The following is a 60,948-nucleotide window of genomic DNA, read 5'->3' as shown; positions in this document are numbered from 1 at the left end:
GTGGAATCCAGTCATAAATAAATTCAAGCAAAGTTCAGTAGCATCAATAGTCAATAAGTGTACGGATACCGTGAGTACTGTGTGTCGCGAACTTTCGTTAAATAATCTAGTGACGGTAGATGTAGAAAAAACTGCTGTCACCTATCTACATTGACATCGCTGTTACTCCAGTCAGCTCGTGACCACGGCTAGTGCAACCTAGTCGAAACGTCGAGAGAGGTAAAGGTATTTGGCATAAAATTATTCGTGTCGTTATAAGAGTCGGTTAATAATTTAAATAATGTATATTCTGAGTATGTTTGTTACTCTTACAAACTTTCGCTAAAACGTTATAATAGTTAAAGTAGTTGTAATCCATAATAAGATTAAGATTGATCAGGCAGAAGGAGTTTAATCACACGCTCACTTATAGTAAAATGAACTACCTCCAGAGGTTTTCTCTAGTGACATGGGGTTTATCAAGGTATATTAAGATTTCCTAAGGGTCGGCAACGCATACATGTTGTTTCACACCAACACACCCCTGGTGTTTCAGGCCTCCATAAGCAACGGTATGGAGCTTGCTTGATTACACCACTGTGGTATAAAAAAATAAAGGTTTGCAAATATAATATGTTTTTTATTTATAATTTACAGATCATAAATTAGGTACTTAACCGTTTTAAAAAATTCTTTCATCTATAGCAGTATTTTTAACCTGTGGTCTTAGGTCATCGTCGTGGTTCTTGAGGGTCATTTCCTGAGGGTCCGTGAAAGAAGTTGAGGAACTCTGATCTATAGTGTTATCACTTCCGGTTTTTCAAGAGTAATGAAACAAGATGGCGACCTATGAACAGCGAATTAGACCAAAATATTTATGTCTCTGTGTGTTGTCTCTCTGAGTGTTGGCATGGTTCTTCAAGAGTAGTGAAACAAAATGGCGACCTATGAACAGCGAATCGGACTAAAATGGCATTATATGAGCAGCTCGCGAATGGAACGGACGAGTTGTGCGCGTGTGTCTAATATTTGAGATATACATTATACACCATATGCCGTATTTTGTTCTTAGTAAAATTAGAATTCCCTACAGCAATTTCTCCCGAGCGAAGTCGGGACAGGTCGCTAGTTTTGTCGTATTTTGAGCCGAACCCAGTGACCTCCTTTAATTTGTACGTTGAATGTGCCATTGGCCAGCTTGGCCGGAACAGGAGTCTTCTTACACGGCACCACTTCAATATCTTGAAGTATTTGATATAGCATTACCTTCAATTCACATAACGCGAATCTGGAACCTAAAAAAGTTGAATGCAATTGAATTCAAAAGAAAAACAACATTAAATTAGATGTTATGATATTTGACGGTCTCGGTGGTCTAACGGACACGCCGCCTGACTTCCTATGGTCGAGAGTTCGATTCTTCGTATGATACTAACATTTGTATTCATAATCATTATTGGTAATAATAGTTTGGGTTTTTTATATTTACATTATGCATATGTTTTTATAAAAACAATATATTTAAGTATTCTATTAGCAGTTCTATTTCTAGTAGTTTAGTGGCGAGTTGGCGTTGGTGAATTGTCCAGAGATATTATAATTATACTATACGTATAAACCATCTGAATAACTCTATCTATTACGGAAAAGTAAATTAAAATCTGTTGAGTAATTTAAAAGATCTAATGATCTAACCGTACAGACCAGCGACGACTTTATTTTATAGGTACTATATTAAGATGTATAAATCTATATAAGTAATTAATGATCACTTACCTATACAGTTCCGAGGACCCAGTCCAAATGGTACATATGTAAAGGGAATAATATTATGTTTATTTTCGTCAGAGAACCTCTCTGGGTCGAATTTTAGAGGATTTTGAAAGTAGTTTGGATTTCTATGGAACGCCCAGGCTGGTATTATAAGGCCTTCACCTTTGCGGATCTAAAATATTTAAACAATAAAATCTAAATACATATATATAACTCAAAGGTGACTGACAAGTGATCTATCAACGCACAGCCCAAACCACTGGAAAGATCGGGCTGAAATTTGGCATGCAAGTAGTATGAAGTATGACGTAGGCATCCGCTAAGAAATGATTTTGATAAATTCCATCCCTAAGGGGATAAAATAGGGGATGAAAGTTTGTATGAAACTTTGTCAATTTTAAACCGATCGGACTGAGACTGTCCATGCATAAAGCTACTATGATGTAGGCATCGCCCTAAGAAAGGATTTTGATAAATTCCATCCCTAAGGGGATAAAATAGGGGATAAAAGTCTGTATAAATCTTAGATTTTCTCTTCGTTATCCCTATTGGTGATGGAGCTCATCGAGTTGGTGGGATTAATATATATTTTTTTTTATTTAACCAGAGGTAAACTTTTTAAAAAGTCACGCGTATCTCAACCGCTGCAACATTATTAGAAGTCTCGGTTCAAAAGTAAAGATAAGATAGTGAAATTACAGGACAAGACAGGCGAGACGTCTCACTAGTCCTGAATAGTAAATCTTGAATAATTACACAAATATATAAAAAATATTTGTGTAGTTATTCAAATATAACTAATAAAGTGGTCTGTCAACTGATTTGTCATTCAAGCAGGTTTTATAAAATTTACTTACAATATAATCTTCAGTAGCTTTGTCGTTAGGTCTGCCCAAGTTGTAATCTTTAACGCACACCCTATCGAAAGCGACAGCCGGCGTCCATAGTCGAAGCACCTCTGGAAATATATTATTAATTTATAGCTACCTTTACACGACACGTTTCTTCACGCGCACGTGCGATTTATCGCGGGAAATCCTGCGCGCGCAATCGCGAATGATCGCATAAAATTCAAATTCAAATTCAAAAATCATTTATTCATGTAGGACATTTTAGCCGCTTATGAACGTCAAATTTTTTCATTCTAATTTTATTTTTTTCCCTACCGTCCAGTTCCGTATATAGATCCAATTGAGAAGAACTGGCAAGAAACTCAATTGAATTACTTTTTTTTTTTAAAGCCAGTTTATTTACAATGTATATTTATATAGGTGTCTATGTCTAACATTAAATTAAAATTCAGTGCATGACTAACTATTGCCATGCACACTCGTCATTCAAGTAATCGTTTAGTGAGTAATAGGCTTTGCTCAGTAAATATGATTTAACAGATGTTTTAAATTTATTTAAGGGTAATTCCAACATATCCTTAGGTATTTTAATCTAAATGTATCATGTAATAATTTAAAATTTTAATATACATGTATTATTTTCCAAAGTCACGTTTAACATTTATAAACTCTGCTACTCGTCCTGGCTTCGCCCGGGTGTACATGTATTATATATATAAATCTTTTGAATCATTTTATCTATTAAAAAAACCGCTTCAAAATCCGTTGCGTAGTTTTAAAGATTTAAACATACATAGGTATGGACAGACAGCGACAGCGACTTTATTTTATACTGTGTAGTGATTAATAATTCTATAATTATGTATTAGCTACATAGTCACACACGCTATTTTGCAATGTTATTACAAAAGGCGCTACAGCTCGCGCGATTGAAGAACTGGTGCCACGCGCGGTCTTTCTATTTCTCTTTGTCTACATTTATAATGCACATTCTCTCCTACGTAAAAGAAGATTCGCGCGTGAAAGAATGTACGTGTAAAGGCGCAATTATGTAATCATTTGTTCACAGACACTCGGTAGATCATATTTATCATATGTGCTAAACCACTAGACAGCCCCGGTGGTCTAGTGGTTTAGCACACCGCTTTACTATCCGATGGTCGTGGGTTCGTTTCCTCACACGGTACAAACATTTATATTCATGAGTATGATTGTTTGTATCGGTCTGGGTGTTTTCTATGTATAATATGTATTTATTTACAAAAAAAATGTATCCATGTATTTATATCAGTTGTCTAGTACCCATAATACAAGCTCTGCTTAGGTTGGGACTCCATGGTGTTGTGTGAATTGTCTAGGGATAAAAAAATGTATAACACTAGATGTGCACGCGACTTCGTCCGTGTAAATTGGCGATATTTCCATATAACCTTTCAATTCTTTTTTTGGATTAAAAAGTAACCTATGTCCTTTTTCAGGTTCTAAATTATCTGTGTACCAAATTTAATTTTTTTTCAATTAGTTTTGTCGTGCTAGTCTGTGTACCAAATTTCATTCAAATCGGTTCAGTAGTTTTGGCTTGAAAGCGAGACAGACAGACAGACTGAGTTACTTTCGCATTTATAATACTAAGGAAGTAAGGATTATGTACTATTCTCTCTATTTTGACTAGAGTTTACTTTCTTACCTGAAACTACCATATCTAAATACTTCATGTCTTGAACGCTGTTGTAATCGAATTTGCTACCATTCTGATTATTGTTTTCTCTTATTTCCTCTATCAGTTTTTCCTGAACATCAGGGTTCAGAGCCAGCTCGTGCAGTGCAAACGACATGATCGTGGATACCCCTTCAAAGCCAGCAATAAAGAATATTGCAGCCTGGGCTATTATATCAGTTTCTGACCAAGCTAATAAAGAAAAGTCAAAAAACACTATTAATATATAAGTAAAATTTTCAAGTATTTTGTGTAATTATGAGGGCCTCGGTATCTAGCGGTTTAATTCAATTTTTCCTCGCACAGTACAAACATTTGTATTCATGAGTATGATTGTTTGTATCGGGTGTATTCTATGTATAATAGAATAGAATAAAAAATCATTTATTCAAATAAACTTACATTGAAGCACTTTTGAATAGTCACTACATTTTTTTAATCTACCGCTCATAAGAAAAGATGTCTCATCGCAAGAAGGAGCAAGAAACTAGCGTGTTGCTCTTTTACATAATTTTATTATTACTTTACATTTTTAAGTTTAAATGTGTGAATACAAACCACCAATTAGCACTAATTGAATTAAATACTCAAATAGAAAAAAATATTTAATATATAACCAACTGGTTAAACAATTTATAAGAGGAAATCAGTCATAGCGATTAGAGCAGACCAGACCCTACAAGCAGCACCCGTTCACGAGTATGACGGATGAGCCAGCCATCACTGCGCTCGACCAAATTTTAGGGAGCCCAATGACCCAGCCCACCACGCCGCACAAGTCTGGACATTTTAGTGAGCATGACTACTCAAAACACTAGACCACGTCATAGCTACTTACAATTGCCATCTGATAGTTATAGTATTCACATTTTACATCAATCAATACAAAAACCGCTACGCTTTCATATTTCTAAAATAATTAAATCAAGAAATGAATATGTATGTATGCAATAAATAATATGTATGTATTTATGAAAAAAAATTATCTATATATTTGTATCAGTTATCTAGTACCCATAACACAATCTTTAGCTAGCTTAACTTGGGTCTAGATGGCGCTGGCTAGATGGTGTATATAAATCACACTAATAACAAAACCTACAAACCAATCTTTATTAAAAGTATAAACTGATTTTCATAATAATCCTTGAAATAAATATAACTGAGTTCTGTGTTGGTCCCGTTTATTTTTTCTTAAATTTGATCTATTATTCTTCTAAATGTTCTGATTACCTCTGTCCACAATATTCTTTCCAATCGACGACTCTTCTACGGTAGCAAAACCGGCGTTGGCATCTTGTGAAATTGCACTATCGTGTGATAATTTCCCTGTAAAATTACAAAATACTGTATACTTAAAAAAATAGTTAAACATTAAACTGTTAATTAATATAGTTAAACGAGTTATATGGAATGATTTTACATGACATGTACTAATAATTTTGATGAGAACGACGAGAAAGAACTAAACTGAGAAGATGGACCTTTTGATGTTCGACTAGCTCGTAACCAAGGTTAGTGCCGGATGCTGGTTACCGTGCCGGCAAACGTAAGCCCGTTTAAGTATAGATATTTATAACTAGCTGATCCGCACAATTTCGTCTGCTTGATACTTAGGTACTTGATATTTATCACTATATTTCACCCAAATTATATAATATATTTTAATTACATAATATATGTTATTCTGATGTATAACCTATAGCATTGTAAACTTTCATCAAAATTCGTTCAGTAGTTTTGAGTAATATATAGTCTCAAACTTTCGCGTTTACTCTTTCACATAAAAACTACTGAAAGTTGTTTTTTGAAACTTTACAGTAATATAGCTGATATATCAAAATAACACTTGGCTACTTTGATGCGGGTGAAACCGCAGGCACACTTAGCATATATAATAAAAAAACTTATATAGTGATGTAAACACATGCTGCAGTCTCTAGCGTCTCTCTCAATTTCTTTGTACGTTTGTAAAAATATACATATACTAGCAACTCGCCCCAGTTTCGCCCGCGTGTACATGTATTATATATACTCTATTAAAATAAACCGCTTCAAAATTTGTTGCTTCAATATTTAAAACAGGACGGACAGACAGCGACAGCGACTTTATGTTATACTACGTAATGATGACGATAATGATCTTCACAAACGTACAAAGAATATGAGTGAGATCTCTATATAAAACCAAAAAAAACTTTCATTTTAGTTGGGACAATTTTTAACGAGTACCTTTTTTAGCCTCCATGAGTAAATGTATCATGTCTGGTCTGATGATGTTGTTCTTTTCTCGATGTAACATAGTATTACGTATTATATTCTCGAAGAAACTAGACGTTTTTGCACTGAAAAATGTTATCTTTAAAGTCTGAAAAAATCCATTCATAATTAATTCAGAAAATATGTAGATATAAAATATTTAGGGATGTAATGGTGCGTACTTTTTGTGGTTAATAATACGTACTGTAAATATATATACATAATAACCCTTGATAATTAACACAGCGCCATCTAGTCCCATGGTAAGCAAAGCTTATGTTTCGTATAGACAACTGATATAAATACTTAGATATTTTCTTTTGTAAATACCTTCACAATATACATAGAAAACATGCAGATTGATACAATTAATCATTCTCATGTATACAAATATTTGCACTGTGCGAGGAATCGAACCTGCGACCATTGGAAGTAAAGCGATGTGCTAAACCGTTAGACCACCGAGGCTGTCAAACTAAAATATAAATGACAATATCATCAATCAATCGTTTACTGTAACGCATTGATCAATATACACCGAGACAGCGCAACGCATAATATTCAATTTGGTTGGCTGTTAATTTTTTTTTTGACTGAGTACATTTGCGATCAGTCCCAGGACTATAAGCGAGTATGTTCTGTGATGCTGTCATGTTGAGCGGCTTCCCATTGGAAACCTTACTGATCTGAATAATTTTAATTCCCTTTAAATATTTAAAATTGGATTATTGAAATATAGCAACAAATTTAGGCTATTGATAGAATATTGACTAGTCGCTTGACTAGTTGACCAACTCCTATTCGAATTCAGACTGAACATACAAAATAATGCAAGAAATAAAAACGTTTATTACGAGTAAAAATCTGAGTTAAGCACCAAACTTTATGAGAAATTAACAACACAAGACGTAGTGGATGGTCAAATGGCGATTTTCTCGGTAAATATAAACGAAATGTATACCTATAAATAAAATTGGAGTGTCTGTTTGTAACATTGTAAAAACCGTTTTTTACTGCATATGAATGTAAAATTTAGGCTATTGCTAGAATATTGACTAGTCGCTTGACTAGTTGACCAACTCCTATTCGAATTCAGACTGAACATACAAAATAATGTAAGTATTAAAAACGTTTATTACGAGTAAAAATCTGAGATAAGCACCAAACTTTATGAGAAATTAACAACACAAGACGTAGTGGATGGTCAAATGGCAATTTTCTCGGTAAATATAAACGAAATGTATACCTATAAATAAAATTGGAGTGTCTGTTTGTAACATTGTAAAAACCGTTTTTTACTGCATATGAATGTAAAATTTAGGCTATTGCTAGAATATTGACTAGTCGCTTGACTAGTTGACCAACTCCTATTCGAATTCAGACTGAACATACAAAATAATGTAAGTATTAAAAACGTTTATTACGAGTAAAAATCTGAGATAAGCACCAAACTTTATGAGAAATTAACAACACAAGACGTAGTGGATGGTCAAATGGCGATTTTCTCGGTAAATATAAACGAAATGTATACCTATAAATAAAATTGGAGTGTCTGTTTGTAACATTGTAAAAACCGTTTTTATTGCATATGAATGTAAATACAACAAAATAACATTTTTTACAATTTTGTCTGTTTGTCTTGTTGTTTATTCCGCCTAATCTCTGAAATGGCTGGACCGATTTTGACGGGAATTTTATTGGCAGGTAGCTAATGAAATAAGTAGTAACTTAAGCTACTTTTATTTTAGAAAAATAGTTTCTTTTCACGCGGACGAAGTCGCGAGTACAGCTAGTAGACAATATAAATCAATAAGAGCGCGGAAATTATAAAAAAAATCTAATAATAATATGCAGGGAACTCTTTGACGGGTTTTTATAGTATTTTTAATTTTAGAATCATATTTTTTGACATATTCTTTTTGTAACATTCTATTATATATCATCGTCGTATTAGTCGCATTTTCTTTTATCTCCGCATTTTTCCTGATAAAACCCTCATTACCTCTGACTCATCAGGTACAGCAGGTACCTCCGCTTCAGCTACTGTATTTTATTATTAACAAATGTAATATTATCATAAATAAATATATCAATAATTAAACAACTATAAAACAATTGTCTTGAATCAGCGTACACGAACATCATGTTAAGTTTCAATGTCATATACATTAAATGTGCTTGTGCTACGTCTATTTGTGACCGACTTCTTATTGACCTTCCTGTTGATCTTCCTTATTAAAGATAACATCTTGTTACATGAAATATGCTAACATTTATAACTAGTTGAACCCGCGACTTCGTTCGTTTCGTTTCGTTCGTATTATCGTGGAACTTAATTTTAATAAAATATTTTTTCTAAAATAAACGTAGCCTAAGTTACTCCTTATTACATTAGCTACCTACCAAGACAAGTCCCGCCAAAATCGGTCCCGCCATTTCAGAGATTGGCCGTAACAAACAGACAGACAGACAAAAATGGTAAAAAATGTTATTTTAGTGTATTTACCGTATTTATATTCATATGCATGTTATAAAAACGGTTATTTCAATATTACAAACAGACACTCCAATTTTATTTATATGTATAGATAATATTTTGTATTTTGTATGTATACTTATATTTATATCACATTTGCCATTATTGTTACATCCTAAGATCTTGAAATAGACTGCTCTATTTTTTCTGCCTAGCCGCCCGTTGTTACCTCTGTCTTGTTTATTATTTTTTATACATAATTGTGCAACGATATTTTCTCTGAGATGAACAATGATGAGTTTCTTTCTTATTTTAGTACAGAGTGAAATTTTTGGTTAATTAGGTACTTCTAGAACTATATTTAAAATTGAATTTACTTCTGTTATTTACTCGAAAACCGCTGGACCGAATTGACTCATTTTAGTTAAGAAATATTTGTAAATGTCCAAGGAACGTTTAAACAGCCAATTAAAGCATTTTCAAGGAAAATATACTAAGTAAAAACAATTTCCTTCCTATAATGTTCGTAAACAACCAGGTTGCGTTTAGAAATTAATTTAGAGTCTAAACTTAGAAAATTTAGATATCATATTATTAATTATTTCGTGGAGATTGTTGTGTATATGTTCTTTTAGGTTACTGTTACTTTATAGTTATTTATTTTCATAAATAAAGCATCATGTAACTCTGAAACTATGCGAATTTATTCGGGCTAGCGTACAAAGGAAACTGCTTTGCGACTGAAATGATAAGAAGTGAAGAGTGAAAAAAGGTCACACAGACAACTTCTCATAAAGTAAAGTTAATACCATTTGACAAATTATCATTTAATAAAAATAGTGTATAAACTCACTTTCATTATCTTGGGAAACGAGTTGATTGCAAGGAATTTAACAAACTGTAAGAATTTGAATTGTGCTGCATTCTTGCCTTGATGGTAGAACTCGTTATTTTCATCTTTGTGCGAATTCACTTTGATGCCAAATGCACAGGATGCGATCACGTCGTTAGCGAATCTCGTAGTCATCTCTTTAGAATCAATATCGATGTATTGTTCTGAAAACATATTATAATAAGAAATTATTTGTTTATATTTTATCGATTTAAGTGTTATTTTGCGGAATGCCATTTCTTTACTAATTACATTTATATTATTTTATTTCATTCCGCTTCAGTGAAATTTGATGGCCATTAGAGAAAATTGTATCGGTAGTCACGTTTCCATACTGAATATTTGTGGTCACACATGCTGATTGTAGCGGAATTAAACAAAGTAACATAAATCCATTAAGTAGTAAATTACTTGTTATTCTATTATGAGAGAAATTATAACAACGCATATTTATTAATTTTATTATGAAACACCATACAACCCCGGATTCTTCAAGTCTATGGTGAATAGATATCTTCTGGGTAAGCGCGCTACATCCTAGGTATTGCCATCATTTACCATCAGATGAGGTAAGACCAAGCGCAATCCCATTATTAATAAAAAAAAATGCGAAAAATAAGATTTTATTCACTTATACGTATAATTAGTAAAAATCACGGGATCTTACCACGTTTTATATTTATTTGCTGAGTTCCCGATATTTCCGTGATTATTACTAATTATACGTATATATAATGACCGCGTCAAGTTTAAAACAGTTTATTCACTTAGTTTGTTCATTTGTTTCTTATGACAGCCTAGATAGTCTAGTGGTTTAGAACATCGCTGTACTTCCGCCGATGGCTGCGGGAACGAACCACGCCATAAAACATGTCCACTGCGCAAACATATATATATATAAGTATAAGTATGATTGTTTATATCAATCTGGGAATTTTCTATGTGTATTATGTATGTATTTACAAAAAACAATATCTAATATAGTAGTAGGTATTTATATCAGTTGTCTAGTACCCATAACATAAGCTTTGTTCACTATGGGACTAGATGTATCTATGTGATTTGTTCAGGGATATTTTTATTATAAAAAAAATCTAGGAAGAATACTCATAAGATTAAAATATAGTCACTAAGAAACAAAGTAAAAAAATAAGGAACTTCTAATTGTTTATATGACCACATAGCATTGCAGTGTATCTCAAAGTTGTAAAAAATAGGATTTCTCAAGGCAGACTAAAAGCTATAATAACATTATGAAAGGATCAATACCTTTTGAATCCAGAATCTTAGCTCTTACAGCTAACAGCATCTGTTCACCAACTTCCACCATAAACGGTACCATTAGTCGCATCTTGGAGCTGGTAAATGCTGGGCTTAGAGTAGACCGCATATCCTTCCATTCTTGACCTATACAAGATTTTATTTGTGTTATATATTAGATGCTACCTAAGTTTTTATTTTTATTGTTTTCAGTTTATATTTTTTATATTATATTATTTATTATATTAGGTTTGGAGCCGAACCCAAATGAAATGAGAAAAGGCTTAAGATTTTTTATATATTTAAATTAGGGAGAAAATGGTTTGGTTGGACACCAGTGCCGCGCAGGAGCATCCTGTCGAGATACGCTGAACCTGGTCCCCATACTGAATTTAGTATCTTTCATATGTTTCTCCTTTTATTTAATTTTATTGGAAGTATAATCAATTATTCTTTTTCTTATATAATAGATTCTATTGTTCATAACCATAATTGGAATTTTTTGGGACTTGGGAATTAATCGGGCTAGTCCCAATCAATTCCCAAGTCCCAAGTAATTCCAATTATGGCGCTGTGAAGTATCCAGAGTTATTATTATTATTATTAGTATTTCTCCCCTAACGCTAGTGACCTTTGCTCTACAATAAAAGGTTAAGAGTCGTTATAATATGATCTATGTATATATACCTTTCATTGAAAATAAGTTTCTTCCGAAGAAAGGTTCAGTGTCTTCGTCAACCATAGTTCGATGATCCAAGAAGTATTCAAAATCTTTCACCGTAATCTTTTTTATAAGTTCTAAGTCTCGCATAACTAGCATTGGTTTCAGGAATTCGAATCGGCCCACAAACCTGGACAATAAATAGAAGAAGTTTATAAACTTTTTAAAAATTTCAACTTCAAAAATCTTCATACAGGAATAAAAGTACAAACAATAATTACGTAGCACTTCTCTTACAATCATGCATTTTATTACCTCATGGCAATATTGTTAAAAACTTATAAAAATAAGAAATATTTATAAAATGTACCTTAATAAAACTTACTGGTATAGAGAAAGAATTAGGCTTTCCCTTAGACCGTTCACAGCTTAAGTTATTTGTAAGCTAAAGTTGGATTACTATGAAACAGCGTATACTAAATCCTAGTTGAGTCCCCAGCTATAATATCGCAAATGTAAACCTTACTACTGTATAAGCAGGAAATTTCTATATCTTTAGCTGCTTTTATAGGTACCACGTGTTCGCTCTTTCGCGTTTGATTGCGCGAAATGATTCAAGATTATAAATATTTCCAGCTTATCCAGCAAGATCATGTCGTGTAAAGTCTATAAATATAAGATATTGATATAGATGCAACAGCTGCCTTTACATGACACGTTCTTTAATGCACGATCAGGTGCGCGCGCGATTTCGCCCCGAAACGCCAGCACGCGCAGTCGTGAGGTCCTTACATTGAAATATTTTTGTGTTCACTCTTTCGCGCGTGTTTCATGTCATCACACTTTCATTCAAAATTTTCTTTCTTATTACGTAACGTAATTTTCCAAAGATACGTTTGAGATTTGTAAATTATCAATTACTTCTATTTATATTCTAATTACTTTTACTTTGCGCGGTTTTTCTCGTTTTCTTTGTCTACATTTACTTGTTCATGGTTTCTTGCGTGAAAGCCGATTCGCACGCAAAAGATGGACGTATTAAGACAGCTAATATATTTTTTAATTGATGCTAATAGAATGGTGCGCCACAGCAGATGCAGATGACTTACGTAGCGTCAGTTGCCCAAGCTAAACAGAGCTTGTCTTATGGTTACAATACATATGATAGGAATACATAAATAGACTCATGTTTGAATAAATACTGTAATACATTATATATCTAGAAAACATCTAGACACACAAAGTTTTTTTGTGTCTGCCAAAATCGTATATATAATATTTGGGGTAGACCCTATCAACTCCACAATAGGCCACAATACTCTCTATTTACAATTAATGTTATCTGTGAATTATCACGCATAATCTTACCTTTCAACAGGGAATCTTTGACTTACTTTTCATCAGGGAAGTTATTGTAATATCTATCAAGATCGTCTGCCATGTGTTCTAGCCCAAACACGGTTCTTGCCAAATTCCCCAGTATTGGGATAGGTCTGAAGTACTTCACGCCACATCTCCTAAATCTTGAATAAACTTGACGATAGTACAGTACGAGAGCGATGACAATAGTTACCAACCAGAGTAGGAATAACATGGTCTGTAAAATTAATATCATTTCTCATTACTTGGGGTCGCCCCTTATCATCGAAAACAGAGGTTCTAAAATAAATTGTTAGTTACGAATTTTGGGAATATTGTAGAAATATCGCTGCAAGGACTTCCTGCACATACATTTCTACCAAACTTCGTCACACTTCTATCATATTTCCAAAATTAGTCATTATCTGCGAACGCGATCTGAAATTATCTGTAATCTAGAGGTTGGAAAATTTAGCTAGTTTTACAAATCGAATTAAGCGAATTTAGAAAAATGTAGCTAAATTTTGAAAATAGTCTCTGACAAACAAATGTCTCCTTATATACCTAAAACTCGACTTGTGAAAGTAATTTTTTCAAGTCAAGTTTTTAGAATAATAGAACTACGGAAATTTGCGTTGCGGCAGAGTTTACACCAGAAATAAATAGATTTCGAAAAATGTAAGAATTTATTAATTGATTGATTCATTGATTGTGCTGTGGATGTCAAAAAAAGATGGACTATGCAAGTTTTTAAGTAATAGTGGCTGAATTTATTAAAATATTGTCTGTCTGCATTGATCAGTGAAGTAAAACCAACATTTTAGTTCTTCACTATTGAAAGCAGGTAAATTTTTGTGGACCGCATACTTCTGAATTTTTTTGTCAAGCCACCTGGACCTCTTGTCTCTGTTGGCCCCTAGGGATCTAAGTCCCCACTTTGGGAACTAAGGATCTAGAGAATCGTTGAATTTTATAGTCTAAATTCGGGTCTTCTGCGCCTCTCTTACCATATGCCATACGTCTATTGTCATTCAACTTTGTCCTACATGAACAACTATTGCCATGTACATATGTTATTTAGGTAGATAAAATATATAATTCTATATATAAGTTAACGATGTCTGTCCTTATTTAGTGTGTTGTTTAATTTTTAATCATTCAAGTAAATAAAGATATGAAATATCTATAAATAAATAGAGTTGTTTACAACTACAGTTTGGAAAGACTAATGACATATATTAGCTTTTGCTCGGAACTTCGTCCCTCTGACCTTGCTTAATAACTACTTTACATACTTTGAGTACTTATTATTTTTTTATGGCTCGCCTGATGGTAAGCGGAAGCCGTGTCGCCACATTCATACCATAACAAACTTTGTTAAAACTACGACATTTAAAAGCACTGTTTTTTTAATGTTACATAATTAACAATGTATTCAATTCGGTATTCATAGAAACTTTAAAAAACGTAAATAAAAATACATTTAAAAATTAAAAAACTAATTCAATTTCTTATTAACAAAATAAAAAAACAATAGTTAAGACATAACACTTACAATATCTGGATAACGAAATCTATTTCTTATTAATAAAATAAAAAAACAAACAATAGATAACACTTACAATATCTGGATTTCTTTATAGAACTTTATATTTCTATTATAGAAATAGAAATCAATCACACCGCGATATAAACTAACGCGTATTGTATTTGTCAGGGTTCAAACAACACTGCGTAGAATCAACTTGTGTATGACGAATTTATTCAATTTAAATTGTACTTAAGTGGCATATTTGGGAGCGAAAAGACCACTACTATTGCTACTGCGTAGATTTAATTTCCAACCCTGTTTCAAAAAACTGAAAGTATTAAATTCGACTGTATTTTTTATGCATGTTACCTCCTTTTCTATATGTGAACAGATTTCTTCTAAATTTTTTTTATTTAATAGCTGGTATTTTTCATGTGGTCCTAATTTTTTATCTGGACTAGACAAATAGTGTTTGAGTAATCCGTAATGATGCAATTGAAGTTAGATTTTTGTAACCTGAACACGCTATTATTTATTATTAGGCACATTGATTGAAGTAGAAAAAGTATAATCCATCACATTTAAAATAAGTATTGTTGCTAAGTAACAGTTTGTATGTAACGTGCAACTGCAATCGGAACGAAAGTAAATTATATTTACTACTATATATGTAATCCACTCAATATCTCTATAGGTCCAACAGAAATTATTAGTATTTTAACAGATTTAATTTTGGATATGTTTTTTGCTAGTAGTTCTATTGTTTACTCTTCTGTATATTGTTTTATATTATGTATGTTATTTAAATGTAGAGATGTAGAATGTCTTAAATGTAATGGATTAAGGGACCGTATTAGGCACATTGATTGAAGTAGAAAAAGTATAATCCATCACATTTAAAATAAGTATTGTTGCTAAGTAACAGTTTGTATGTAACGTGCAACTGCAATCGGAACGAAGTAAATAATATTTACTACTATATATGTAATCCACTCAATATCTCTATCATTTATTAGATAACTATTTTTAATCTTTCCGCCCACTTTGTGTTCTGAAGAATTGTTCGACATGGTAGCCTAAGGCTACTTTTTACCATCACACCGTTTGCCATCGACTGGGAATTTCCCCACATGTTGAATTTAAGTGGTCTCGGACTGTACGGTGTCAGAGGAACTTCGTCTCATGTACGTTTAGATTGTAGAAAGAACTACCTGCCGAGATTTTCTCGAGAGACGGGGTACGTAGGTTTTATTTACGCATTTTTTACACATTTCAATCATATTTTTTTTTATTTTCGTCCATAGGCTAGGGTATTATTAGATAGGCCGCATGCTTGATTACCACCATAGTTGTATAAAAAAAGTTCAGCTAGCTTTTGTTTCATTTGAGCAGTATTGGCAAGAAACACAATTGTATATTTTTAACATCAGTAGATGTATGAATTTGAAAAATATTTAAATATGAATTACATAGACAATTACATCGGGATAGTTTATTGTTGAATACAATAAAATCTGAATAACCCGATTGCCTTATCTCCAAAAATAAATTTCATCCAATTTCATGTTTATTGTTGAATACAATAATCTGAATTACCCGATTGCCTCATTTCAAAACTAAATTTCATCTAATTTCATGTTTATTGTTGAATACAATAAAATCTGAATTACCCGATTGCCTCCTCTCAAAACTAAATTTCATCTAATTTCATGTTTATTGTTGAATACAATAAAATCTGAATTACCCGATTGCCTTATCTCCAAAAATAAATTTCATCCAATTTCATGTTTATTGTTGAATACAATAATCTGAATTACCCGATTGCCTCATTTCAAAACTAAATTTCATCTAATTTCATGTTTATTGTTGAATACAATAAAATCTGAATTACCCGATTGCCTCCTCTCAAAACTAAATTTCATCTAATTTCATGTTTATTGTTGAATACAATAAAATCTGAATTACCCGATTGCCTCCTCTCAAAACTAAATTTCATCTAATTTCATGTTTATTATTGAATACAATAAAATCTGAAATACCCGATTGCCTCCTCTGAAAACTACATTTCTTTTATTTTCTTGGCCAATATGGAAGCATTATAAGAAATTATCATTTCAAGTGCACAGCACTGTGGCATTCATTGGCAGCATGCGCTATGATTGATTTTTTCTTCTTATTCTACTAATCCTTACACTTCTTATTACAGGTTGCTTAAAATTACATCCCGATCTATATTAAAAGTTTCTATTATAACAATTATTAGAATCACATTTTTATTTTTATTTTATTTATTATTATATTCACGTACCTGCAAATGGGTATAATTGTAAACGAGTGTTTTGTTAGAGAACTCTGGAGAATTTCCTACAATTATCTACGACATTTTTGTATTGCTTCTTCTTCCTTTGCGGATCACACTTGTCGCTTTAATTTTAAGTCGAAGTATTGTATGTAACTAATATTGTACATGTTTATATAAGTGAAATCGCATGTGATTGTGATCCTTCTGTATCATATTGTAAGCCTTAATACCAGTTCCATTAAAGCATATTTCGTAATAAACCGTATGTTATCCGTATGTGCATAGTATCCGTATCCGTATCCTTAATAGGTATTATTGATTTAAGGCTCTCGTACCTTGTAATTTACGCACAGTCCGTAATATCACCCTTAAAATTAAAAGGCAGTTTATAAAGCAAGCTGTTCTTTGGCAGAAATAAGTTGTAGGTATTATAATGAGGGCGGTAGTCAGCGATAGGTACCATAATGAGGCCAGTAATCGACATTATTAATGTTCCTTTTGCTATTCTGTTTTACTGCTAATTGTCGTTTCAATTTTAAAACTATTATACTTAACTGTATAAAGACTGGTACATTCTTATTTTATTTATTACTAGCTGTACCCGTGACATCGTCTGCGTGGAATTTAAATTTATTTTTGTAATATAAAAGTAAGGTAAGTAACTCCCTATTACATCAGCTACCTGCCAAAAAAAGTCCCGTCAAAATCGGACTAGCCATTTCAGAGATTAGCCGGAACAAACAGACAAGGGACAGACGAAAATTGTAAAAAAAAATATTTTGGTGTATGTACCCTATACATATTCATATGCATGTAGTAAAAAACGGTTATTTCAATATTACAAACAGATACTCCAATTTTATTTATATGTGTAGATAGAAGGCAAGGCTTCTGTGTATTCGTAAGCATCTTAGTTTAATAGATGCAATTCTCAAACAGTGGGACAATTACTAGCGTGACTTGTGCGTACCACCGCAGTTGCAAACAGTCAGACACGTCAACGGGTGACACTTCTCACGTAACTCTGTGGAATATTAAATCCTATACGTTCTACAACTGAGGGATTGTTTATTTAATTGCCCAGCAGCAAACAGTAGATACAGAAGATTATTATGAATTTATCCAAAACACAATTTACATTAATAAAATCAGAATAACTATATTTAATTTCGACTTCACACATTAAAAATATTTATTAAAGATTACAAATAAATGTAAAGAATATAAGTTAATTACTAATTTGGTATTTTTCATTCCTAAATCTATGATCTGATCTTCATTCGTAACCAGTGGCCTCCTTTGATTCGTAAATTTATCGTGTCCGTGGCCAGCTGGGTCGGTATACATGTTTTCTCACACGGCGTCAGCTCCATGTGTTGCAGTAGTTGGTACAGCATCACTTTCACTTCGCACAGAGCGAATCTAGAAGCTGAATCATTTACATGAGGTTTAATAGGCGGTTGATTCAATAGTTCATTGATCTTTTTTTCTATTTAAAGAAATGCCAGTTGTCAAATCATTAATTGAATGTATTAATTGCCAGTGTAGGCATGTGTGTATATCATCATCATCATCATCGCAGCCCGGAAGACGTCCACTGTGCTGGACATAGGCCTCCCCCAAAGATCTCCACGACGATCGGTCCTGCGCTGCTCGCATCCAATGCCTTCCCGCGATGTGTGTACATATATTATAGTTATTGTCATGGGCACTAAACAACTGATAGATATACTCAAATATATTTTTTTAACCTACGACACACAAATTATCTCTACGTCAAACTTTATTAAGATCCGGTCAGATGTTAAACAAACGGACAGTTAAGCATATTTATTATATATTTCCTTATACTGACGTCCTCGGTGGTCTAGCGATTTAGCACACCGCTTAACTTCTGATGGTCGCGGGTTCGATTCCTCGCCCGGTGCAAATATTTGTATTCATTAGTATGACTGGTTATATAGGTCTGGGTGATATATATTACTTATGTATTTACAAAAAAAAATATCTTACTTAGATATTTTATATCAATTGTCTAGCACCCAAGTCACATGCTCTGTGTACCGTGGGACTAGATGGCGCTGTATTAATTGTACAGGATTATTTATTTATTTATCTTTATTACTTACCAATGCAGTTTCTTGGGCCCAGTCCGAATGGCATGTATGAGAATGGTTGTATTTTGTCTTTATTTTCTTCTGAAAAACGTTCTGGATCAAACTTTGTAGGATTTGGAAAGTACTTAGGGTCTCGGTGTATTGCCCACACTGGAATCCCAAGGATTTCGCCTTTCCTTATCTATATGTAGAACGAGAAAAAAGGAAGTATGTGTAAGAAAAAGAAGAATAGAAGAGAAACAAGATTCAATTTGAGCAACTTCTCCTTTTCGAAGTTCTCTGTTGGTTTTTTGGTCTACAATAACAAATAACCTCCTAAAATATACATACAAAATGGTCCTAAACTTTTTTGAAGGACGGTCATACATTGCTCTTGTCTGTACCATACGTGTTTCGATTATAGGGTCAGATTTTACCATGAATAAAAACCACAATGATTTCCATACACAATGGTCCTGAACGTAATATTTTGAAGAATGTTTATGCATTACTCTTATTATTATCTACATGAGACGCTTTTGGTTGTAGTATCAAATTTTGCAGTGAATTTACAGGCATGACATCTTAGTCATCTGAAATGATGGTTTTGAGAGACATGTCATCTTAGTCATCTGAAATAATGTTCCCGACGGTCACCACTTACCATCAGGTTGACCGTCAGCTTCTTTGGTATTCTCATTACATATAAAAACTTCCCTATTTCGTCTCATTATCTTTGCACATATATAAATTAAAACCGTAATGATTGTCAAAGATTCCGGTAAAAATTATCCTAAACCAAATCTATTGAAAAATAGTTTTTATACATTAGGCTTGTCATTAGGATCAAATACAATGTAAAGGCTAGTATATATGAATGTAATTATCAAAATATGATCTGTACTAGATCATATTTTGATAATTATATTCATATATACTAGCCTTTACATTGAATTTGATCCTGAATATCAGATTTTCATTAGGATTGTTAATTCATACTTCAAGTAACCCTGTAAACCCTGTAATTGGGGATGATCCAATTTGTAACGTAACCGCAGACCCTTTAGATTCTATTTCTGACTAACTGTGTAAGCGACTTCAACCCGAGGTATCCGGAAATATAATGGATTACAAAAATTTTGTTTAGAATCCAGTTAAATTTATATATCATCAGTGCAATGTGGCTAAAAACGCATCAACTGTTGATAATGTTCCTGACTACACCAACTAGGATAACAGTCATGGCAGCGAATGTTTGTGAGTATGGATGTATGTAGTTTTTGCGTAAAAGAGTAACAAACATCTATCCTTTTGTTACTCTTTCACGCAAAAACTACAGAACATTTTGAAGCGAAAGTTTGTATGAATGTATGAAACTACTGAACAGATTTTAATTAAACTTTACAGTAATATAGCTTATATATATGATTCAAAAATATATTATGTAAATTGGGCGAAATGTAATGATAAATATCAAGTAAGTGTGACGTAGTAGATAGCTTTAAATTGTGTTTAATTACAATATAATCTTCAGTGGATTTGCTATTAGGCTTGCCCAAGTTGTAATCCTTGATGCACACCCTGTCAAGACCAATAGCTGGAGGCCATAATCTTAATACCTCTGAAAAGAAAACATTAAAAAAATTAAATCTTTTAATTTTACACCACTATTTGTTATTTTTGTCTATGCAATTAAAATATCATCTATTTCTCTGTTCTTACCTGAAAGTACCATATCCATATAGACCATGTCCTGAATGGACTTATAATCAAATTTGCCATTGTTTTTTATATCATTCTCTTTTATCTCTTCTGCCAACCTCTTTTGTACATCAGGGTTGATAGTCAACTCGTGCAAAGCAAAGCACATAACGGAGGATACCGACTCGAAACCGGCAAAGAAGAATATAACAGCTTGAGCGACTAGATCACTGTCGGACCAAACTGTTGAAAAATGTTGTTTATATTATAACATGATATTCTATCATATTCTGTAACTAAATTGAGATTCTCATGTTCTTAATTATCATCTTAAAAAAGGTAATATTATTATAAGAATTTAAATCTCAATATCAATTTATTCTTATCAATTATTACATATTTATGCTTAGGTGATTAAGGGTCGACGATACTATTCATTTGTCTTTTTGATGTTACTTGCCTCTGTTTACAACTTCTTTCCCAACAGAAGACTCTTCGACGGTGGCGAATCCAGCATTGGAATCTTGTGTTACTTTATCATCATATTTTAGTTTACCTGTAAATAATTATTGAATTAATATATATTCATGACTATTATCTATACTGGGTTAGTCAGGGGCGTTCCCAACTTTCGACTTCATTCTAAATGTGAACGAAAAATTTTATGTCTCTATTTCGCTAAGTATCATTTGAATTCAATGTCTGCGACATTCTCTCTCGGATTAATCACTCTCAAAGTCGGGTTAATTTTGGTTTGATATCGGTCCCTTCTACAGAAGAGTCAGTAACAAAAATAAATAGGCATGCAAAGTTTTTAGTATCTTCCAGATTTGAACTCAGGTCATATGGATCCAAGTCGGGGTAGCATTTCATTAGACCGTGAGAGAACAACTAAAATAATGCGTGCCTTTCTTTGCTTCCATTAGAAGATGTATCATGTCAGGTCTAACGATGTTACATTCTTCTCGCGTCGTCATTGTATTGAGGACGATGTTTTTGAAGAAGTTGCTGATGTTAGCAGCGAACAATTTAATTTTCAGTTTCTGAAAAAATGATATCGAATAATGTACCAAATTTTATTTATGTAGCTAATGAGCTAAGATGGCACACCCATCGTAAATAGAAGACATTGGTTTTGTATTTTTTTTGACAACATAATGGATCATGTCACTTAGTGACGCTCTTGATTTGGCAACGTTTAAGGGGTTTCAAGCATTGCCATTCGGGAGAGGTAAGATGTTGTCTTGCTTGACAGAATTCGTACTACTTCTGACTCGCGGATATTAGCTGCCGAACTGCTGCTTTGCGCATTTTGCCACAACACAATTGTGTTGCATTTTACAAGATTGGACATGGCAATGAAATAACTGAGTATAGAGGCATGATATATTTCTTCTCGATTTGCCAAGTATTCGTGGTAGCATAAGCATCACCTGATGTAGTGATATTGGTGGTGCTGATGCCAGGTGAAAGGTATAAGAACACATGATCTTTTTTACATATGTATATTGTGCGCCCGTGCGAAGCCAGGGTGCTTTTCTAATCGTTATCTGTACTAATGTTATAAACCAGTAAAATTTGAGAGATCGTATCTCTCTCTCTTTTCCTGGCGTTCTCATCTATATCTACATCTTAATAAATATTACTTACCGCCATAACCTTTGGAAAGCAGATGAAGCAAAAGAATTTGAGCATCTGAGCGTATTTGAAGGTAGTGGCTTTTTTTCCCATTTCATAAAATTCGTTGTTTTCATCAACGTGAGAATTTACTTTCAATCCAAACGCACAGGATGCGATTACATCATTAGCGTATCTAGTTGCCAGATCTTTGCTCTCAATGTCAATGTAGTCCACTATACAGAAAATAATTAATTTAAGTAGAGTACTAATGATGCTATACGCTGAACACAAAGTAAGATCTTAAAAAAAGACTATGTTTTCTATTCCGAAGGTTCAAAATTAGTGTTAAAAGCGTGCTATTGTCATTTCGAACATATATAGTAATTTCTTTGTATACTGCATATATTGGTCTAAATTACTCTAAATTGTGTATTTAAGTGTTTTAATTAGTAAATAATAATTACCCCCAGAATCTTTGATCTTCGCTTTAAGAGCTTGTATCATTTGATTACCAACTTCGTTCATGAACGGGACCATCAGTCGAATTTTCGAACTGGTGAACGCTGGACTCAAAGTTGTCCGCATATCCTTCCATTCTTGGCCTGTAATAAATTATGTATAAATGTATGTTAATACGTAAATTATCTAATAGTTAATCAGTAATATTTAATAAACAATTGCCTTTACACGACACGTTCTTTCACGCCCAATTACCACCTATATAAACTACAAGTATGCAAAATGACATATTCCTCCGTTCGCCCAAACTTCGCAAAAAGGAGTACAAAGTTTTTGCTTCTTGTATTAATATATAGATACTATTATGTAGTGGCATTTCTCAATGCAATATATATCTTGTAAAACGTTTATTTAATTTTGTTGTGTGAATGTTAATTAAATATTAAATACAAAATAAATAATAAAATAAATTATTTAAGCATTATTCTGGAAATCACACTAAACAAAGCACGGACTTACCTTTCAAAGCAAATAAGTTTCTTCCAAAGAATGGGTCCAATTTATCATCTACGAACACCCGATGATCTAAGAAATATTCAAAATCCTTGATAGTTATTTTCTTCACCAAATCAAGATCTCTCAGCATTATACTTGGATTAAGAAAATCATATTTCCCCACAAACCTAAAAATAGAATAATAAAAAAACAATACAATACAAAAACATGAAATCTAATACCAATTGCGTAAAAAAATACTGTGGAAATAGTTTTTTTTTTATGGCTATTATTCTGAATTTTTAATAAAATAGAAATAGAAAATATTTATTCAAATAAACTAAAGTCATCACTTTTTTTTTTAAATTAATTTTCTCATTCTGAGCGAGATGGCGGGAACGACAGTCCTCCGGATGGACCCTCCAGACGGCTCGGGTGAACTCTAGTTTATAATAATAGTATTATTATACTGCTATATCGCTAAATGGAGCTTCAATGCCGATTTGCTCCGATTTCCGGTATCAAGGTTCACTCCTCCAAAGCAATGGCGAATTAGGCCGAACCTTAAAGCATAAAATTAATACTGGATGGATGAAGTGGCGACAGGTTACGACGAAGACATGTGACTCACTTGTTCCTCTTAAACTTAAGGGAAAAATTTACAATATCATCCGGCCTACTGTCTTGTATGGATCAGAGTGCTGGCCCGTGAAGGCGACGGATGAAAGACGATTGCAAGTAACAGAAATGCGAATATTGAGATGGATGTGCGGTCTTATAAGAATGGATAAGATAAAGAATGAATACATTAGAGGAAGTATGAAAGTGGCGCCGGTGTCGCAGGGGCTAAAGAGTAATCGTCTGTCATGGTATGAACATGTAATGCGTAGGAATGAATATAATATTTTAAGGATGGTGTTACATGTGACCGTGGATGGTTATAAGGGCAGAGAAAGGCAAAAAATGAGAAGGGTGGACTGTGTGAAAGATAATATGGTAAGAAATGGAGTCAATATTGAGATGATTGCGAATAGGGATGAATGGAAGAGAAAAACATGTTACGCCGACCCCAAATAAATGGGATAAGGAAAAAGCATATGATAATGATGATTATACTAAACTACAAACCTCTCTTCAGGAAAGCTGTCATAGTATCTGTGGAGATCAACTGTAAAGTGGTTAACACGCAGTATGATCTTGGCGAAGTCGCACAGGCTTCGAACAAACTTAAAATGCTTTACTTCACTGTTGGAGAATTTGGAGTGTAACTGGCGAAGGTATAGCACCAAAGCGGCAACAATAGTCACAAACCACACGAGGAGCAACATGACCTGACAACGAATGAGATCGAAATTAAGAAATGTATATCATTTATTTGGTGCATAAACTTGAAAGGTTCTATATTATTATTTTACCCCGGCACTATTCACGCAAGGCCATCTAGTCCCACGGTAAACAGAGCTTGTGTTATGGGTACTAGACAACTAATATATATATTTGGTAAACACCTACACCGATACAAACAACCATACTCATAAATTCGAATGATTTTACGCGCGAATGCAACCCACGACCATCAGAAGTAAAGCGATGTGCTAAAGCCGCAAGATCACTGACGACGTCAATGTGTTTCTTTAAACGAGCTTATTGCTGAAACTACTGGACTGGTTTAAAAAATCTTTTTCCAATTGATAGCAAAATTTTTGAACAAGGCTGTGAACCATTTCATTATTAGCCCTTAATAAATATCTGCGCAATAAATAATATATGTATTCATATTTATTTACTTAAAATGTAGGTCTATTACCGTTTATCAATTTCATAATTCAATACAAACAATTACAAAAAACATCCAACGCGGCACATCGAGGCAGCGTACCCAAGATACTGGCAGCGTTGCCTCTTTGAATGACCATACTTAGTCTTTGTAAAATAGTTACCAGCTCTCGGGTCTCAAGTAACCTCAATGAGCCGCGCTGAAATATATGTTAAAAACAATTTGGCTTCCGGGCTCCATGGTCCAACGTCTCCACGACAAATGGTAAAAACCAATACGACCCTTCGAGATTCGTATATTTTCGTCTTTTTAAAATTGCCGCCTGTGTTGCTGCCGTGCCAGGACGAGAGGACGATCTAGACACATGATTTGGTGCCAATGTATCCACACATGTGGCATCCCATACTAAACATTTACCGAGTATATATATGTATTTTATTACTGTACAAAAATAATGTAATTTTAAAAAATATATATACCTATTAGAAATAAAACAAACAATAATATATTGACTAATAAAACAAAGGAATGTAACACAGACACTACAAAATACGGCTGATAAAAGCCTAATCTTTCGAGTACTTTTATTAAAAACAAACAGTTTATTTTCATAGCACGGTCAATGATTTCACTCAGCCATAGATAACTGCGTACTTCTCGTATCACACAAGGTCGAGGTCAAATGTGCCATTCATTGTGTCAATTGTCCAATTAATCAATGTAATTTTGTCTAAATTGTAGATCCAGTCTCTTAAATAATAGCAGTCGGGCCGAAATCCTGGAAGTTGCTGAAATTGACTGGACATTTGTGAGGGGGGGGGGGGAGGCGGAGCGAAAAGGGGATTGTGTGTGTATGTGTGTGTAAGGTGGACCAGAAGCGTAGCGTGCCTTGACGGGATCCCGTATAAAAAGTTGTTTGAGGGCCTTTACGAAGGGTAAAGATTTCTCACAAAATAAAAAACAAATTAAAGAAAAATTGAGCCGGGGCCCCATATAATTGATACGGCAGATACGACGTAGCTACGCCCCTTATGTGGACTAATAACCCCATTGCCAGCAATTTACGATGTATGCATGTACTACATCACATTGATTTCTATGCGGTTCCCCCTGGAAACTATCGTGATAAATTCTTGGTAAATGTACCACGATGGGCTAACTGACCTGACTTAATGATCATTTTATTATTCTTCATTGGTTCCCCGCCAGTGAAAACCGTTAGCCCAGGTCAGATGCACCTTTCCATTATCATCTATAATGCTACGTTTACATTCAGCCTGCTACTTGCGCTGAAATATTGCCGGGCGACAACTGAGCATTCAGCAAGAGAGCTGAATGTAAAAAAACGCTGCCAGTCCTTTGACTCGCGCACGAAAAACCGACAATCAAGGGAGCGCCGGGCAGCGCGAGTGGCAGCGCCAATGGCATGGGAAGAGTTTACACCCTCGCGCTGCTCACTTCCCTGCCAACTCGGGCTGAGCGTAAATTAGGCATAAAATTGTGTATTTGAGAATTTATTGACAGTGCATGGCAACACCGGTTTCCTAGTGGTAGTGGTACAGACAATATGCAATATTAATGGCAACATCATAGCTGATAAACATTACATTTGTAAACTGAACTACCTGTTTGTAAATTGTGTATATATACTATTATAATATATTAATAATAATAATATCTCTGAATAATTCACATATCACTATCTAGTACCTAGCTAAATAGCTTGTTATGGGTACCAGATGACTGATATACATAAATATATAGACAGATACATTCTTTTATAAATGACTACATAATATACATGGAAAACATCCAGACCGACACAAACAATCATATACAAATGTTTGTACCGTACGAGGAATCAAACCCGCGACCATCGGAAGTCAGGCGGTGTGGCAAACCTCTGAGGTTGTCAGACATATTATGACAATCATAATATGTCTAACGATCTTTTTGTAATGGATGATAATGGAGAACCCGCCTGCGCTAAGTGTACGCTTACAGGGCGGGGCATTATTGGATGATAGGATAAGCATGAGGTCAGGTCAGTGAACCCATCATGACAAATTCCTATAGTTTCCTGGGTCACTAGTCCTTATTACTAAAAGTCTTTCCTCCTCGTTGTTATGGTTGGTTAAGGCATGATAACATAACAAAACATACTTATCACAGGTCAGTGAGCCCATCACGATAGTTTCCTGGGTCACTAGTCCTTATTATTAAAAGTTTCCCCTGATTGTTATGGTTGGGTAAGGCATAACAAACAAACTCACTCACCTATTCCCAATATTATAGTTACATTTTTTTACATTACTAATCACATTGAGTAACGAATAGAGAAAAGCAAGGGTTAAATACTTTAACTACTTTTACTAATTTAAAAAAATTCTGCTCTGAAGCATAAGGTAAATACGACAATAAATTGTCGAAATATAGCATAGCGCACGCATTTAAAAATATTTGAAGTCAGAATGCATTTTATTTTTTAATTCTTTAAATAAATTAAGAATATAAATTGTACATACTCGATGACAATTAAAAAAATGTTTCTACTTTGACTTATAAGGAAAATTCGACAATAAATCGTGAAAAATATAGCATAACACACGCACTTAATAACTTTCGAATTTCGAACGCAATTTATTTTTTTAATTCTTTCACTAACTTATACCACAGATAACATAATATTACATACAGATACCCCATCCCATACAAGAAAATGGTTCCTTCCTAACTCGGGCTATTCTTCGGGCTATTTTATTTCGCCACCGTAGCCGCTAGATGTCGCTAGATCTGAAGCAGTTCGGATTACTAGTGGGTGCTTAGTAACAAAGCATGAAAATAGATGGCAGTCAATTCAGCTACATGACATCTGTTTTGCAAAGATATGTATATAATAGATATGTAGGTAACTGTATCGTGTACCTCATTAGGGACGATTCAAGATTCAATGTAAATGTGTAGGTATAATATCGTTAGCCGACACTCTGCAGATATGGCTTATGTGCCAATGTATATACCTATTATGTTATGGTTTATTTTACATTCCATGCCTATTTTTTTGATATGTTGTAACGCGTCTGCGCTATACGTATAGCCTGATTTTGATACGTTTATACTCGTACGTATCAAAATCGGGCTATACGTTTTTTTATTTCAATCGTTATATGTATGAGACTGATTTTAGCTACAATTAATTTACTGGTATATACCTCATGTATTCTACGAAGAGGGGTACCTCTTTTACCTAATGAGAATTCCGTTATATCTTATATTGTTGGATCGTCATAAAAATAATTAAAATAAGTTGTAAGACTATTGGGCTGCGTGCGGTATTCAACGACCAACTGCCGCCGGCCTCCCGTTACCCAACCGCTACCGGGGTATCTGTTGCTTAGCAACGAGCCAACAGCGCGAGGCTACCGGCGGGTGCGCCGCTATATATATATATCTACTTAGTGGTAGTGTATTACAATATATAAATTTTGTATCACAGTGTTAGTTGCCATATTTCTCCCATGATGAAAATTGATATGTATACTTGCCAGGTCTGAGGTAGGGTTGTTATCTATTTTTTATACCCCTAAGTCATAGGGGTGGCCTACCCCGAAAAAATATTTTTTTGTATTATGGACAATTTTTTTTTATTTATAATGTTACATTGAAAATACATACACGCCTAAATTTTCACCCGTCTTTCACCAACCCCTATTTTTAATAGCGATATTCTTAAAAATATTATAAATGCTAAAGTAACTCAGTCTGTCTATTTGTCTCGCTTTCACGCCAAACATTCTGAATTACTCGTATATCTTTCAATATCTTTAGCGGTATAAACCAGGTTATGTACTACTACTAGTATTGTTAGTGAGGGATAAAGTTGATGAACAAAAATAAAACAATATTCGTATTAAAAATATATTCATCTAATATTTTTGGCATTATTTTTAAGTTTCTTCCAAATACAAGGGGTCTGACATGGGGTGTTATGTACCTACATTAAAAGATACTTTTTGAAATGTATGAAATGTATGTATCTACATTAAAAGATAATTTTTGACATCTATGAAATGTATGAAAGAAATGTATGTACCTACATTAAAATATAATTTTTGAAATGTATGAAAGTAATGTATGTACCTACATTAAAAGATAATTTTTGACATGTATGAAATGTATGTACCTACATTAAAATATAATTTTTGAAATGTATGAAATGTATGTATCTACATTAAAAGATAATTTTTGACATGTATGAAATGTATGAAAGAAATGTATGTACCTACATTAAAATATAATTTTTGAAATGTATGAAAGAAATGTATGTATGTACCTACATTAGAAGATAATTTTTGACATTTATGAAATGTATGTACCTACATTAAAATATAATTTTTGAAATGTATGAGATGTATGAAAAAAATGTATGTACCTACATAAAAAGTTCATTTTTGAAATGTATGAAATGTATAGAATAGAATAGAATAGAATAGAAAATCATTTATTCAAATAAACTTACATTGAAGCACTTTTGAATAGTCATAACATTTTTTTTTTTTTAATCTACCGCTCATTCGGAATGCTGTCTCATCACAAGAAGAACAAGCAAGAAACTTGTGTGTTGCTCTTTTAAATAATTTATTCTTACTTACAATTTAAGTTTAAGTGTGTGAATACAAACCACCGATTAGCACTAATTCAATTAAATACTCAAAAAGAAAAAAATATTGAACACATAACCAACTGGTTAAACAATTAATAAGAGGAAATCAGTCATAGTGATTAGAGCAGACCAGTCCCTACAAGCAGCACCCGTTCACGAGTATGACGGATGAGCCAGCCATCACTGCGCTCGACCATATTTTAGGGAGCCCAATGACCCGGCCCACCACGCCGCCACAAGTCTGGACATTTTAGTGAGCATGACTACTCAAAACACCAGACCACGTCATAGCTACTCACAATTGCCATCTGATGTTTACAGTATTCACATTTCACATAAGAATGCATGCGGCAATTAATACAAAACCCGCTACGCTTTCATATTTCTAAAATAATTGAATCAAGAAAGCAATGAGATAAACAAATTATAACGTTGTATGCTAATAAACTAATTATTTACTTGATATATTGTCTTCTATGAATTCGTCTATCCTGTAATAGGCTTTCTTACATAAAAATTGTTTAATATAAGATTTGAATTGCCTCTCTGTCAGATTTAGTGCAGATTCTGGCAGTTTATTATAAAATCTTACGCAATTACCATAGAATGAATTACTGACTTTGTGCAGGCGGCATTTAGGTAAAATTAGCTTATTTTTATTGCGTAAGTTTCTATTTGTACAGTCTTTAAGTTTTCTAAAACTGTCTAAATTCTTCCGCGTATACATGATATTCTCATAAATGTATTGTGAAGTAACGGTGAGGATATTTGAGTCTTTAAAACACTGACGTAATGACTCTCTTGAACCCATACCATAAATAGAACGTATGGCTCTCTTTTGTAAAATAAATATAGTATTTATATCGGCTGCTTTACCCCACAGTAGTATACCATATGACATAATGCTATGGAAATAACTAAAGTATACAAGTTTAGCCGTCGCCACGTCTGTTAATTGCCTAATTCTTCTAATTGCATATGCAGCTGAACTGAGTCTATTGGCCAATTTTGAAATATGGGGCCCCCATTGTAATTTCGAGTCCACTGTTATACCTAAAAAAACTGTATCATTAACAAAATTTACTATTTCGTCATTAAGCAATAACTGTGTATTTATTGGTCTTACATTAGGAAGTGTAAATTTTATACACTTTGTTTTGCTGGAATTTAATAATAGGTTATTACATGTAAACCAATTTAATATAGCAGACATAGCACAATTTACATCGTCTAATTGATTAGTTTGACGTCCAATTTTAAACACTAACGAAGTATCATCCGCAAACAGCACTATATCTGCAATTTTCTCTACCATAAAGGGAAGGTCATTTATGTAAATTAAAAAGAGAAAGGGGCCTAAGATTGACCCTTGTGGAACGCCCATCCCAATATTAGCTCCCTTAGATTTTATACCGTCAATATCTACAGTTTGGACCCTATCCTCTAAATAAATGTACCTACATTAAAAGATAATTTTTGACATGTATGAAATGTATGAAAGAAATGTATGTACCTACATTAAAATATAATTTTTGAAATGTATGAAAGTAATGTATGTACCTACATTAAAATATAATTTTTGAAATGTATGCACCGTACAATAACAATACACGTTAAACATCATACCACAGAGTCATACGCAAGTTAAAAACAAACTGCTATGATATTAATGAGAAAGGAAAATCAACTTTATGGTATTCGAATTAGGATCGATTTCTCTCTTTTTTTTAAATACTAATTTAATCTTACCAGTTGCCAGTATTCGAAGACAACTACGATTCGTACTCGATATTTTAAATTATTATGTAATCGATTTTTCAGTACAAATGCAAATAACCAACGACACTAATAATGTACTACTATATTCCGTTCTTTGAAACGGAACACTGCTATAATACAAAATAATGAAAAATTACTGTTCACAACGATTCATTAAAAGCATCATCGAATAATGCGTAATAAAATCCTGTTATCGATTATTAAAAAAAATCGATAATACATGTATTTATTTATAATATGACAACACTTCATACATAAGTATTATTGGAAATATTATTACTTGCTTGTTCGGCTATTTTTAATTTACTTAAAAAATTTTTATATGTTTAATTTACAATAATAATATATTAAGTGCTTATTATTGGAAAATATAAAAAAGACATTTAATTATGCCGATACAAATTGACGACAATGCCATCTATGAAAGCATTTTGAAAACATTGAGCCCCATATTAGCACTGATTAAAGTGTAATTAAGTACTGGAAAATAACAAAATGAGTAAATATATGAAAATTACTTTTCTAAACGCATTATTTCATTTTAACATGTATATATAACTTTTTAAAAATTGATTAAACATTTTTGAAAACACAGTTTTGTTTTTTAAAACGTTTGCAAAACTATGAAGAATTCCATCGATACCAATCACGCCATCTATATGCAACTTTTAGCAATAATAATGGCTACTTCCTCATTGAGTGCCACTGCTTATACATAGGTACTAGATGACACTTAAAAAAATATTTATAAAAAGTTACTACTATGAAGCCATGGGAAGATCATGAAATAAATCTTCAAAACATAGAATAACACACGCACTTAAATATTCGAATTCCGAACGCATTGTTTTTAAATGGTTTGAATAAACTAAGAATATAATTTATACATACTTTATCTTATTCCCTTTTTAATTTCGAATTCATTTGCGCACAAATAATATTGACGTTTCCTTATGTGCCAATTAACTACATATAAAATATGACAACTGTCTGTCCTTCACTACAGCACGGACGACACTGCACGCAGTCGTAAACATGACCAAGGTCAATTTGTTGTTTACTAACACTGTTAGAGGAGTACCAATAGAACTTGTTATCTTCTAGTCATGTTGGATTAAAAATTATAGGGCGTTGGAATCCCGTGGGATTACAAAGTTACATGCTGTTGTAGTAGTAATACAGAATATATAAATACAAGAATGTGTATAAACAGAAACGAAATAATATCGCTGTTAGGTTCATATAGATGATAATAGAATGGTGCATCCGTCTGCGATAACGATTTACACTGTCAGGCATCAGTGGAGGAATAATAAGATGGACATGAAGTCAGGTCAGTTAGCCCATCGTGGTAAATTCACAATTTATGTGCAGGGAGGACTACGTGGGGGTCAGGTAACACAGTACATTGCTGGCACTATTAGTCCATATTACTAACAATTCCCTTCCCCCTGCTGATCTATGTTCTACGTTCCATTTTCATTTTTTTATTTTTATATTTGATCTTTAGCACTAATAAATGTTCGTTAAACATAGAGTACTTCAAAAAGATGGTCTAGCGGTTTGACATACTTCCAATGGTCGTGGGTTCGAATCCTCACACGCTACAGATTACATATAGGTACAAAAGATTCGTTTATTAAAGGTAGTTAGTGTATTGTTATTAAATTAAATATTAAGATATACTTAATAACTTATAGCTTACTTTATTTCCATTAAAATAGCGCGTTAACAAAATAAAGAAACCAAAACTCCTACGAAACGGCTTTAACGATTTTCATGATTTTTTGGTACATATCGGGTCGGTCGGACTAAGATACGGCCAACATCTATTTTTCACACCCCTCAATGATAAGGGTGACCCCCACCTATATATATTTTTTGGACAATATTTTTTATTTTCATTTAGTGATTTAACTTTGAAGAATATACAAATTCAAATTTTCACACTTCAACCATCAACCCCTACTTTAAATAACAATGTTAGTACTTTAATTTATATGGCAAAATAACATTTACCGGGTCAGCCAACCAGTATTATTATAATTTTATACTTACGGGGTTGCAAGACTTTTTACTTCACTTTTTAGCTTTTTAGTGGGTCGCGTCATAAAAATGGTTGAGAAAACAATGTTCTAAAGAAAAAAAAAAATTTGTATAAAAATATATAATTTTATATTCCGAAACTTCTTTAAAAATATTGTTTATGTTCTTCTTTTCAGCCTAATCCAGTGACCTCCTTTGATGCGGACACTGAAGCTTTTATTTTCAATAGCAGTCGGTATACATGTCTTCTCACATGGCGTCACCTCCATGTTTAGCAGCAATTGGTACAACATTACTTTTATTTCACATAGAGCAAATCTTGACCCTGGTGAATAAAATGTTAATTAATTTTACAAATAAACTCTTTTAGCGGTCTGAAATTGTACTAATAAATAAAGTTTATTAATTCACTAGATGGCGCTGAGTGAATTGTCTAGATCGGTGTTTTCCAGTTAGTGGTACGCGTACCTCAGGGGTACGTAAAGTTACATCAAGGGGTACGCAAACATACACACACACTCACAAACTTTCACATTTATATTAGTGTGACTCCTACAATAAGGGGTACGCAAGGTTTGCGGGAAGTGGTACGCAGCAAAAACCATTTGGAAACCACTGGTTTACATAAACAGAAGTCGAATAATAATTCAAATAATCTTAATATAAACACTTTTGTTAAGTCATATTTTTTACTTACCACTCATTCGGAACGTAGACTCATCACAAGGAGAATGAACAAGAAAGGGAAGAAAAACCATAACTATTTAATAATTTATTACTAGGCATGTTCACGAATACTAATAATAAGAGGTATATTAGATATTAGTAAAACTAAACTCATTTTGATTATTCTTTTTGAAATTAATAGTGTTTTATACCACAGCATTAGTCATTACATAAAAGAAAACAGTGCTGGTTTTACTAAAATATTACTTACCAATACAATTTCTCGGACCAACCCCAAATGGCATGTATGAAAATGGTTGGATTTTGTGTTTATTTTCTTCGGAGAATCGTTCTGGATCAAATTTAAGGGGGTCTGGGAAGAATTGTGGATCTCGGTGTATTGCCCACGTGGGGACCCCAATATTTTCACCTTTGCGAATCTGTATTACATTTTTTTTTCAAATTATAATAAATATACAAAACCCTGGTGCTAACACCAAGGATTATAGGGCATCATGGTAAATTTATCAGGAATTGAATGTAATTAATATTTTTTTTCATTTGACGCCTGGTATTTTTTCAGGCGTCCATAGGTTACGATAACGGTTTACCATCAAATGGGCCAAATGTTTATTTGCCAGCAGCTTATGGTAAACAAGGAATTTAAAAGTCATTTTATATATCTTAAAATGATTAGAGTTGTTCAGAAAGCGATCAGGTATGACTTTTAAAATTTGATACTTACAATAAAATCCTCAGTTGCTTCACTATTGGCTTTACCCAAGTTATAGTCTTTGATGCATCTCCTGTCAAGAGCAGGAGCTGGCGGCCACAATCTAAGAACCTCTAAAAATAAACAGACATTTCATTGAGTAGAATAAATAGATATTATTACAATTTAGGTAGTTAAAAGAGGGAGCAAGAGGATTCTTATTTTTATTGATTCCTCAAGGCTGAGGGTCGTAACCACCAGGAATGCTTCTTCCAAACAAGCAAGAGAAGATGGATTACCTGAAATGGTCACCTGTGATAAAAGCGATAACTGCAAAGACCTTTGCGTCATTTATCGTGCTAAAATCTACATGGCCTGACCTAACATGGAATTGTCGACCTTATATATAGCAATATTAACCAGGTCTCATCAATTTGTTTATGTGTCGTCGAAGTTTTAAATCAATAGAGTTCCTTGGTATCATTCAGATTCAGTCTGCATACTTGCTATGTAAGATAAGTTTAAATATAAATTATCTTTCTTCAAATAAACAAACAGCATTTTTTACTCGTTCAGATTCAGCACAAGAAGAATGAGTAACAAAGTTGTCTGTTGGAAGAGTAACGCAAATACTACCACCTATATGAGCGACGATTGCCGTTGTCTATCAGTTTGTTTCTAATTTCATATAAATAAAAAACTCACCTGTTTTTTTTTCGGAATACTCTAATGCAGCTGGACTTTAGACCGGACGATAGGGGGCGAGTGCAGATGGCACTCCAAACTTGCGGAAGGACTTATGGGCCGGCTGAAGGCCAACTTCCGCCTGACGGTTACGACTATGGTCTGAGGGCACCGATCTCCGTTTGAATTGGACGAGGATCGATCGGAAGGGTACTCACCTGATATAACCATATCCATATAAGTCATGCTCTGAATAGACTTGTAATTTAATTTTCCCTCTGTCTTTATCTCTGTCTCTTTTATTTCCTGTACCAGTTTCTCTTGCACGTCAGGATTGAGAGCCAGCTCATGTAGAGTGAACGACATGGCTGTAGATACAGTCTCAAAGCCGGCGAAGAAGAACAAGACAGCTTGAGCAATTAGATCAGTATCCGACCAAACTGTTAGACAAAAAAGTGAAATCGCAAAATTGCAAATAATTTATAAAACTTTCGTATACGTCGCGTAATGTATTTAGTATGGAAGTTAAAAGTTTATTTTCATATTTCCACTTTTTTATGGTAACATTGATTTATGATATTTCCGAAGTTTAAAATATTGGATGACTAGGTCTAGCGATTTATCGCACTGCCTTATATTCCGTTAGTCGCGAATTCTATTCAAGTATGAAAACAAAAATTATTAATCTATGTGTATTGGTTCGAATGTTTTTCTATGTATATTATATTAGGTATTTACAAAAAAGAAATGTACTTGATAAAGTTTACGAGTTGATACGTACTGATAATACAAATTTAGAGTGGGACTAGATAGCGTTGTATGGTATGTCCAAGGTTATTTAAAGATTATTAGGCATAGCGACAAATATTTAAAAGATCACCGGAAGCGGAAAAATTTAGGAAGCGAAGGAGTGCATATGGCGAAAGGTATTATGAGAGGCACTTCAAAGGGAGTATCCTATTATATCCATTGATTAGATACGGGATAAAATGATGATGTTGATAATGATAATGATGATGTATGATAGTAAACACTTTACTTATATATACCTCTATCTACAACTTTCCTTCCTACAGACGACTCTTCTACTGTTGCAAAACCAGCATCGGCATCTTGAGCGATCTTCTCATCATGTATCAGTTTTCCTATTTGACAAATATATTAATAAATGTAATACAATAAAAACTGTTGATAACAATAGTTCTCAAGATTTTTATCCGTTGGTATGGTTGGTACACTAATCTAAAAACTACATAACTGATTTCAATAAGATTATCTCGAGAGACGAATTTCTCAACATTCAGTGGATTCACCATGCAGATCGTGCATTGGGTACATTGTATAATAGCGAGTAAAATTCCCAGCCCTTCTCGGAACTTGTAGGTTTAAGGGGATCCTCTTCTGACACAAGTCAATACTCAGCTTCACCTCTTGTATTTCTCTTCCTGCCCAGCCAAATCTGGTAGGAGCTACTAATGCAGATTTAGATACAAGTTCTAGTATAGAACCCATTGCAGTTCCGAGATAAGTCAAGGTCTTTTTAGAAGATTGTAGTGAGATTTTATTGGTATGTCTCTCGTTTCCACTTCGACTACATTGTTCCTTAATTCATTTATTTAGTTCGTAATATTTATTTGTATTTATTGCATGGTCTTTAAGTACATTTGATTCCCATGGTACAATAACGTCTGTATATACAAGAAAGCCAAAATTTTGTGTTTTCTTCAAATGGAATAGTATTGATATACATTTCGTCGGGGGCATTTTAATACACTAAAGAATCCATAGATACCCGTACCTTTCTTCGCCTCCATGAGAAGATGTATCATGTCTGGTCTAATGATGTTATTCTTCTCACGGTCTGCCATCGTACTGAGCACCACATTCTTGAAGAACATCGACATTTTCTCCGGGAAAAATGTAAAGTTTAGTTTCTGAAATTACAAATTTTCATAAAATTAATTTGCCACGTTATATTATATGTTCACAAATATAATGCAGTGCAATTTGAGATTGGTACTTTAACTAGCTGTGTTTGTCTGCGTAGAATTAAAAGAAATAACTGTTCCGAAATATGTACCCTAAATAAATTTAGCCATTTCCTTATAACATTTGCCATCTGCGAGTAAAAAACACTGACAGACAACAATGCTTTAATTTAATTTTCGTACATTCACCAGTAAGTACCTTCATATATTCGTGTGCGTCGTGAAATGCGTTCGCGTTCGTGAAAAGCTGTTAATTAGAAATTACAAACAGACACCTCAATTTTGTTTATTGATATAGATAATAAGTTATACTTACCGACATGAGTTTTGGAAAACAGAAAAAAGCAAAAAGCTTGAAGAGCTGACTCAATCTGAAAGTGGTAGCTTCTTTTCCTCTTTCATAGAACTCATTCTCTTTGTCCTTATGTGAATTGACCTTTAGACCAAAAGCGCACGTAGCGATGACGTCATTGGCATATCGAGTGGTCAAATCTCTTGAGTCGATGTCGATGTAGTCAACTGAAATGAAAATATTGGATAGATAGATAATTTATTTTGTTAAATATTATTTTCTTGACAATGTAGGCATTACAGTAGACAGTTCGCCTCATAATCATGACGCATGTAATTTTTTACCGAAACATTTTGCCGCGCACAACCACATCGTGGAATCACCTTCCAACAACTTTCAAGATAAGAGCTTATTTCTTTGGCAACATAGTCGCAAAACCGTGGTATTGCGGGATCTTAGAGAGGTCGGGGATATGCAGCCTTAACATAAGTTACCATTAGCAGAGACTCTGTCGAAAATTTAAATTGACACACAGTTTATAGATTCATATCCAGATTCAATATCATACCAATTGTTTATGAAAAAAACAGATAATGTGAAGTCGCTTCCACTGTCTGTTCGCTTAGATCTTTTAAACAACCCAACGGATTTTTATACCTCCTGAGTCTTTTATATTGGCGGTAAGACTCTGTACCATCTCACTCCCGGCTTCTTCCATGAGTGGTACCATCAATCCAATCTTGGAACTGGTGAAGGCTGGACTCAATGTTGATCTCATATCCTTCCATTCTTGACCTGAAAGCATTAATAAAATCTTATAACAGAAAAAAAAGATTTTTTTTCTATGATTTGACATATAAAGATAAAGATATACCAAATAAATAAATAAATATACACCAACGACGTCGAATTTTTACGACAATTACTCTGACTGAATATTACACTTATACTAACTGTACTGGCAAACGTTGTTTTGTCATATAAATTAATAACGCTATAAAAAATAGGGGTTGGTGATAGAAGGGTGAAAATTTAGGGATATATGTATTTTTTAATGACACGTAATAAAAAAGGAATAATTAAAAAAAAAACTGCACTAAAACAAAAATATGTTAGGGGTGGACAACCCTTATCACTTAGGGGCATGAAAAATAGATAGTAGTGGATTCTCAGACCTACTCAAATATATAAAATTTCATAAAAATCGGTCAAGCCGTTTCAGACGAGTATGGTAACTAACATTGTGACACAAGAATTTTATATATAAGATTTCACACATATACTTTATATGAAGAAGGACTGCAGAATGCTAATATTTTTTTAACATATGCATAAAAATATATTAAAACAACAAAAAAAAAACATTACAAACACAAGATCTAAGAACTAAGACTATATGAGTTTGACACGCTAACGCATGTATACTCTCTTTTTATTAGTAAAGTCTGTGGTCAAATCGAGAATAGATTAATATTGTTTATCTTTAATTAGTCAATCAAATCCCAGTCATCACTGAGCGAACACTAGTACAACTAAATTGTTAATAAAAACATTTTAACCTTTCAATGAGAACAGGTTTCTTCCAAAGAACGGGTCCACTTTCTCATCGACAAATCCTTGGTGGTCCAGAAAGTGCTCGAAGTCCTTGATAGTGACTTTCTTCACCAGCTCAAGATCCCTCAAGAATATCCCTGTATTCATAAATACGTATTTTCCCACAAACCTAAAAAAGAAAAGGAATAAACAGAATACAGAATTTCATATAAGGGACTTTGAACTTTCTCTTTCTAATCATAGATATGTTTTTAGCATGTACCCACATAAAATTATTGTTATTACTCTACATACTGGGATAAATATAAATAAATATAATCATATTATTGGACAATTTACGCAACGCCATCTAGTCATCTAGTGTTATGGGTACTTAACACGGTATAGAAATACTTAAATATATTTTTTGTATGCATAATATACATACATTCAGCCGCTTCCCCTGCCATTCGCGCTGCCGGAAATATTGCCGGGCGACAACTGAGCGAGAGGGCTGAATGTAAACACACGCTGCCAGTCCTTTGACTCACGCACGAAAAACCGACAATCAAGGGAGCGCCGGGCGAATGGCAGCGCCAATGGCGTGGGAATTATCGTGTTTACACTCTCGCGCTGCTCACATCCCTTCCTACTCGGGCTGAGTGTAAATTGGGCTTTACAGAGGGGTAAAGGGATTGTTAGTAATGTAGATTAATAATCCCATTAATCATGGCCTTGCCTTTATCCCATTATTTGGGGTCGGCGCAGTATGTCATTCCCTTCCACTGCTCTCTATCGGTCGTCATACTCTTCTTTTATTCATATCATCTTTCACACAATCTATCCATCTTTTCTTAGGGCGTCCCCTCCCTTTACATCCATAATCCCATTACTAGCAATTAATCACGCGGTTTACCATGGAAACCATCGTGATAAATTTATGGTCAATTTACTATGATGCGCTAATTGACCTGAGCTCATGTTCATCCTATCATCTTCCACTGGTGCCCCGTCAGCGTAAACCGTTAGGGCAAGCAGGTGCATCAATACATTATCATTCAGAGAAAAAAATATACATAACAAAACAGCCAAACCAATAGAAACAATAAATCGCACGAGGAATTGAACCCGCGACCAGAAGAAGTAAGGCTGTGTGGTCAATAAATAAGAATTATTCAATACCTTTCATTCGGAAATAATTCGTAGTGTCTGACAATATCATCAACAAAGTTATCAACCCTGAAGATGAGTCGGGCCATGTTGCCCAGGATTGGAAGGGGCGGGAAGTGCTTCACGCCATATCTGGATAACCTGGAGTATGACTGGCGGAAGTACAGCGCCAGAACTACGACGATTGCTATAGACCACACGATATACAACATTGTCTAGAACAAATATATATCTAGGTAAGTTGAGTAGATATATGAGGGACTGCAGACAACGTTGCGTATTTTTTTTATTTAACAGAAATGGCTGAAATGTTTTCGGCCCATATGACGGAATGTGATGATATGAATTCTGCCACACAATCTGGCCATATACATATACTATTAAAATTTAAGAAAAATAAAATATTACATTTGAATTTGGAATCTGTCATTATTTTATGTAATGTATTTTCTCATTTTCGCGCCAATAGGTTGTCAAATGTTTTTGTGATATTAATGTGGGGTGATATTGAGTATCGAATCGCTATGTTTGTATTACACAAAGTAGAAATGGAGCCAAATATAATTTTTGAAACTCTCCATCCGCTTAGTATAAGTCGAATGTTTGTGCACCGGACTATTGATAGGTACAATGAATGCTCTGTTTATGACAGAAAAAAGATATGACAATCAAAGCAGTAAGAGAAACAATTCTATGAAACCCTGTTAGGAAGAAAAATATTTATTTATTTGTTTAATCTTTATTTATTTAAAATAATGTACAATTGGCGAGCTTATGCCATATAGCATTCTCTACCAGCTATCCATTGGGTAAAAAATATTTGTATTTACCTAACTTAGGTATAAATTTTAATAATAATATGCTTACATAACAATAATATATACGTATTTAAATACTTACTATAACAGGTATATATATACAAACACACAAAAATGTAAATATATAAAGAAAAGAAAGATTCTATCATTCGAAATGATGATGTCATGTATTTTAAAATATTACGTCTTAGGACTTGCAGCCTATAAGAGATAACTGACTGCTTATCTGATAATTATAAAAAAATAGGGTGCTAAAATCAAAACAACTACTAACGCAAAGAGGTATGCAAAGAGGTTCACAGAGTTTTTTACGTATGTGTATTTTTTGTATGGGTATTAGACATACATGTTATTCTATTAATATTATGTTCAGTTGAATTTGATTAGCTATAATGTTGACATTGAAAAAAAGTATCTCGTAAATTTTCGAAATACTTTTTATAAATATATCTAAAAAATTGAAAGCACATCACGTTTTACGTTTTTATTACATTTCGTTTTAATGAGTCTTTTGCTTACGACCTATTTGTCAGATTCCTAAATTATTAAGCATTATTATAACAGTTCATACCTAGTATTGCCATAAATATTGTTACAAGAAAAATCTTTATTTGACCGATTGGCGCGAAAATGAGAAAACAATGAACAGTCATAGAAGAAGGACAGATTCCAAATTCAAATGCAGTATTTTATTTATTTTTAATTGTGGCAGTATTTATGGCCAGACTATGTATAATGTATATACGTCCATATATATTTACATATTGTCATGATATTAAAGTTATTAGTAAAATAGGTACAAATAAATTATATCTAGTTTATTGTTGTTATTTCGGAACTCGCGCCCATACTCGTACATACATGTGTGGTTAGTCCAGCGTTCTGTGTATAGAATTAGTGAGTTACGTAATCAGCCGGCGCTGTGAAGTCAAGGGCATTAGGTACATTTGAATCAACAATATAAGTTTCAAAATATTGAATTAAATCATTCAGTCATTCAATTAACAAGAAGATACTCCTTACAGTTGAGTAAATCGAATAATTTCTAATCTAATTTCGACATAGCTACATAATTATTTCAATTTTTAAAATAGTATATGTACATTTAAGAGCATAGAATTGTATTCTATATTTGTGTTTATATATTAAGCACTTTGAATTTCGTATTTTACATTCACAAAAAATAAAAATAAAGATAATATATCCATAAGTGTATTCCAATTTTAAATATTCAAATCAAAAATATATAAATACATTTTCTAGCTATTTAATTGAACTGATTATTATATTATTTAATTTGCTCGTTGCTTTCAATTGACCAGATTTGATGCTACATCAATTACTTACAATGTATGTTGCACTAAAAATATTAATTGATACTTTTTTATTTCTAATCCAAATCTTCCATTTCACTATAATATAAACACTAAACTGTTGCTCGTTCTGTTTATTAACCGATGAGACTTGTTGTATCTGGAACAGCGCGCGAAATACTGCATGACGTAGATAGCGTATTGGTTCTCACTTGTAATAATGATAACAATAGGATAATCGATAAAAATAATAAATACGCTTTATAAATATTTATTACTAGCATATCACTGCGGTATCATTTAAAAAACAAAAGGTCAACCACTTGCGAGACGAGCTAAAGCAGCAACTCTAAATGAGTTAAAGGATTCAAACCACAGCTTCAAAATTTCGATATTCAAAAGTATCGTTTTAGCCTATTACTATGACGCAATTATGATATTCAGCTTATATTGAAAAGGCTAGACTTAGGAGAAAAGAATATGGGTATAAAAAAATAAAAATAGTAGACCAATACAAACAGGTAAATTCAGACTTTATATGTATTATACAAAACCCGCAATCATTAGAAGCAACCAGATCGTCGATGTCGAGATATTAAAAGTAAATAAAAGAGAAGCGCGGGATTCCACGGTAGATAGGATACTCCAATTGTTGTGAGGATATTGGTTTTGATATTGAGTTTATATCCTTATATACAGTATTATGTAACATATAAGTGATAGTGTTTTATGCTCCTCTGTCCCGCCTCTGCTAACGGTATACACTGTTGGATGAGTCGAGGATAATCCTCTTCATATTGAGCATGAAGGCGTGGCTAATTGAATACCAATATCCTTATATCTGTGTACATGGTTATTGGTATTGAATGAGCTATTATATTGGTTAATTAATTTATTTAATTAGATACTGACTACTGACTTGGTGCATTGCTAGCAATGGGACCACCAGTCCAAATTATTCCTAAACAATAGGTACACAGATATAGTCTAGTGACAATGCGAGTTTCAAGCGTACATATGTCGCCCGGGTCCCCATCAACATGCTGCCCACCTTCATGAAGGAGGTCTACTGGCCGAAGGGTGTGGTGTACCGGCGCTACCGTGGCAGATTGCCGTCATCAGTGCCGTGACTACAGGATCAATTTCATTATATTAATATTATAATATTAACTAGCTTCTAAATTTTTAAAAATTTTAAAATTAAAATTGACAAAGTGACTTATAAACTTTCATCCCCTATTTTATCCCTTTGGGGTTAGAATTAATCAAAATCCTTTCTTAGCGGATGCCTACTTCATAACATCTACCTGCATACCAAATTTCAGCCCGATCCGTACAGTGGTTCGGGCTGTGCGTTGATAGATCACTACGTCAGTCACCTTTGAGTTATATATATTTAGATTCATATATATGTCAGTGTATAAAGTATTTATAATTAGGGTCTAGTAATTTAAAATAAATAAATAATATAGGTTTGATATTTTTTTTATTCCAGATCTTATTTACATTTTTAAACTAAAATAGCAAATAAGTTAATATTTATTTACGTTTTGATATTGTTTACGTTCTTCTTTTCAACCGTATCCAGTGACCGCCTTTGATACGAATACTGACGAGGCTCTTACTTTCGACTTTGGTCGGTATACATGTCTTCTCACACGGCGTCACCTCAAAGTTTAGCAGCAATTGGTAGAGCATAATTTTCACTTCACATAGTGCGAATCTTGATCCTGGCAAATAAAATATTAAATATATGAAAAGAATAATATCAAAACTCTTGTCTTCTTTCCGTATAATTTGATTACATAGTAAAAAAACAAAGTCCCTCTCGCTGTCTGTACGCTTATAAGTTTTAACTATACAGATTTTAATGCAGCAGTAGATACAATGATTCAAGAAGAACGTTTATATGTACTCGTATACATTTACACCTATTCGAAGCCTGGGCGACCAGCTAGTACCAGATAAAATAAAAAAATATATGAAAGGTTCAATAATAAGTTTCATTGTTCTAGCTTCAAAAATGTCGATTTTCCATACAAACTTTTATCTACCCTTTCAACCCCTTACAACCCTTATTTTGCAATAAAATAGCCTATGTTCTTTCTCAGGGTCTAAACCAATTTCATTTAAAACGGTTTACTAGTTTTAGCGTGAAAGCGCGACAGACAAAGTTACTTTCGCATTTATAATTCATATTATAAATGCGGAAATGAGGAAGGATTATAGTCTCATTTGACAGAAATAATACTTACCAATACAGTTCCTGGGGCCTACTCCGAATGGCATGTATGAAAATGGATGGATTTTATGTTTGTTCTCTTCGGAGAATCGTTCTGGGTCAAATTTCAGTGGGTCCGGGTAGTACTGAGGGTCTCGGTGTATTGGCCATACAGGGACACCCATATTTTCACCTTTGCGAATCTGTAATTCATTTCAAATTCGAATTTCAAATACAAAATCTTTTGTCTTTATTTATTATGTATCTTTATTCATGTAGGCTCTTAAAATGTGTCAAATCTACCGTCAGTTCGGAATGAGAAGAACTGAAAAGACACTCAGCTTGTATTCTTTTCAAATAGATGTTGTACATGTTTACAAAAATACAGATTCATTTATAAATTCAAATTTGAGAGAATAGAGTGACCGCCAGCGTATGCTATGCAAATGCATAAAGTCTAATCAGTGTTCGTAATCTGAACAGATACAAGCAGCACCCGTTCACGAATAGCCACCCATCATTGCACTCAACCATATAGAGGGAGCACATTGACCCGGCCAACCACGCCGTCACAAGTTTGAACTTTAATATATTCTTTATTGCACATATAATACAAAGATATTACAATTTAGAGACAATGTGTGCAAAGGTAGCCTATCACTAGAAGAGATCTCTTTCAGTCAACGCAAAACAGTGGGATATGGTACTGAGTGGGTAATATAACTGGTGCAAACAAAAAAATGTCAAACGCTATACATATATTAAATAAAATAACAAATTGTATAATCTGAAACATAAGTAAAATACATAAATACGAATATACATAAACATAAATAGTAATACAACTATATAGGAATAAACGTACATATCATATAATACATAAATAATTTATAGCGAGCATAACTGTTTCATTGTATATGAAAATATTATGTATTAGTACAACATATTTGTATTAATAGATTTACACGTAGGCTCTTTCACGTGCGATTCGATTATTCGGGAAAGAATAAGCATGTATGCAACGAGCACAGCACCGGCCATTCCTGATTTCTTTAATAGTGCGTGGTAGACCGCCTTTTGTAATAATTTATTTTTATTGCAAAATAACAAAGGCATAATTATAGAGTTATTAATAAATATATAAATGTTAAACGAGTCTTTGAAAAATAAAATATGTGATAAAAAAAATAATGAAACATATACACTATCATTACTAACAATGAGGTGCTATTGCTAAGCGGCATAATGTTTTTTGTCTTTCATTTTTTTCTTTTTTTACACCTCGATTGAGTTATAGACCATAATTAAGATCTATACTTCTCAAATTTAATTACTTACAATATAATCTTCCTTCGCTTCACTATTGGCTCTACCCAAATTGTAGTCTTTGATGCATTTCCTATCAAGAGCTGGAGCTGGGGGCCATAATCTAAGAGCCTCTGAAAAAAACATTAACAGATATATAATTTAGTTGGATCAGCATTATCAGTTCACTGCAGTCCACTGATGTTTAAATTCATAACATTATAATCATGGTTAAATGCGACAATTTATCCATCAGGTAAAATAAAAAATCTTCTTCAATCTTCTTCATCAGCATTGGATTGCCCACCATTGGGCATATGCCTCTCTTATCTGTCAGCCTGTAGGTGCTATGCCTGTCGTATTTCATTGGCCTACACTTCTTTTAGCCTCACGGGGTCACCACTCGAGAACGCATTTGCTCCGACTGTTATTGTATCGGAGGCAAACATATCCGATCTATGACCATTTTAATTAGCCTATCCGGTATCATCAATGACTCGGGTTTTGCTCCTGATTGTCATGTTTCGGATTTTGTCCTTTAGGCTCACGCCGAGCTTACTTTGCTCCATATATCTCTGTGTGACTGGACCTGGGCTCTCTCAAATGCGTAAGTCATAATAAAAAAAAAATGCTCACCTGAAACTACCATGTCCATGTATGTCATGTTCTGAATGGACTTGTATGTAAATTTGCCATCATTTTTTATGTCATTCTCTTTTATTTCCTTTACCAGTTTCTCTTGTACATCTGGATTGAGAGCCAGCTCGTGTAGAGTGAACGACATGGCTGTAGATACTGTTTCAAAACCAGCAAAATAGAATAAGACAGCTTGAGCAATGAGATCAGTGTCCGACCAATCTGTAAAACAAAACTATTCATCACATTTTATATTGAAAAAAGTTATATGTGTAAAAATTATGGTGGACAATGAGATGATTGCGAGAAGAGATTAATAGAAAAAAAAACATTGTACTTGCTATCTCAAATAAGGAATGAGGTTCCCTTTCTGCCTTGATACCTTTAGTATAAAATCATCATCATTATTACCAAAATATTTGAGTTCCCCTTTTATATCTTTAGCATAAAATTGTCATCTTGCTGGTCTCGGGTTCATTTAGAGAGCATATCACTTTGCAATAAACTGTGTATTTTCCCTTATATATTGTAAGTGTTTTAAAAAAAAATGTATTTGAGTATTATATCTCGTGGTCCAAGCTTTGTTTCTTCGGCGGAAATAGATAGCTTTGTATGGTATATTGAATATACCATACAAAGCTATCTATTACGAGGTACAAGGTATATCCTATATAGTGAAATAAAATATGTACCTCTATCTACAGCCTTCTTCCCAATAGACGATTCTTCTACAGTTGCAAATCCAGCATCGGCGTCTTGTGCGGTCTTTTCATCATGTATTAGTTTTCCTGTTCGACAATCAATATAACACAATGATTTAAAAATATAAGTCTTTAATTTTTTTATATCCAATGTCTATTATTTATCTCTCTTTATGGTGTCTATTACTTTATTTTTATCTGTCTATTTATAATTTTTCTAATATGCCTAAGTTCGAACAAACTAACGGCTCATTTGATGAAAACTTACCTTTCTTAGCCTCCATGAGAAGATGTATCATGTCTGGTCTGATAATGTTATTTTTCTCACGGTCTGCCATCGTACTGAGCACCACATTCTTGAAGAACAGCGACATTTTCTCCGGGAAAAATGTGAAGTTTAGTTTCTGAAAATGCAAAATATTAGATACTGAAACATAGCTGTATTTACCAGTGGTAAACCAGCTAACGGTCCAGTATGTAGAAAGTCATCTAGTGGTTAACCTGCTGAGGTAGACTCTTAAAAATTCGTTTCTTTGGAGACATCAATATCACCCATATCTTTATGTTTTGAAACCTGTCTATCGATTGATGGATCGATGTGGCGCCGTGAAATTAATCCTCCGAACTGACCACGCATGAGTGTTATCACCAGCGTCATAGACGATTTGCGACTTATTATCAGGTGTCCTAATCTATGAAGAATTATATTATCATTACATAGTACAAAACAAAGTTGCGGTCGCTGTCTGTCCGTCTCTATGTATGCTTAAAAAATGAAAAACTACGCAAATGCGGTTTTTTTAATAGATAGAGTAATTGAAGAGGAAGGTTTATATGTATAATACATGTGCACCCGTGCGAAGCCCACCCGGTATAGCTAGTAAAATTATAAGATAAGATATCCAACCAACTGTCTTGAATCAGAGTAGCTTTCATGTCCCAGAACTTGGAAAGCGTGATCATAATCATAGATTATTTGCCCTGCCCTAGTGTAGAACCTTACATGATCATACAGCACTCCCAAGAGCACTCCGTCTGCTTAATGACGTCTCATTATTTTTACACTTAAAATTTAATTCTATTGCAACAGAATTTCGCAGAACGATAACAAATTTTGTAGTTTGTAGATTTACAGTATTAGAGGAGTATTCGTATCTAGATTATTTATATCATTGTAACTTAGTATTGTAATATAGTTGCTGTTTCTGTGGTGTCTTTTAAATTATAATACTTAGTAATATAATATGAATAACAATACTAAAGTAAAATATACAACTACAATAAGTACTGTAATGTTGTCTAATTAATACAGTTGCACTTACCGATGCTAGTTTTGGAAAGGTGATGAATACTAAAAGTTTGATGATCTGATTTAACGTGAAAGAGCTAGCTTCTTTTCCTCTTTGATAGAACTCATTCTCTTGGTCCACGTGTGAATTCACTTTGAGACCAAACGCACACGTAGCGATGACGTCATTGGCATATCGAGTGGTCAAATCTTTAGAGTCGATGTCGATGTAGTCAACTGCAATAAAAATGTTAGAGAAATATACTTTTACCCCAGCATAGATTATTTCTAAGGTGCATTTTAACGAACTCTTGCATACCCGTTTGCGCTTTCGGTCTACGCTCCCATTTGCTGAGAATGAATTTAGTTTTTAGGGAGTTTTCGTGTGATTGTATCTATGATATGAAATTTGTGATTAAGTTTAATTTAAATTAGGAAGATATACAACTTAGGGCATATCCCTATTTATTTACCAAATATGCTATATATAAGAATAGAATAGAATAAAAAATCATTTATTCAAATAAACTACTTATAAACTTGGAACTAAATTGAATGCTAAATGATGACTACATGGTTTTTACATAATGCGTTGAGTACATTTGAATTTAAGAGGCATTTATTTTTATTTTATTTTATTTATTTTAGGTAATCAACAGCTTATACAATTTATAGACAATATATAGTATTACTTAGTTAGTAAAGCCAATAACAGATACCTCATGAATTTATCTTTAATATTAAAGTTACATTTAAATTGGTTATATAAAACAATACAGTTACACACTTAAACATTTAAACAGGTCAGAACCAAAGATAAAGAACAGGTAAGGATAAGTACAATTAGTAAATCACGTTACAATATAATGCATAAAGTCATCCATATGTACGTACTGTATGTGTATAAAAATGTGTTTCTCTGTCAGTACTCAGTCTCTCAGGCATGTAACAAACTTAATATTATCTAGATTAATATCGCTAGTTATAACCTTCCGTAATCAAAAACATAAGATTAATAAGAAAGTTGAATTTACCTAAATTTTCTTTTAGTTATGATTTAATATCGTTATAAATGTGTATTTAATATACAACCACGTACACTGGAGAAGATTTTCGGTAACCGCCCAAGTGGTATAGTCTGCGACCATTAGACCATATGACAAAAACAGTACTTGACATGAGTGCCTATGAGTACCAGAAGACGCGGCAGAGCCCATCTCACATGCATGTCTGCTATTAAAAGGGACCTAAAAAACGCTGAATTAACCCTAGAGGAACTAGCACAGACCGTACTGGTGAAGATGAACCAGACGGGCAGACCCCAAATGAATGGAACTAAAGCCAGACAAAAGAAGAAAATGAATGTGTATTTAAAAAAAACTGCTAAAATACCTCCTGAGTCCTTGATGTTAGCGGTAAGACTCTGTATCATCTCATTCCCTACTTCAACTATGAAAGGTACCATTGATCCGATCTTCGAACTGGTGAAAGCTGGACTCAATGTAGACCGCATATCCTTCCATTCTTGGCCTAAAAACATTTATCGAATGTCAAAATAAAGCAGAAATATTTATTTTTTCTACCACCAAGATTTAGAACGAGATATACAATTATTTATTGATATTTATATGTATATAAAATGAGAAATTCTTATCTGTTAGTTTTTAGGTAATTAATGAGTTTTTACAGTCTGCCCTTGATATTTTTAGCTTTTTCTTACATATATAAGATAGTTATTATCCATTATTTGAACGTAGATATGAACATATAAAGACAACCTTTCAATGAGAATAAATTTCTTCCGAAGAATGGATCCACTTTCTCATCGACAAATCCTTGATGGTCCACAAAGTGTTCGAAGTCTTTTATTGTGATTTTCTTCAGCAGCTCTAGGTCCCTTACGAATATCGCTGGCTTCGTAAATACGTATTTTCCCACATACCTGCAGATGAATATGATTATAAAAGAACAAATTGAATAATTTGAATAAATCAAATAAATTCATTAATGTATTAATGGTATTAAAAATAGATCGACATAAATCATTAAACATCAAAATAATATATGATCTTGTTGGAGTCCTAAATTATCCTGAAGATGAATGTGATGGTGATAGTACAACTTATATATAGCAATTTATACTTTCTTTTTCTATTCGTCGTCTTGGTATATAAATACCTAAATAATTACTAGCTTAGGTATTAAACTATATTAGACAATTAACAGAAATACCTACTTAAACACATTTTCTTTTGTGAATACATTTATACAATACATAAAAAATACCAAGATCACTACAAGCAATTATACTGATGTATACAAAATGTTTGCATCATGTAAGAAACCGGAGAATAAAGTGGTGTGACAAATAGATAGACCACCGAATATGAAAATATTTAACAAAAAATATCAAAAATTAAAACTAAGTATATTACAAAAAAAAAGATTAAATTCTATGTATATGATTATGTTATATGTATTAATTTTCTGCTGCATATCCACTGAATTGTTGACTAGTACCCATACCACAAGCTCTACTTTTTTTTATAATGTACAATAGAAAATAGAGTCAAACCTTTCATTCGGGAAGCAGTTGTAGTGACTATCTAAATCTTCAACGAAGTTGTCAATGCCGAACATGAGTCTGCCCACGTTGCCCAGGAATGGAAGGGTCGGGAAATGTTTCACGCCATATCTGGATAATCTGGTGAATGACTGGCGAAAGTACAACGCCAGAACTACGACGATTGCTACAGACCACACGAGGTATAACATTGTCTGGAAACAAAATAGGGTAATTAGAGGAATATTATGAAAATAAAAATACGTGTATGTTTATTAATTTAACAATACTTTTGTTAAATTAATAAATATATACTTTTTTTTTATTAAAATTAATTAAGCTATACTCTATAAATTAATTTATTTTGAATTAGACCATACTCCATATATGGGTCTTAATAAGTTGTTTCTAAGATGTCTAAGTACATATCTATATATAATATTAATACATGAAGCAAGCAAAAACTTTGTAATCTTTTCTATGAAATTAATCTCAGAAGTTGATTTTCAACCTCTTCTTTCATAAGCTATTCTTCAGTTTATAATCTTCTGATGCATTCGGTCCTATTTTATTCCTTTATAACAGTAAAGTTGTAAAGACCAAATATAGCTAGCAGAAGAATATTACAGAAGATATAGAATAGTTCGAAAATACCAACTCATCTTATTATCATATTAACAGTTACGATTATATTTGAAGCATTACGAAGCATTAAATTAATTTGCATTTGAAGCATTACGTTCTCTGGCTGACTATAGCTAGCAGAAGAATATGACAGAAGATTTAGAATAGTTCGGAAATGCCAATTCATTTTAATTCTTTAATATCCTTAAAACATATCACACATTGTACATATTTCTGCAAACTTAGCACTCTCTCAGAAATTGATGTAAATTCGTTGCCACGAAGCCTCTTGACATATAAGGAATCTAAACTGTTAATAATTATGATTCGTGGTATAAAACACTTGTGCGTCTATGATAAAACACTTGTGCGTCTATGAAAGCTGATTGTAGAACTATGTTCCTTTAGTTAAATAATTTTGTCAACCAAAATTTGATTGTGATTTATGAATAATGATACTAAATATTCTATGAATTTAAATATATTTTAGTTTAAATTTAATAGGTATTTAATGTAATATTATTAACAATATAGCATCTTATAATGCTCCTGTACGTGTTGTTAAAGATATCAATATATTGAGTGAAAAAATTCAAATTATATTAATAGTTACGATTGTATTTGAAACATCACGAAGCATAAAATAAATTTGGATTAGAAGTGTCGTTACGTCCTGAAGTCCTGAAGTCCAGCTTACCCAGAAGCAATAAATCAATCGAATGTATGAATTAAATTAAAAATAGATAACAAATAAATAACTTCGATATCATTAATGAAATAAACAATAAAAAAAAAATTAAATTCAAAAGAATGCTTTTAATGTTGTATGAATCTTAAATTATTTAATACTATTTTTTTCGGACCATACTGTCAATGCAAATTTTAAGAAAAACGTAAATGAGTTTCTCTGTTTAATTGTTATCTTTTTAAAAGAACATAGCATATTATTTGACACAGTAAATAATATGTCATAATATGTCATAGCATGGCATAGACATATTATTTGACGGTCTCGATTAACCAACAGTTTAGTACGCTGCTTTTTTTGAAAAACTATAACAACTATTCCCTGTTTCTACGGAATATATACTTATATAATAGCACTTCGCTTTACTTCCGATGGTTGCGGGTTCGATTCCTCGCATTATACAAACAAACAATTGTATTCATTAGCATGATTGTATCGTTCTTTTATATATAGATATATAGGGTGTTTTCTATGTATATTAAAAACACATTTAATAAAAAAAATATCAGATTTCTAGTACCCATAACACTAGCTTTGACTAGATGCCTCTGTGTGAGTTGTCCTGAGATATTATTTATTATTACCAAATTTATTTCCCTTACGATGTTTCATTTATGAGTCATAGACATATCACATACATACTAATACAATTTAGTTTGTTATTGTTATTATGAAACTGGCGTATATGTTTACGCATGGGTAGGTCAACGTTCCGTATAGGTGTACAATTAGCCAATTACGTAATCAGCTGGCGACGGATAAAGTCAAGGATATTAGGCACGTACTATTGAATCAACAATATAACTACCAAAATATAGAATTAAATCTCTCATTTAACGATCGAAGATCTACCGTAACGAATCGATCATATAATTCTGCATTAATATCGATCAAATTGTTTAAATTTTAAAAATGGAACACTATAAATTGAAAAGTTTAAAATAAAATATTTGTAGTATTATTTGTATTTATTAAGTATTTTAAATTTGGAATGAACGTTCAATAAAAAGTTTGACCTAATCTTCTCTTTCATCTTTAATCATATTCTATTTTTAAATTTTACAATATAATCGTATATTACATTCAAGTCAAGAATCTAGGAATAATCATGGATCAGACTTTATCTTGGGGGCCTCACATAAGTGACATAAGCCGCAGATTATTTTCATCTCTCCATTCTCTCAGACGCCTGCAGTTTTTCCTGCCCTTGGGTACCAAATTGTTGCTGGCTCGATCACTACTTCTTCCCGTACTGGATTATGCTGACAGTGCATTTCTAGATCCCTCTGAGGAGTTGCTTGATAAGCTGGAGCGGCTGCAAAATCTATGTATCAGGTTTATCTTTGGTCTACGAAAGTTTGATCATATCTCAGCCTACCGTGAGCAGCTCAACTGGCTTCCTATCCGTGTTCGTCGGAATATTCATTTCCTTACCCTCTTATTCCAAATCCTCTTCAACCCCCATTCGCCCTTTTACCTGCAGGAGAGATTCCGATTCCGTACTGGTGAGCATATACGTTCTTGTCATGATCTTATACTCACAATTCCTTATCATATAAGCCACCGCTACACTAAATCTTTTACTGTACAAACAGCACGCCTATGGAATTCACTCCCCACACAGATTAGACTATCGCCTTCGATCAGTTCTCTTAAGAGACATCTTAATAAGCTCTGGAGTCATTCTGAGTCTGCGCTTTTTTAATGCTCCACTTATTTTCATTATTTTTCTTTTCCTTTCTGGTGTGTGTATGTGTATATGTATGTATATGTGTATGTGTATATGTATGTGTATGTATGTATATGTATATATATTTTTGTGTATTTTCTGTATATATTATTAGTTATATATGTCATTGTGACGCGTATTATTTATTGTACCTATTTCCACCACTGCGCAATTCCTCTCAGTAACTCAAAGGTTGACTGGAAGAAATCCCTCTTCTGGGATAAGTCCGCCATTGTACGCATGTTTTTTTTTTTTCTAAGTCAATTGTGTCCTTTTATTTATAATATTATTGTACAATAAAGTATTACAAACAAACAAACAAACAAACAAACAAACAAACATTATTTAATTTTCGAATTACCACAATATTTATTGATCACCACGAATTACAACAAATTATGTAAAGATTAATTACTTACATTTACATCAAAATTTTGTTACACTAAAATTGATTAAATATATATTTACATTTATTTTATCACACTATTTAATACTGATGTTAAACACTATACTCGATGTATAAATAACACTTCAACTGATGAGACCGGCCGTATTTATGACAACCTGTCGAATACTACATATTACGTAGGTAGATAGCGTATTGATGTTATATTTATATTTATATCACCAAATAGCAACTAGATTAGCGATAATAATTGTAGGTGGGTAGCAGATATACGTTTTTGATGATGCAAAAGCCTGTTATGTGATGAAAAGCGGTGAAATAAAGCTGCCCAAATAGATAGCGTGTGATTTAATTTGATAGGTAGATACAGATATCTATATATAGATTTTACAGTCTATAGAATAAACGCGTGTAGTGTGGTAGTGCGAATAAATGGATTTTATTGTTTGGTGCGCAAGCGTTTACAGGACACAGGTTATGTTCGAAGTGATAAATCTCTACTGACACGCGGCCAGTGTTGCCAGATGACTGTCTCGTTTTCCCCCCAAATTCTGTTACGTTTTAAATAGTTCTTGTATTGCATTCGCAGCTCTTATAACGTGACCATTTTCCAATGTAGTGATGGTTTGCAACCCTGATGACTTTGTATGTATTTTGTTTGTATATCGACGGAAGTAAGCGGAATTGCCGGAATTTAAAAAAAACAGCTTCTTTTACTCTTACAAGAAATTCTTTTACATTCTTCTGTTTAAAAAATTTATAACTCATATATTTATCGATATAGAAAGTATAGTATTGTAGCATGTATTAAAGTGTTTCAAAAAATCTTTTATAGTCTTATATTTTAAAAAGTTGGTTAAAATAAAATTGGTTACAATCACATTAAACATTTAATCAATTTTCAATTTTCTATCTCGATGAATATATGAGTTATGAATTTTTGAAACAGAAGAATATAAAAGAATTTTTGAAACATTTTTCCCTCAATAGACAATAGAACATGTTCTTTTTTAGACTTTTATAAATTTATTTTACGGTTTACAGAATCTGAAGACCTGTTTTAAGCCGCTATTCCACATTTCAGGTTTAATGAGGTTCGCTTTAGTGAGATTTGTAATCCTCTTATACGTATGAGAACATTTTAAAACTCATATAACTCTGTATGAGATTTTAAATCGATCAAACATTTTTTTTTCTACCACGATGGTGGCATACAATAGCAAAGGACGCCTGACACACCAGGACTGTCTCGTGGGCGTTGCTGACCTTTCCTTATTCCTTATTATATATATAGTGGATTAAATAAAATTAAAACCAATTGGATATAAAAAGTTTAATTAACTTAAATATGAAAATAATTTATTTATATCTTTATAACATTATATAATTAATATTAAATATAAAAAAGTTTAATTAAATTAATTTATTTATAGTATTTTATAACAATATATAATGCCTATGTTCTTTGTTTTAAACGCAACCAGTGACCTCCTTTGATGCGAAGGTTGAAAGTATCAGTACTGAGCTTGGTGGGTATACAAGTCTTCTCACACGGTGTCAGCTCCATATGTTGCAGCAGTTGGTACAGCATCACTTTCACTTCGCACAGCGCGAATCTTGAACCTGATTATGAAAAATATAGTAAATAAATTGATTTTTTTTATCATTGCAGGCACAGATTATAGCTGGCTTACTGATAAACTGCGTTAACTAAAAATTGTATGGTAATTAAAAGTTTGGATGTTTGTTTGTCGTTGCAACCTAGTCGTAAGGTTGAGAGAGGTATTACCTTTATTTACCATAAAATTATTCATATTAAAACCTGTTTAACAATAGAAATACGTGTATTAAACAGGAAAGTTGAGAAATAACTATAGTATTGTCGATTTTAATAAAAATTGAAATCATTGAGTTAGCTATTTAGTACTTAGTGGGAATAGTGATTTTAAGAAATCTTTTTACTTACCAATACAGTTCCTGGGACCCAATCCAAACGGCATGTACGCAGAAGGTGGTATGTTGTGTTTATTTTCGTCAGAGAAACGTTCCGGGTCGAACTTCAGGGGATTTGGAAAGTACTGAGGGTCCCGGTGGAAGGCCCAAGTTGGTATTCCAAGATTTTCACCTTTGCGTATCTGCGAGCATTAGAATAATTTGAAAAAAAACACGGCAGTAGAAGGTAATGTGTCCATCGAGGTACAAGGTAGAAATATCGATCTGTCCTCTATACTTTGCCTGGAGGATTGTTTTAATAGCCAAATTAGGGTTTAGCAAAGTCAAATAAGTGGTTAAAAGACATTTATTACTTACAACATAATCTTTGGTTGCTTTACTGTTGGGTTTGCCTAAATTATAGTCTTTAGCACACAGCCTATCCAGAGCGACTGCCGGCGGCCATAATCTGAGAACCTCTGAAAATAATTTCAATAATTATGTTGGGAGGTCTATAGAATAGTACTTATTTTTATATACTTTGTGGAAATAATGAACGGCCTTATCGCTAAGGAGATATTGTTGGATGTATAATGCTGGCCATCGTAGAATTAATTGTTTGTAGATACATAGAATATGTCACTTTTATGTCTCAGGAATTTTTCTTATGTCAATGTGTAAACTTGATATTATAATATATTTTAATGTTTAATCTATTGCTGATTTCTCTTATTTACAAAAGATATCTCTTACTTGCGGAAAAAACAGAGATATCCACGTCCACGACTGCACAAAGTTTACTTGCTAAAATTCTCGACGTCTCATTTTTTTTTTTATAACACAGGGGACAAACGAACATGCGGCTCATCTGATGGTAAGTGATTACCGCCGCCCATGAGCACCCGCAACACCAGGGGAATTGCAAGTACGTTGTCGGCCTTTCATAATCTACAGCGTAATATAAATAATCCTTTCTTACAAATTTTACCATACAATAAATGTAATTACTCACCTGAAATTACCATATCCATATACGTCATCTCCTGAATGGATTTGTAGTCGAATTTCCCACCATTTTTAATGTCATTCTCTTTTATCTCCTGTGCCAGTTTCTCTTGTACTTCAGGATTGAGAGCCAACTCGTGAAGGGCAAATGACATCGCTGAGGATACAGTCTCGAAGCCAGCGATGAAGAATAGAACAGCTTGAGCTATTAAATCGACGTCTGACCAATCTGTAAAAAAAAAATCATTGAGTAATCTACTTCAATGGGTAGGGCACATAGCTCATAGGCAGATGGCCGTTGGGGCAGCAATGCCCTCGAGTGGCGACCGCGGAAGACGCAGCGTGGGAAGGCCTCCAGCTGGTCAAGATCGCTGGAAGGCATTGGATGTTATCAGCGCAGGACCGATTGTCGTGGAGATATTTGGGGGAGGCCTTTGGACAGCAGTGGACGTCATCCGGGCTGAGATGATGATGATGATGATGAATCTACTTCATTATTACATAGTATAAAACAAAGTCGCTGTCGCTGTCTGTCCCTATATTTCAATCTTTAAAACAACGCAATGGATTTTGAAGCGGTTTTTTTAATAGATAGAGTGATTCAAGAGGAAGGTTTATATATATAATACATTTGCACCCGTGTGAAGCCGGGGTAGATAGTAGCTAGTATGCAAATAAATTAAAAAAAATTGGCGTTCAGCCGTTCCTTGAGTCTTTCCGCGGGTTTGGAGTGTCATTTGCACTCGCCTATCGTTTAGTGAAGCTGTACAGGCCAGCTGCGGCCAACAGAGATACAATTTTAGAATAGTTCGAAAAACAAATATAACAAGGTTCTCTTAATATAGTTTCCAATTGGTCAGATATGTTTCCATTATTAATTCTTAAAACAGCACTAAGGTAGTAAAACAATTATAATATAGTCTTTATTTACCTCTATCTATATCTTCTTTTCCAACATTTGACTCTTCAACAGTAGCGAATCCGGCGTGGTCATCTTGTTTTGTTTTATCGTCGAATGTCAATTTTCCTGTTAATAAAGACTAATTGATTAGATTTCAAGAAACAAATTAATTTAATGGATTTTAAATGACCTCTATAAATAGGGAAATTTCATAATTCATTTACCATCACTATATTTCTGTACTAAAATCTTGGGTAATTATGTTTTCTCATAAAATTTACTAGCTTTGTATCTGCGCTTCGACCGCGTGGATGAATATATTGTATTTCTCAAATAAAAGTAGCCTAAGTCACTCCTTATAATATTAGTTATCTGCGAGTCCCGTTAAAATATTTTTTTTAATATTTTTTTATGTAAGTATTGTATACACTTTCATATGCATTTGGTGAAAAACAGACACTTAAATTTTATTTATTTGTATAGATAAAATATATATAGGATAGTGTTTCAGGCGTCCATTTTTGGATTTGATGTTTCTCTGTCAAAACCGTAGCATTGAAATAGGAATATTTTTAACTTTCAATTGCATAGTTTCATTAGTTTGAGACTAGATGGCGCTCTGTGCTATGGCCATGAATATATTTTAGTTTTTTTATCTATATCTGATCAGTGACCTCGTAAATAAACGGTCACTGCCTTCCTTATCTTTTTTAAAAAATGATTAGACGTAAGTAGGTATAAAATTATTACTAAATATGCGTTTAAAATAATTCGGCTAATAACTAATAATAGATATAATTATCGTGTACGTGTGTTTGTTAGCTAATTTATTAGGAAAAAATTACAATAGTCTGCCTGGCCTTCTTTCTCAAAACCCTACTTATAGCTTCACCGTAATCATGTAAGAATACATACATGTATAACTCATATTGTTATATGTATACATGTGTATTCTTAGACGAATTAGACGTCCTTCGTGGTCTAGTGGTTCCTCTGGTCGCAGGTACGATTCCTCGCACGACGCAAACAAATATCGTAATATTATTCGTATTTGCCTGGGTGTTACCTATATGTATAGTGTATACCTTTTATTAAAAAAAAAGTTATTTATATCAGTTGTCTAGTACCCATACCACAAGTTCGGCTTAGTTTGGCACTAGATGGCGCTGTGTAAATTCTTATTAGGTAAAAATATGTAAATTGAACACCTTTTTAATTGAAACCTACCTTTCTTGGCTTCCATGAGTAGATGTATCATGTCGGGTCTGATAATGTTTTGCTCCTCCCTGTTCCTCATGGTACTCAGCACCAAGGTCTTAAAGAACGAGGTAGTGGCACTTGTGAAGAGTCTAAATTTCAGTTTCTGTAATTATAATAAGAAATATATTGTTTTATTAGATATCAAAATAGCTATAAATCCTTTTGCATAAATTATAAAAGCTAAAAACCATGTAATAATCTAAAAACTTAACATACATATCATAATTTTTTTCCTAATTTATCAGTATATAATATATAAATGTTGTAAAAACGCGTAAAAATGCTGTCTAAAATATAAAATTCACGTGTCACATGTTTCGTGTTTATTCTCCTCCGAAGCGGTTGGACCGATTTTGATGAAATTTTATATGTATATTCTGAGAATAGGGTTATAAGTATTTTATTAGTGGTGAGTGTTAGGGGTGGCTCACCCCAAAAATTTCTTTTTCATTTTATCGACAATTTTTTTTATTTTTATTTATTTATTTAAAGGTATAATTAGTAGATATGTAACAAAGCTTATAATTAATTACATGAATAATTACATGGTAAATATATAATATTAACGGCATTAAAATGCATACAGCCTTAAATTTTCCCTCTAAAACCAACCGCTATTTTTAATAGCGATATTAGTACTATAATTTATATGGCAATAGAACGTTTACCGGGACAGCTAGTATAATATACATAAACGTATTTAGATAAAAGAGAATGTAGACAAACTCCGACAAGAGTTTTACAGGACAATTATTAA

General features: G+C 33.1%; 3 protein-coding genes and 1 pseudogene across 3 annotated transcripts in view; all 4 read right to left on the bottom strand.

Annotated features, from left to right (window-relative positions):
• Nucleotides 1–1,087: 1,087 nt before the first annotated feature.
• Nucleotides 1,088–14,895, bottom strand: LOC131851484 (cytochrome P450 9e2-like). Its single transcript, XM_059201989.1, has 11 exons — nucleotides 14,850–14,895; nucleotides 13,263–13,465; nucleotides 11,895–12,058; nucleotides 11,217–11,354; nucleotides 9,909–10,111; nucleotides 6,553–6,688; nucleotides 5,554–5,649; nucleotides 4,291–4,512; nucleotides 2,610–2,710; nucleotides 1,756–1,924; nucleotides 1,088–1,274 (listed from the first exon to the last, which is right to left on the bottom strand). Exons 2-11 carry the CDS (start codon nucleotides 13,460–13,462, stop codon nucleotides 1,105–1,107), a joined length of 1,599 nt encoding a protein of 532 aa, XP_059057972.1. The 5' UTR covers nucleotides 13,463–13,465; nucleotides 14,850–14,895; the 3' UTR covers nucleotides 1,088–1,104.
• Nucleotides 14,896–18,282: 3,387 nt separating this feature from the next.
• On the bottom strand, nucleotides 18,283–24,762 carry LOC131851485 (cytochrome P450 9e2-like). The gene is made up of 10 exons (XM_059201990.1): nucleotides 24,560–24,762; nucleotides 23,456–23,619; nucleotides 22,942–23,079; nucleotides 22,508–22,710; nucleotides 21,765–21,900; nucleotides 21,318–21,413; nucleotides 20,879–21,100; nucleotides 20,677–20,777; nucleotides 19,190–19,358; nucleotides 18,283–18,489 (listed from the first exon to the last, which is right to left on the bottom strand). The coding sequence occupies exons 1-10, from the start codon at nucleotides 24,757–24,759 to the stop codon at nucleotides 18,323–18,325; spliced, it is 1,596 nt and encodes a 531-aa protein (XP_059057973.1). The 5' UTR covers nucleotides 24,760–24,762; the 3' UTR covers nucleotides 18,283–18,322.
• A 9,092-nt stretch (nucleotides 24,763–33,854) lies between these two features.
• On the bottom strand, nucleotides 33,855–50,903 carry LOC131851528 (cytochrome P450 9e2-like; annotated as a pseudogene).
• Nucleotides 50,904–56,534: 5,631 nt separating this feature from the next.
• LOC131851483 (cytochrome P450 9e2-like) overlaps nucleotides 56,535–60,948 on the bottom strand; it is a 16,221-nt gene continuing 11,807 nt past the window's right edge. Inside the window, 6 exon segments of the mRNA XM_059201988.1 lie at nucleotides 56,535–56,716; nucleotides 57,060–57,228; nucleotides 57,404–57,504; nucleotides 58,038–58,259; nucleotides 58,962–59,057; nucleotides 60,159–60,294. Of these exon segments, the coding sequence (XP_059057971.1) occupies nucleotides 56,550–56,716; nucleotides 57,060–57,228; nucleotides 57,404–57,504; nucleotides 58,038–58,259; nucleotides 58,962–59,057; nucleotides 60,159–60,294 (891 nt within the window). The 3' untranslated portion in view covers nucleotides 56,535–56,549.

Source organism: Achroia grisella, unplaced genomic scaffold (genome assembly GCF_030625045.1).
Source record: "Achroia grisella isolate CSIRO2021 unplaced genomic scaffold, CSIRO_AGI_Agris_v1 utg784, whole genome shotgun sequence".
Classification (NCBI taxonomy): Eukaryota; Metazoa; Arthropoda; class Insecta; order Lepidoptera; family Pyralidae; genus Achroia; species Achroia grisella.
Note: the sequence above shows the minus strand (reverse complement) of the source record. Positions and strands in the feature narration are given on the sequence as shown.

Bases quoted from the DNA above. Each gene is read 5' to 3' on its own strand.
- LOC131851485 (XM_059201990.1), bottom strand. From the start codon at position 24,759: ATGTTGCTCCTCGTGTGGTTTGTGACTATTGTTGCCGCTTTGGTGCTA. The intron at 21,101-21,317 runs GCAAGTAACATC...ATTTTTCAACAG, and splicing joins GAAAGAAGTTGTAAACAGAG to TTTGGTCCGACAGTGATCTA. The intron at 18,490-19,189 runs GTAAGTAATAAA...TAAATGATTCAG, and splicing joins GGGCCCAAGAAACTGCATTG to CTTCTAGATTCGCTCTGTGC.
- LOC131851484 (XM_059201989.1), bottom strand. From the start codon at position 13,462: ATGTTATTCCTACTCTGGTTGGTAACTATTGTCATCGCTCTCGTACTG. The intron at 12,059-13,262 runs GTAAGTCAAAGA...TTTATTGTCCAG, and splicing joins AATAACTTCCCTGATGAAAA to GTTTGTGGGCCGATTCGAAT. The intron at 6,689-9,908 runs GTGAGTTTATAC...GGATTTTTTCAG, and splicing joins CGTTTCCCAAGATAATGAAA to ACTTTAAAGATAACATTTTT.